The 70975-nt window shown below is 41.5% G+C and overlaps 5 protein-coding genes across 6 annotated transcripts in view; 3 read left to right on the top strand and 2 right to left on the bottom strand.

Annotated features, from left to right (window-relative positions):
• Window positions 1-1236: 1236 nt before the first annotated feature.
• On the bottom strand, window positions 1237-7981 carry s1pr1 (sphingosine-1-phosphate receptor 1). The gene is made up of 2 exons (XM_080506772.1): window positions 7821-7981; window positions 1237-5819 (listed from the first exon to the last, which is right to left on the bottom strand). Exon 2 carries the CDS (start codon window positions 5702-5704, stop codon window positions 4580-4582), a length of 1125 nt encoding a protein of 374 aa, XP_080362898.1. The 5' UTR covers window positions 5705-5819; window positions 7821-7981; the 3' UTR covers window positions 1237-4579.
• Window positions 7982-23031: 15050 nt separating this feature from the next.
• Window positions 23032-30535, top strand: dph5 (diphthamide biosynthesis 5). Its single transcript, XM_080506962.1, has 7 exons — window positions 23032-23220; window positions 25471-25595; window positions 26128-26236; window positions 27603-27723; window positions 28796-28835; window positions 28967-29070; window positions 29826-30535. The coding sequence occupies exons 1-7, from the start codon at window positions 23086-23088 to the stop codon at window positions 30056-30058; spliced, it is 867 nt and encodes a 288-aa protein (XP_080363088.1). The 5' UTR covers window positions 23032-23085; the 3' UTR covers window positions 30059-30535.
• A 1185-nt stretch (window positions 30536-31720) lies between these two features.
• On the bottom strand, window positions 31721-40428 carry slc30a7 (solute carrier family 30 member 7). Its single transcript, XM_080505806.1, has 11 exons — window positions 40301-40428; window positions 39945-40046; window positions 37925-38038; window positions 37743-37830; window positions 37521-37650; window positions 36585-36773; window positions 36376-36423; window positions 34791-34926; window positions 33035-33125; window positions 32788-32937; window positions 31721-32450 (listed from the first exon to the last, which is right to left on the bottom strand). The coding sequence occupies exons 1-11, from the start codon at window positions 40378-40380 to the stop codon at window positions 32403-32405; spliced, it is 1176 nt and encodes a 391-aa protein (XP_080361932.1). The 5' UTR covers window positions 40381-40428; the 3' UTR covers window positions 31721-32402.
• A 2094-nt stretch (window positions 40429-42522) lies between these two features.
• On the top strand, window positions 42523-58366 carry rhpn1 (rhophilin, Rho GTPase binding protein 1). The gene is made up of 15 exons (XM_080505810.1): window positions 42523-42595; window positions 44889-45004; window positions 49736-49864; window positions 50448-50523; window positions 51233-51310; window positions 52105-52229; window positions 52951-53117; window positions 53414-53601; window positions 53694-53850; window positions 54971-55108; window positions 55395-55589; window positions 55663-55739; window positions 56215-56361; window positions 56557-56709; window positions 56849-58366. Exons 1-15 carry the CDS (start codon window positions 42545-42547, stop codon window positions 57056-57058), a joined length of 2007 nt encoding a protein of 668 aa, XP_080361936.1. The 5' UTR covers window positions 42523-42544; the 3' UTR covers window positions 57059-58366.
• Window positions 58367-62015: 3649 nt separating this feature from the next.
• Window positions 62016-70975, top strand: part of LOC308137311 (polypyrimidine tract-binding protein 1-like) — a 22744-nt gene continuing 13784 nt past the window's right edge. For both annotated transcript variants that reach the window (XM_080505938.1, XM_080505937.1), the window contains exons 1-2: window positions 62016-62052; window positions 66519-66549. In XM_080505938.1, the coding sequence (XP_080362064.1) occupies window positions 62045-62052; window positions 66519-66549 (39 nt within the window). In that variant the 5' untranslated portion in view covers window positions 62016-62044. The remainder of the gene's footprint in view (window positions 62053-66518; window positions 66550-70975) is intronic.

The following is a 70975-nucleotide window of genomic DNA, read 5'->3' as shown; positions in this document are numbered from 1 at the left end:
AAAGGCCGCTTTAATGGGCTCCTGCTGTTTGGGTTCAAACTCATGAATATGACAAGATGAAGATCAGAGGTCAGAGGTCAGAAGCCGACCTTCACCTCGACCTCAAATCAAAAGACGACTTATGATTTATGTTCACGCCTCTTAGATGGATAAGCCCCGCCCCCTCCGAGGGCAGAGGGCAGAGGTCAGCAGCTGGCTGATCACACAATCTGATTAACTCCGACATTCAGAGGAGAAACACAAGCTGGGACCCAGAAAGCCACTACTTTCTTTTACCCCAGGGGGTAATTTGGCCTCATCCTTGGGGCCAATGAGGAAAAATCTAAAAGGAATTCGACCAACACTGTCAAATACCACCAAAATAAAAACAAACAACTAATAAATACCAAAACACAGACATAGGATTATAAATATTGTAAGGTTAAAATGCTAACTGACAGGATAACATAGTGTGGAAACCTTTAATATAGAAGCTATATAGTTAATAATAATGCTTTAATAATAATAAAAGCATTAATACAAGTATTTTACTGAAGTAGACTTATAATTAGCTCTAATTACTATAATATATATGGATATGAATATAGTTTTTTTTAAAGCAAAAACATCTATAACTACAAACAATGAAAAGCAAAATAAAAGTAGTTTCTTCATATAACTTTTAAGAAATATTTAAAAGTATTTAAATGATATATTCAAAACATATGACCTACCATTGAACAATAATTAAAAAATGCAATTGTTCTTGTTAAATGTTAAAACTCAGTACCCTAAATAAATAAAATATGAAAAATAGATATAGAAATATTATATTGAAGATGAAAAAAAGAAAACAGCTGAAGCCTTATTTTTTTTTTTTTTGAGTTGGATGTAAATAAGTTACTGATCCCTTTTTAAAATAATATAAAAACTAAAGAATTTAAAGAATATTTCTTGCTTAATTTTTGATATTTTTAAAATAATCGATTCAGATTTTTTTTTTACCAGACTCTTTCATTATGTTTACGAGTGGATGAATAGTTCAAACCTAAAATATTTTTTTATTCCGGTAATCCTCTTGGCTCTGCAGCTTATTGCTTAAATGTCTACATATTTTTACAAACATTATCCTGCACACTGAATTACAAGTGAAGCACAAGTCATATTTTAACTTTTTTCTTTTTAAATTATTGATTGTTTTTCGTTGAGTCACTGGATCTTCAGCAGCTTTTGACATGCGACTTGTTCAAACACAGGTGTGTGTTTCTATGTCTTTATTAAGTGCTAAAAACAAACAAACAAATAAACATACAAACAACTGGACGTTCAGGCATTAAACGTGCAGACGGAAGTTAAATGATTTTTGGATCAGAGACCAGTCGCCATGGTAACAGAGTCTATGGAAGCCCGTTTGCCGCCAAACAATCATGACGATGAAAAGTAGAACTTAAACATTTCAGCTTCAAATCAACAGTCAGCACTTTTTTGAAGAAGATTAATTTAGGAAAAGGCAAGATGGGAGTAACTAATTACTGTCAATAAGATGTATTTTTGTGTTCTTCCTGTACTATTTTCCAAGTAAGCAATGAATAACAAATGTTCACTTTGCTGTGATTCAGTCGCAGTTTTGGGGAGTTTCACTTTTGTGTGTTTCGGATATTTAATCTTCTTCATTAGGTTTTAAAATCAAACAGGATCGAAGTACCCGATTACAAAACACTTTCTCATGCCAGTAATTATGAGCGTTTGCGAGCATTGTTGCTCAAGAGTGAACATCTGCTTTAAAATTCTAATCCATGTAAGGCTGAAGTACAATTCATCCTTACAAAATACTTCGATACTTTTTAAACCATTAAAGTAACAACATTTATGTGTATTTTCTTTAAAGCATATTTCAGTATACTCCACACCGTATACTGTAATCTCATACTGGGTGGAAGAAACAAACTGCTTTTGCTCACACGACTGTACTTATGATGTATTTCACTTGAGTATTTTTAACGACTGTTATTCCATTAGTGCGTACAACTGAAGTGAAGTATCACAGTAACAGTATCATTTTTCTAAAATCCTCCTGATGAGAGTCCTTAAAGTCGTCCAAAGCAGGGTTTTTATAGGTTAAAAATGACATTAAACCTTTTTATATTGTACTTTTCTCTTTACATTTTTAAAGTATTGAAAGCAGATGTCACATTTTCACTTTTATATTTGAATTCTGACGCTGATGAGACTGAATGAGCAGTTTGAGGAGACCTTGAGGTTAGACTGATTAGTTTTTGTTTTTTTTTAACTTAGAAAAAAGTGCGTGTTCATATGTTTGACCTCCATGTATTTGTGTATTTCTGGCATCCTTAGCAACACAGGACGGAACTTTTTGCACCAAATGAAATGTCTTTAAAAAAACAACAACAACAACAACAACAAAATATGACACACAACAACAAACAGAAGTGATTTTTCTGCCTTTCCTGTTTTCAAACATAAATTAATTTAATCTACAAGAACGTTTCTATGACGACAGCAGCGACACAAACAAGAAGTTGAAAATACATTCTTATACCAACACTTTTCTAACACAGTTAACTTTTTACAAGAAAAAAAAAACGTCACCGGACAAGCAGGAAGTGGAGCTCAGGTGCTTCTCACGCACAACAAACTGCATTTCAAAATAAACCAAAATTATCGGTCAAATTTTTTGTTTTTATAAAAATACATTTTGGGAAGAAATTGAGCCTATTTCACAATGATACATCATGTGAAATAGTAAAACAAAAAAATTTTGAATAAATTCCTCCATCTTTTTAAAACACTGGGCCATTTAATCACCTTTTTCTAATCTATAATAACTTGTAAAAATAATCTGATCACTTTAAAATTCTGAATTAAAAAAAATCATCAGTATAAAAAAAAGAGATTAAAATTTTTTTTTTTTTTTTTTACTCACTATTTGATCTATGTCTCAATTTGGATTTTTTTTCTTTCTAGCTGCATTAATTTGTGAAAATTAGCGCAAGGTAATATTTACTTTGAATCCCATCATTTTGTGAAGATATTTTACTTAATATGAAATATGTCCTTACTTTTATTTATTTATTTATTTTTAATTTCAACTTTTGACTTATTGGAACCTTTCCCTTGTAGAAATTGGCTTGGAGATACAATATACATTTTATTGATTCTTAAAATTACATATTTATTGTATTATGTACATAAATACATCACATATACAATGCACTGAATGTGTAATTTCAGGACTCCCTTAACAAAAAAATCTATATCATCAGTAAAAACAAATGTACAAGGGATGTTTGCTTTTGAAAAAAAAAAACAATTCAAACCATATTTTTGATGACTTAACACACAAACATAGAAAATAAAATGGTTGGTATAAATCAAATGAGGACTCATACAATCATTTGGGAGCAATTTTCTATCAAGAGTTTATAAAACTAAGTGGTATTATTTTGACTTACAAATGATTTCTTTTAAACAGACAAAACGTTTTTTAAACATTGTAAAAAAAACAAATTAAAAAAAGATTATATTGCATCCTATCATTTTCACTAAACTTTAATTAAAGACCCTGTTGTTATTGTTGTTTTACTTTTTAAAAAGTTTAAGTGAGCTGTATCATAATTTTATCAATTATTTAACTTAAAAATAAAACTTTTCTATTAAGTATTTAATGTAGAATCAATTTTTTTTAACAAGATTATTCTTTAAAAAAAATTGAATTTTCTTGGCTTCTTTGAATGCATGTTTGTTAAAAACAGTCATTTTTTATCTCCCAAGTTCATGAGTGATTCGGGGGAACTGTCAGAGAAGCACCTGAGCTCTGGATCCATGTGCAGTTTTACATAATATATGAAAATATTTTAAAGGTGCAGTATGTAAAATTTGAGTAATGCCCCTTTTCGTGGATTCGTTGGCAGTATTGAGCCAACGAATTCCCCACTTTGACCCTCGGTGGCCGTCAGGTTGTATTTACAAAGACCGCTGGTCGCTTCAGTAGACAACACATAGACATCCATGTAATGTTGGGGTATTTTTTTTTTTCCGTCATGTTTTTAAAGGATTTTAAATGAGGAAAATCTTACATACTGTACCTTGTAAATAAACTGGGAGGAACAAAGGCATTAATTTAAATATTGGACAGTTTTGTGTTTAAGTGCTACCGACTCTACAAGCTCTTAGAGGGTGAGTATAAAGTCTGAATCATCTATCGGGATCAATAAGACTTTCTATGAAGCTCCCAAGTGTTACTCGGTAATATCAATAATTCAGCTCTACGGCTGCCGTGAACCTTTGACCACGTTTGAACCGTCCAATGAAACGTTCAGGGAAATGTCGGGTTGTCTCCTCCGGCCAACGCGGCGAGCCTGAGCGACGCAGGTTGGGGGTGAACCCCCCCTTGCGGTGGCGTTCGCTCCCCCGCAGGCGGCGTCAGGGTGGCGAGCTAAAACGTACGGAGTGATGACGGAGGCCACTGGTCCCAGTTCAGCCAGAGTCTCGACCGGCGCCGCGATCGACCGGCTGGTGCCTTGTGACGACGCCATGCTAATGCTAGTGCTAACCCACCGGTTCCCGCGCATGCGCGCGCTTAGGACGACGACCCGGCGTTCCCCGAGGACGCCGCCGTCGTCGTCTCCCTGGGCGAGTACTCGGCGTCCTCCTTGTTGGGGTGGGAGGAGTTATCCGACTTGCTGCGGCTGAACTCCGCCCCCATGACGGGCCCGGTGAACTTGGCGCCGGGTCGGAGGCAGGCGGTGCAGCACAGCAGTGTCTTGAGGAAGGCCCGGCGCATCTCGTTGCTGGTCAGCGTGTAGATGAGCGGGTTCATGGCGGAGTTGAGGACGGCGAGTGCCAGGAACCACTCGGCCTTGTACAGGATGGGGCAGCTGAGCGTCTCGCAGGCGGCGTCCAGCAGCAGCAGGACGAAGAGCGGCGCCCAGCAGGCGATGAAGCAGCTCAGCACGATGATGACGGTCTTCAGCAGCGCCAGGGACTTCTCCGAGCTCTTGCTGTTGGCGCCGGCGCTGCCGCGGCCGTTGGTGACCTTGCGGAAGACGAGCTTGCGGCTGCGCGTGCGCACCAGCGCGTAGATGCGGGCGTAGAGCACCACGATGGCCATGAGGATGATGCTGAAGACGGTGGTGCAGAAGAGGATGTAGGTCTTGTGGTAGAGCGGCAGCACGGTGGAGCACTGCGTCATGCTCCGGATGCAGTTCCAGCCCATGACGGGCAGCCCGCCCAGCACCGCCGCGATCATCCACACCGTGCTGATGAGCAGGAAGACGCGGCACGTGTTGCCGTTGTTGTGCAGCTTCATCTTCAGCATGGTGAGGTGGCGCTCGATGGCGATGGCCAGCAGGCTGAAGACGGACGCCGCCAGCGCCACGAACATGCTGCCCTCCCGGAAGAACCACTGCGTGGGCGTCAGCTTGTAGGTGTTGGCGCCCGACAGCAGGATGTTGGCGGTGTAGACGACGCCGGCCAGCAGGTCGGACAGCGCCAGGTTCCCGATGAAGTAGTACATGGGCTTGTGGAACTTCTTGGTCCTCCAGATGGTGGCGAGCACCAGGATGTTCTCCAGGATGATGAAGCAGCACACGATGATGAAGACCACAGAGTCGGCCTTCAGGCCCGAGTCCTGCTGCGTCTTGCGGAACTTGCCGGTATAGTTGTAGTGCTTGGCGATCAGGTCGGAGTAGCTGGGCTCGGCCATGGTCGACGGCCGGGGGGGGGGGTCCAGCAGGGGGCGCCGCGTCCTCACACTTCAGTCCTTCATGTCAGGCGGTGGCCAAGAGGGAGTCCTGCTGCTGGGCCGGAGGGTCATGGTACTGTAGGGAGAGACGCACAGAGCGCTTTAATGACACGTCTGAGGCGAGAGGACACCTCTGGTATAAACCGTCACACACCCAGCGGAGCTAAGAATACTCTGGAAACACACTCAGGACGGGAGAGAGAGAGAGAAACCCATTAAAACAAACTTTAAACCTGCTCTGAAGATTGAAATGTGAGCCTTCAGTTTATAGAAACTACGCTTTTTAATTCAGGGTGGGTGTGTGATCCAGTCTGACTGGTGACGTTTGAATCCGTGTCCTTCCTGGGATGGACTGGTGACCTGTCCAGACTGGACCCTGCCTTCACTCGCTGGCATCCGGGATCAGCTTCAAGTGGGATCAACACACCGCAGCCTCGGAATGTCATGAACTCAGTTCGCAAAATCACCCCAAAGCATTCTGGATAATGACGTTTTGATTCGTTTAGAAGAAAAGTGTCTCAATAATCGGGAATTCAAATCAGCAATCCTGAAAGACGTCCGACTGTCCCATTGATTAGCATTGCAATCCTTTAACAAAGGTTTTGTGATCTGCTACTCCTCACTTTGTGGGACTAACAAAGGTTTATCTAATCTAATCTTAAATTTCCCCCTTTCTGCTGCTGCTCTGTCGGGCCTGTCGGTATTTCACCTCCGCTGCTTTGTTGCCTCTGCTTTTTCTTCTCGTCGGGAGCTTATTAATGTGTTTCTGTCAAGAAGGGCAAACGTCCGGCTTATAGAGCATCTTCCTCCCACTGACTGAGCTGAACCTGAAGAATGAATGAAGACAGGATGACAGCTAAGATAATCTGATTAACCTGATCTGATAGGACTGTGGTGAAGCTTCATGGAAACCTTTGGTAATTTAATTTTGGTCACCTGACACTGCCCCCTCCCCCAAAAAAAGTGTGGAAAAAATAAAAAAAACAAACAAACAAAACCTTAAAAACAGATATGTTAAGCTATATTTCTCATTTCAGTTATAACATTAAATGCACAAGTTAAGGGAGGCTAATATCAAAACTAATCACTGTATAAGTAGTTGTTTTTTGTTGTTGTTGTTGGTTTTGTTGTCATTTCTAACAGTTTTAAAAATCTAGAAGACAATATTACTGATTTTTAAAAAAGCTTTAAAAAGTACATTAAACTACATATATATCTTTATTTTGACCTGTTCCAACACTTCTCATTGTAAGATAAACAAATATTTGTCCATTTTAAGCATTGAAAAAATTCATTAATTTATTATGAAAAGACAAAAAGAATTTACATTGAAAATGTCTGAAATGCTGTATATATTTCAAGTAAATTAAAATTTTTGGAATTAAATGTTCGGAAAGAATGTTGTAATGGTTTATGGGATCGTATTTTAAATGATTTTTAAATCTGACAAAACTACAGAAAAATACTTCTGAACAGTTTGAGAGGAAAAACGCAGACAAAATGTACAATGTAAAATATGCTTTACGTGGTTTTAGAGTTTCAGTCAATAAAATTTGTTTCACACATTTATACCATCTTGGAGAATCAACATTCAGTAAACAGTCACACTTTGAGTAGATTTAAGTGTTAAACCATCACAAAATCCATACACTGATTCATTAACATATAAAGTATCTGACCTTCACAAACACGTTTTCTATGGAAATTGCCAACTTTAACCCTTAAACGTCCACTTTTCACAATTTTACCAAGACTTATATTCTGGATTTCTTTTTTTTATCTTAGTAAAACTTCATTTTCTCTACCTCTTGTCAATTAAATGAGTAAAATTGGTGAAAACCTGTTTTAAACGCTATAAAAAAAGGTTTTTCCTGCTTCAACATTTTGTGTTTTAAAGGTTAAAGAGCACAGACATGAAATCTTCCCATTTCCGTATAAATGAAGCGTTTTTTCCCCTGTTTTCCATTAACTAGAAGGATTTTCTGGATAAAGTCGCTGTTCTGTGTCGTCATTTCTCAGAGTTTCCATTTTTCTTTTTTCTTTTTTTTTTTAATCTCCTATAAAGCAAAAGACTGACCTGAGATCAGCCGATCCGCTTTCCTTCAGCTCCGGCTCCACTTCTTGTTACTTCATTTATTCCCCCCCTCCACACTGCGGGTACAAAAGACTTTATCTCGAGTTTGGAGCGTCTCTCCGGCGAAAAGAGCCACAAAAGTCTCGTTTGTATCTGATGCAAAGTCCGGAAAGTCCGCGGAGCGTCAGGAGAGAGAGAGATTTCCCTCCAGTCAGAGTCCAGAGGAGGAAAAGAGGCTGAGAGCAGAGAGCAGCCCAGCACACACACACACACACACACACACACACACACACACACACACACACACACACACACACACACACACACTCCTCCTTCTCTCATTGTGTTTCCACTGTCGTTATTTTTCAGACCATCAATCAAGCTGATTAATTTGAATGACGAAAGAAAAAAAAAGAAAAAGAAAAGCCAAGCAGTGAGATGATGAGGAGAAAACAGACAAGCAGCAGGGATGACTATCGTTAAAAAATGAAATAAAATAAGAAACTCCATAGAAATCTCTACAACATCCCATCCAAAATGTTTGTTATAATCTTTCTCAACTGGATCCTCAAGTATCCTCATAATACATCTCAAGTGTATTATGAGGATCATTACTAAAATAACTATTGGAAACAAAAACTCTCAAAAGATGTCATTGAAATCTGCCTTAAAAGTCTCCAAAATCTTTTTTTTATTTTTTTTTTTTAAAGTCATTCTAAGATCTTTTTCATATGTCCCACAAATGTACTTACTGGCTACCTATTAAAGCTCTTTAAGTTATTTCTTAAAATGGTTTAATATCAACTTCTATATCATATTCTCATTAATGTCAAATGAAATTAATAGACAATGAGGAGAAAACAGCTTGACAGCAGAGATGTCAGGCCTAAAATGTCCCTTTAATCTTATCACAGTTGAATTTCTTATCTTATAATTCATTAACCCCCCCCCACCCCACCAGAAGCCGGAGGAAAACCACACATACATTTAGAACATGTCAGCGCTTGCCACACAAATTTCTTTGAAATTAATATAGTTTAAATATATTAAAATCCTCAACTAAATGAGGCCATATTTACACGACAACGTTTCAGGTGAAAACTAATTGTTTGTTTCAGAAAAGTTTTACACGAGTTTTACACGAAACGGCAGAGGCAATGAAAACGATGTAGTTCGGATGCCAGGCAGAAAACATCCCGCGGTAAACATGAAGGATGGGAAAACACGGACATTCGTATGGACGGATGATGAAGTTGGATTGTTATTGTGGCGAGTGTCAATTTTTAAACTACCAAGTCCCAGGAGAATGTGGACTGGGAGTCACGACTCTCTGGACGTTGTTGTTGTTGTTGTCCATCGTCTCACGCATTGCGCACAGAGGCAGACTTAGAGCTTTTTCCGAGAATTTTCCTTTTCCACCGTTTCCACGGAGACGGAGTCAGCGCTTTTACGAGAAGTTGCCAGTTTCTGAAAAACTCCCCCTTGGGAGCCATTTTCAATTCCTGAAAACTGTTGCGTCGCGTAAACGGACACCAAAAAACAAATACAAGCTTTCAGTTTTCAGTTTTCACTTGAAACGAGGGCGTTAGTCCTCCTCACAGCAACACGACGGTCTCTATGTAACATTAGCATTAGCATTTATCCTCGATGTGGTTCGTTTCGGGGCTTGTTGAGTTTCTTTCTGCTGTGTTGGCGCTTTATTTTCTCCTTGTCATTACTTCATTAGTCTGTTTATCAAAAATGTGCTCACATGCAGATTGTAGAGCATCTTCCCCCTAAATACTGACCAACTGAACTTGTAGTTATATTATTATATTGGTATTATTTTGACAGGATACGTTTAGGAGGAACTTGACAACTTGTACTTTTTGAATATATATATATATATATATATATATATATCAAATAAACAAACATCCTATTGAATATTGAATATATAAATAGTATTATCCGTCATTATTGTTTCCATACTAACCTCCATGATAACCATCACATTACCTAACCATGTTACGTTAAAACTACTCATTTCCTGCTTGGATTTCCTTAAACCTGGAATGTTGAACTCCCATACCCATTTGCGCGTTGACACTTCAGGACAGGAAGTGACATCATGGCGGGGCTCACCATGACGCCATCACAAATTCCACAGGTCTCCGAGTCCTGAAGAGGCCCGTTATCTTCGGCGGTGGCTCTGTGGGAGCAGCTGCGTGGGATGTCTGCGCTGGGACCTCACTTCCTGTCCCCTCGGCTCCATTGTTTCAGGCCTGGGGGGGGTCAGCTGATCGTTACTGGAACTGTCGAGTAACTGCTGCCTGTTGCCACGGCAACGCCAGGGTCGAGGTCACCTCCGAGACTCCAACCATTGTTAAAGACGTCATTTGCCAACTGGAAAGATACCAGCTATACACTGAGACCACGCCGAAACGTACGGGCATGGGGAAGGGTGGCATGCTGGGAGTTTTCTGCGTTTTGTATTGTATCAGTGAAATATTGGCATTGTTATATTGCATACAATAATAATTCCACTGTATCGCCGACATCTATTGTTGTGAAGCTTTGCTGTTTGTATTTTTTACACATCATTTCAGCTCTTTACTGTTACTGAAAAAGAAACAATGGTCCAGTAATACATGGGAAGTGGGGCTGCTGGGAAGTTCCCATCTCGTCGTTCTACAGTATTGAAAAGATGATAACGCACAAGCAGCAAGGCCGCGTCTCATGGACGTCTGCAAGTACTTTTTATTGACTTTCACCAAAACAGCCGCCATTAGAAATTCCCATTTTCCCTGTGGGAAGTTCCCAGTCTGATTGTGTTCAGGTGTATTTTTGAGGGGATGAAAAATCATATCTCCCAGGTACAAATATACAGGAATTTGATGTTGGCTGTAAAGCAAATAACAATCCACATGTGGACATAAATATATGGGCATATACTCAATATGGATGCATTATAACCTTAAATGTGACATTTTACAGTTATGGAAAAATCAAATGGATGACAAGATTTAATTTGAAAAATGTGCAAATACTCTAAGGAAGAATATTTTGAATAGATAATTAAATTAATGGTGGAAAAACTGAATATTTAATAGAGAGCAATATTAAAAAAGATAAAAATTCCAGATTCATAAATTGTAGGTTGCTATTGCACTTAGATTAATATAGTTATTCCAGTTGATAGATGAATGAACGAACAAACAAATAATAAATAAATAAGTAAATAAATAAGTAAGTAAGTAAGTAAGTAAATAAATAAATAAATAGAATCTCCACAAAATCAACTCATAGCATTTAAAAAAAAAATGTAAATACATGAGCAATAAAATCTCCCATTGTATTTAAAGTGTCCTAATATGGTCTGATATGAACACTCCTTTTTTTCCATTGTATTGTAGGTTACAACCTTTTTTCCCCTCTTGATTCAATAGAACTTTTTGTCTACTTTTGGACCGATTTCTATAAGGGAACAAAAACATTCTGCAGCATGACACAAAAGACAGAAACGGCGCTCACACAGTAAAAGAACTCACCCAACTGACACACACGCACACACAGTAAAGAAGTAAACAAATGAAATATCAAAGAAAAAAGAGAGAAACAGCTGACAGCACTCACATAGTTAAGAAGAGAAAAGAAAGGAAGTGCAGGAATGCACACAGAGCAGAGAAATATATCAAATAACCGGACGAAAACAACACACACGCAGTAAAGAATTGGTCGTCATAACAAATAGAACGCTGCATAAGGCCGGCCGGCCCAGCTTGACCCCGGATCACCTACATTTGACCAACTTAATCAGAAATATGATCAATGCATTTCCACTAAAATTCCTTCCCGACTTTTTCCCTGCTCTGATGAGTTGTGGTGCACTGGGACCATACTGGGTTCATACTGCGACTGGTCATGTGACCTCTCCACGGCTGGTTTCCAGTTTGCAGAAAATGAAGCTGAGATGAACAGAAAGTGTCGAGGGGGAGAAAAGGAGGAGGTGTGTGTGGGGGGGGGGGGGGGGGTGGTGGTGGTGGTGGGGGTTGTGGGTAACAAAGGCTTCTTTCCTCTGAGCCGCTGACTGTATTCAGGCTCTGCATAGCTGAGCGTCTCCATGACGACGGCTGGAGGGAAACGAGCGGCTGAACAAGTCCGAAAGTGAAGAAACAGAAAATCTCCTTGAAACGGCGGCAGGGAGGAAACTTTCACTCCCGTTGAACTGCTACTGAGGCCTGTTTATGAATTCCGTGTCGACACCGGAGGCCCGGTGCCGGGAGAAAGAAAAAACACACGAACTCGGTATCATAACTGTGGACAGAAAACAAAATCCTGGTTTTAGTGTTTCGATTTCTGACTGCGAGTCTGGATTTATGAACTCGGAGTGCCACACTGGCCCCGGCTCAACTCTGGTTTTGGTCGCTGGTTCTGGTGTTCGTCCAGGCTTCGGTTCACATTCAGGCCACACACGCACACACGCACACACGCACTGGTTGACTGGTAATTAATTTGTCTTAGATGTTTTTTATTTACTTCGGAATGTATGTCTGTAACTGACTGACTCATTAAAGTCAGGAAAAAAAAAAAGAAAGAAGCTAAATCATGTCTCTGTTTCATTTCTCTTAAATGTATTAGATTGTATGTACTGAGGTTGTCCTCTCAGTTCTGGTTCTAGTTTTGGTCAGCGGTCTCGTCAGGGATTTTGCCGGAACCACAGCAGAGTCACGATGGCTCACAGGTCACGGTTTTGGCTATGACTCGTTTCGTCTTCGTTCACTTTTCACTATTTCTTAATGACGACCACGACCAGCGTTCTGGACCGGATTCTATTCAGTTTGAACTTATCGCCAACTGTCTCAGGACTTACTTCTGGTTGAGGCTTACAAATGATTATATGTATGTGAGTTGATCTTGGGCTCAGGATAATCCAGTCTGTGACAGGTTTTCTTCTTCTCCTCTTTTGGTATTTCATTCTGGAATGAATCTGAGTACTGGCGTTGTTCGGTGAGTTTTCCTGGTCCGTGTTTTCAGCTTGGTCTTGTTACGTGTCTTGTGTTGAAGCTGGTTCATCTTCTGGTTCTTGGACCTGCTTTTTTTTTTTTTTTTTCCTTGATTAACTGTCTTTGCACACTTTTTACCTTCGTCCTGCTCTCGGATTGATTCTCGTCCAGAGTTTGGTCTTGCTAATGTTCATCTTGAGCAACATTTATACCTTAATCCTTGCTTATCTCTTTGTCTTTTACCTATTCTGGTTTGTTGTGTTGTTTTTATTTCAGAGCCTTTAGCTTTGTAGCGTTACCAATTAAAACAGGATCTGATCTCATTTGGGCTGCATACAATGTTAGATCACACCATGCATTTCTTTCTTTCTGTCTTTCTTTCTTTCTTTCTTTCTTTCTTTCTTTCTTTCTTTCTTTCCTTCTTTCTTTCTTTCTTTCTTTCTTTCTTTCTTTCTTTCTTTCTTTCTTTCTTTCATTTATTTATTTATTCCTTTATGGGTGTTGTGCTGCTTCTAAAATCTATCTATCTATCTATCTATCTATCTATCTATCTATCTATCTATCTATCTATCTATCTATCTATCTATCTATCTATCTCAGGCAAGACAGAGACATAGAGATGTGTGTGTGTGTGTGTGTGTGTGTGTGGTGTGTGTGTGTGTGGTGTGTGTGTGTGTTGTGTGTGTGTGTGTGTGTGTGTGTGTGTGTGTGTGTGTGTGTGTGTGTGTGTGTGTGTGTGTGCACATTATATGTACAGTACATGTATTATGTACACACACACATACATACGTCCCGGTCTTGACCCGATCCTCGTTCTCGCTCGACAATGTGACTCAAATCTCTCTTCTGACTTTTGCATCTTAATCTCTCCAGGCTGTCGACCCTTCACCCTGTTCCAGTCTTGGTCCTGCTCCTGGCCACGGCTTTTCTGTCCCCCATCGCGATGCCGGGCCTCGGTTTTGGCTGCGTCGGGCCTCCGACATTCTGCTGCAGTGAAACTTTAACTGCTGAACATCTGCACCCTGTAATTATGGTTTGGACTGACTGAGGGTGTGCGTTTCTGTGTGGGTTTGTGTGTCGAACAGGAAAACATTAGCCAGCTTCTTCCTCTCTGACTTCCTTCGATGTGATTCGCCGTTTCCCCGGCCGTGAGGAATGTGGCGGCTCGCCATCGCTGCCCTCAGTTAGGGGGGGAGTTGGAGGAAGGGAGGGGGGGGCTGATAGATGTCTCTGTGGCTCGGGTTAACACGATGAAGACGAGTGAAACAGAAACCACATCAATCTGATTCATGAATCTGCAGGACAATTAATTGTCGGAGTCAGATTTATCAGTAGGTTCAGACAGGTTCGACACTGAGGGTCCTCTAATGCTAAAAACATACACTCTTCATCACAGTTCATATTCGGGGAGTTGGGAGGGGGGGGGGGGTCATACGCAGTCAAACGTCCCTGCAGCAGGAAATAAAATCCGTGTGGTTAATCTGCTCTGGAGCTTCAGTGTTCACAACAATCAGTGCGTCTGGACGTTTTATCTCATCATCTGTGTCCAAAGTCAACAAGAAGAAACTTTCAGTGTGTTTATGTGGCGACGATCCTTATCCAGCTTTGATAACCGAAAAACAAAGGAGACAAACCGGTCCATGGGGTGTGTGCCACAATTAAGGTCTGACAAGATTAGCGATGAGAAAAATGGTCAAAATCTTTTCAAAAGTTATATATATATACAGATAATAAAAAAACAAAAAAGCAATCAGAATAAAACTTCAAAGTGTGGTTCAGGGTGTAATTTGCACTGATTGCAGGATGGGGTGAGATGGGGGGGGGGGGGGGGGGGGGGGGGGGGGGGGGTGTTCAGGGTGGGGACTCCAAGTGGGGTTAACTTTGCTTATTACCGGAAAAGACAGTGTTAACCAAGCAAGACTGGAGTCAGTCTTGCAAGTTCAGGAGAAAAATGTGCGGTACATTTGTGAGTCTTTGTATAATGAGGAGAGTATGTCACATCCATGGGGAAGATTGACCCCGTTTCTAAGCATTTACTGAGCGTAATGTTTGCTCCTGCTAACTCAATGCGTATGGTTTAATCTGGCAGCAATTCAGGAAAGACCGTGAAATGTAAATATAAAGCCAAGAGTCTTTTAGGAGTAGTTTTAGTGTAAAAACATCTCCAGAAGGAGTTTGACAAACATGGTTAACTGTGTGTTTAAAGGGTTTATAGCTGAAGCAGTTCATGTGAGCACAGAAATGTTGGTGTTTCCCCTTTCCTGGTGGGTAACGTAACGAATACAATGTAAAAGAATAGAATAGAATAGAATAGAGTAGAACAGAATAGAATACAATAGAATAGAAATACTTTACTTATTCCATAGCTTTGCTCCACAAAAAAGAAAGTTGACTATCAGATAAGACAGGATATAAATTAAATAAGTAATCTTAAATAATTATCTTAACTTATCTTATCTTATCTTATCTTATATTATATTATATTATATTATATTATATTATATTATATTATATTATATTATATTATATTATATTATATTATATTATATTATATTATATTATATTATATTATATTATATTATATTATATTATATTATATTACATTACACTACATTAAATTACATTATATTAAATTACATTATATTATATTACACTACATTACACTACAATAAAATACATCATATTATATTACACTACATTATACTACAATAAAATACATCATATTATATTACACTACATTATACTACAATAAAATACATCATATTATATTACACTACATTACATTACATTACGTGTACAAGGCTTGTAATGCATGACTAAGTGTAGCAGCTGTGCCAGTTAGAGGCTCACCATGGCGTGCACTTCCAAACTAAAAGCCTCTACATGGAATCGTTAAAGCAGGCATGTCAGTGGTGATGATATAACACAGCATGGAAAAACTATCATCTTCACGGGACAATCAGGTTTTAAGACCTTCAATCGAATACCTACAAATTGCAAATCCATCAATGTACAATGCATGCACTTATATTTTAAAACACATTTTCCTCTTCGAGCAATTGGAAGACAACACTTTTTTTTAAAACGTAAGAAGACAGACTCACTGTTTTGTTAATCTCAAACAGATATGCTTACATACCAGTTACGTTATTTTGTATTATAGGCACTGACCTCTATTTCAGAGTTTCCCATCTTAACAAAATACACAACAAAACCACTTTTATATAAATAGCTATAGCGTTATAAAACGAGAGTAATTAACCAACATTAGGTCTGCTCTCATCATTTGCTGTCTTAAAGCAACACTTGTCTTCTTACCTGGAAATGAAACCATCTCTGCTCCTACTCAGTATTTATTACGGATGATTGATGATTGATGATTATCTCAGTTAATGTTTTTCTATTTAGATTGTGTTTATTTATTTAAAAAGACGGTGACAGTTTACAACAACACCCATATTTTAGCAGGTTTTATAACCCTCCTCTGCTTCAAACACAAAACATGGCCCATGTAAAGATGTTCAAACTTCACGGGTATTTCAGTCTTAAATACTGTATTTACCATTGTCCAAATACCACTCCTTCCTTGATTGTATTATGTCAGCTTTTCTGTAATAAATTAACTTTTATTGACAAGAAAACATCAGTACCGCCGTCAGAGAAACAGCTGATGCAGCAGTTTCTCCTGCAGAGACTCTCCACCCTGCAGGAAAGCTGAAACCTCTGTGATATTCATGCAGTAAACTGACGGAAATGTCTGATCAGGTTGTGTTTTCTCTGGGACTTCATTTGTAGCTTTTTCAGCAGTTCTTTAAATGATCCCCCCTCTCACTTTATTTCTCAGCTGTTTGATGGTAGCGCACCATTAGACTGCTTATCCAACCAACTAATAGACTAATAAAGACGTAGCAGCAGAGGATGGAGGAGGGGTCTGATTGAATGAATAATCGCCTGTGTTATATACTGTATCTATTAGCTCTGACTGGCTGATTGTCTGAGAGTCATAAAGCCGGAGCTGAGCGAAGGGATTAAAGGCAGAAATCAATACAAGAATAAATGTTTAACTGACTTCTATGTGAAGGCGACTGGCCGTCTGTCTGCTTTAGGACATCGTTTTTCACAGGAAGATCACAAACCACAATGGTTTCCCTCTCGGAATAGAAGAACCGTGGAGCCAGACTTGTGCTTTATCAGACTTATAACTTGTCTTCCTGCGTGGAGATTTTGGACCTTGTTGGTTTTGAGAGGTGGTCTGAGTGGAAAGCTGGGTCCACAAGGTTTAAATGCTTCATTGCTGTTGAGCAATGGTTATTTCTATACGTATTACTACTCGTGTTAAAGCTTGAAAAGACATATTTGAATTACTTTAATTGAGAAATGTTCCATGATGCACGCAGTTGTACGCACCAGGAGCCATCATGAGGCACAAAAAAGCCCCCTAAAGCCATAAGGAGTTACAAAAAGGCATGAAAAAGATGGTCACGGTGTGAAAAGAGTAAACAGGAGGCATAAAGACAGATCGAAGGCAGACAAAAGCCATTAAAAATCACGACATCCTCCAAAAACTTAACAAGATCCATCAAGAAACACAAAGAAGCAACACCGGAGATAAGCAGTGAGGGTCACTATAGGAGACGAGACTCCACACAATCCCCCCCCAAGAGACACACAGAAACACTGACAATCACTAAAAGACAACAGCTCATGAAGCGTCAGAGTCAGAACGAACCACAGAAGACATCAAGAAAGATTAAGAATCCTCAAGTGACACAAAATGCTCATAAAGCAGCAAACATGTCCAGAAGCCACTGATGGTCAGCAGGATACTAGAAGACTCGTCAAAAGTCAACTTAAGAGACTCCCAAATTAATCCGGAATTATAAAATGCCTCCTTGGCTTTGAGGTGTGGACGGGCAGAACGCACATTTGCTTTAAAATGATGTCATCGGCCAGCCTCTCGTCAAGACAACTTCGCAACTCTTTGCTCGACATCACTTAAAGAGGTCATATTATCCAGCTTTTCGAAACCTTGTTCATTTGAATATTAGATCATGGGAGCTGCATTCAGAATCTGCTGTGTCTGTGTGAGCTGGACTGGCTGAAGTAACAGTCACTTCACTTCTTGGGTGTCATTCCCGAGAAGTGTTATAATATTAACATTATTGTTGGAAAACCATTAGGAAGTGAATTCAGCATAATATGACCCCTTCAACAACAACAACGATGATGGTGCACGACATGTTCCAGATAGTGCTGCAGAAGCTACTGAAACACGTTTGCCACAAATGCAGATGGGAGTATGTTTAACTTCAATAAAACTCCCATCTGTTAAAATTTGAAATCTTTGTCTGGTATCTGTGATGTTGATGTTCAAAGCTGCAACTATATTGAATTTTAGGAGCTCCTCCTTCCACTGTCTCCTCTGTCCTTAGTCTCAAAAACCCCTCGACACTCCCCTGATGCTCTCTCTCGCCCTGTAGACAGCAAGCATCAGGAGCTCTCTCTCTCTCTCTCTCTCTCTCTCTCTCTCTCTCTCTCTCTCTCTCTCTCTCCTCCCCCCTGATTTTACTTTAAAAGCCCATGTCGCACCTCACAGATCACTTTGGCCCCATGTTGGCGGTTGAGTTCAGAGAGAGGAGGCCTGGACGGGATGTCCCGGCGCGGGGAGGCGCGGGGACGACCGGGTGGCGAGTGGGTGGTGTTCGGGGGTTTTCAGGGGGTGCTGAGGCCTCCGCAGCACCCCGGGGTCCTCTTAGCATTCAGCGGAGCGCTCATTAGACATGCAAAGCTGCAGTGTTGGAGCTCTGGGCTTGAATGAGTCGCCTTTGTCCAGTAATTGGAGATGGTTCTGTGGGAGCCACAAAGAGAGCTGGGCCTCCTCACCATCCTCACCATCCTCACCCTCCCCACCCCCCCTCCACTCCTCTGCGATTCATCCCGTCCTCCCTCCCCACTCCGTTGTGTAACTTGTTGAATAAAGATTCAGTTTACAAGGAAAACGGGTCCAATTAAAAATTTTGAAAACCGAAGGATCAACCAAACATCACAAGTGTGAGGCGTTAAAGGCCGGTCAGATTTTCCAACTTCTCACCTGGTTACCTGAAGTTACACCACAAATTATTAAAAAAAAACTTATTATCATGCTGAAGCAAGCACAAATTGCAGTTTTAAGGGTTAGGGACTTATACAGCAAGACATTCACGTTTGTTTACTTCAACGTGAAACCGAGACAAACAAAATCCAGACAACAATGCACAAAACATCTACGAGACACTATGCAACTTAAAAGGGTCCTCGAAGAACAACAAAGAGGCCAAAACAATTACTATGTGATAACGATCAGAACTTTACAATGTGACACCGAGCTGCTGTTGGCTGTCATTTTCAGTCTGAAGATCAGAAATAGAAGCTCTGGGATTCACATAAAACTTCTTTAAAAAAAGAGCTGCTTAAATGTCAAAAATGAAATTTACACCAAAAAAAAGTGCTGTGAAAGAAGTTTGAAATCTCTAAAATCAGGCACAAAACAGCTGAACATGTGAGGACATTTTTACCATCCTAAATTGCAATTGAAGTAATTTTTGTGGTTCCAGTTAAATCTGATTTTGGTGGAAAGTTGACGAAAACGATTGTAGGACAACTCGTCCAACTTGCTGTGAATCGCTACATCATTAAAAAAAAACAAAAAAACATCAATTTACCTTCTTTCTATTCATGGAACAATGAATGAATCCAACAGCTGAGAGCTGCAGGAGATGAGTTTGTGATTTTTATCAGATCAAAATTCTGCACCAACAAACAGTTTTAATCGGGTTCACACTCCTTATCAGTTTAATCCTGTTTGTGTCTGAGTGCAGCAGAGACAGTCTGACCTCTGATCTGCTCCCGGTTATTCATTCAAGTGAGTCATGTGACCTCTGCATGGAGGAGCTGTGTGATTTCCTCTCCTCTCAATGGAAGTGTTTCTCTTCAGACTTCAAATTGTGCTTTAAAAAGTTTTTTTTAATCATTTTAATTCTTAAAAGAAAATATACATGTTGAAAGAAGTCAATAATTTTTTTTGAAACACATATTTATAAACCATTTGATAGATCAGTCAACTAAAGATTTGCTTAAAACAAAAAGAACAAATGTAAATATTTGTTTGGATGCTTTTTTTTTTTTTTTTGGTGTGTGTTGTGATTGTATTCACTGCTTTTATAGGGCTCCATTGTTATTATTCTGCATTAAAGGTAAAAACAAAAGAGCAAAGAATTATGACTGCAAAAAACTTTTATGTGCAAGTTGCTGAAAATTACTTCTTGATTACAGATATTACTAATTTCTACTAATTAAAGAGGAATGACATTAGCAGTTGCTGAAGAAGAAAGACATATTTTATGTTTATTTGTAATTACATACAGTAATGATTTCTATTCCTTGAATTTAATTAATTTGATTTGAAATTAATTGAATGGAATTGAATTGATTTCTATTCTATTCTATTCGCACAGCACCAAACACAACTTGGACATTTCAAGGCACTTTCACAGAGGAAATAAACAAACAATTCCACCTGAACAAGCATAAATTACGGTGAATAAGACAAATTCCCTTTTAACAGGAAGAGGAAGAACCCTCCAGAGCCGGGATCAGAGGTGGCGACTTTCTGCTATTCCGGTTGGGGTGAGGGGATATAAAGAGAGGATAAGATAAGATAGAGGGACAGGTTGTGAGTAGGGATTGAAGCCCTGGTTCAGGTAGGGGGTAGGGATTTTCCATTCAATTCGGCGATTCAGCAACAAACAGACGACACAGGACGGAGATAAAACATCAGTAAGATGTCGTGGCGGAATGTCGAGACTGAGACAAGTAAGAAACTCAGAGCAGAAACGGTTTCCCAGCAGCCGTCACCTATAGCAGCTTCGCGAGAAAATTATGGCTCAGCCAAGCTTTTATGTCTTCAAGACAAGCTTCTAGTTTCACAAGTTGATCAGTATCATCTGGTTTCATAGATAAATAGATTTGTCTATCGTTTACATAACAATGGAACTTGTTTCTCGATAAATATTCCCCACGGGAACACTCTGGATATCAGGTGAAGTTACATTAGTGCAGGGGAGGAAGATGCTCTATAGTCTGGATGTTAGTGCTGCTTCTTGATTGACTCATTCCGTACTGACAGTGAGAAGAAGCAGCAGCGACAGAAATCAGAGATAAACTATCAACAGGCAAACAGTGGCAGACAACTCCCAGAAGAGGAGTTAAGGTTTTATTTAAGGTACTGTATATACTGTTCAAATGTATATATTTTTCAAACTGCCTTGTTTTTTTTGTATGTTGCTTGTATCCTTATTTGTTGCAGAAAATAATGCTGATGGGCCTCAAAGTGAGACATCCTTGATGTTGCTGTCATTAGGACCGAGACAGTTCACTATCATCGAGTAAACGAGAAGAGGTTTGGCCAAATACCGGCAGAGTTGTTCTCTGCGGAAGACGACAGCTTTGGATGATACTCATGGCGAAGATAACAGTGGGCCTCAGTGAACTCTCCAACTTCCAATGCTGTAAACTGTGAAATGGGACCTTGCCAATTGGTAACTGTCCCGTTACCCAGCTGCATGAATGCGCCAAAACAATGATGGTAAAACCTCGGATAGCTGAATAAAAATAGCGTCTCCAGCTCAAGTTGAGTTGTCGTGGACGATTTGTCGGCAGCTCGGGCTATATCTGAGATGCGCACGACGGCAGAAACAGTGCCGAAGTGATCCGGCTGCCCTGAAACCGGTTTGTGTGTTCAGACTGTGAGTCCAGATCTGGATCAGGAGAGAAACAGTTAACAGAGACGGAGCGTCGATTCTCTGGATGACTGGAGCCGAACAAACCTTGAACCAGAGCAACAAAAGACCACAATCCTGCGCTCCATCCTCCCCTCGAAGAAAGAGAGGGAGGGAGAGAGGAGGCCATTATGTAACCAACCAACATCCCGCTCATTAACTGGCTCTCAGTTAGAGGAGCAGAGGAGAGGGATGGGGGTCACGTGGTCCGCAGGCTTGTTTACCACAACAAGGGGCGAACGAGAGAGAAACAGACTGTGAAGAGAGAGAGAGAGCGAGAAAGAGAGAGAGAGAGAGAGCGAGAGAGAGAGAGTTTTCCCACCGACTCATTCACAACTTGAGCTGCTTTCACACGCCACGCTGCAGACCGCCGTCGCCATGGAGACGACCGCCCAACCAGAGCAGCACCAAGAGAGACAAAATCAACTTTTCTCTTCCAATTCTGACACATTCATTGAATTCTCACAGACACCTTAACATCTCAGGTGATTTAATGATACAGTGAAACATAGTCCTAATAAGATGCGAAACAGTGTAAAAGTGACATGAAATAGTAATAATGTGAAAGTTCTCTAAAGTCTGTATTCAAATTAAAACAGTTCAAAGTCAACAAATAAACGAGACTGTATTTGAAAACTGACTGCTCATGGTATGTCTGATACGTCTCAGAAAAGTTAAGACAGCACAATGATAAAAAAAAAAAAAAAGAAGAAGAACAAACACCATCTGGAGCACTTGACCTCTCATGAGGTCGAAGGTCAACAGGTCAGTAAGTTGGTTGGTTGGGTGTAAAAAGAAGCTGAGACTTTTTAGGAGTAGAAATTATGAGATTTCACCTTCAGGCCTTCAGACAGTACTGCAATATAAACAGAGAGGGTTCTATCATGAAACCATCTTACAGATTAAGTGATACTTCACCTGCAAACACCAATGGAAACAATCAACAATTAAACAATAAATTTCACTGATATAATATCTATCCAAATTAAGCATTTCTTTAATTCATATATTTATTTTAGGACTTTAAAAATTGCCTTGTTTTAATGTATTTCATTCATTATACTGGATTGTAAAACACAGATTGCCTTGTTTCTATACAGATAAACGTGCCTTGCCTTGATGAAAAAGATAAATATATGTTTTTTGTATAATATATGTCTGCCGAATTTAAGTTTTCTTTACATTCTTCATAATTTTCTTCTTTAAAAAAAAATGTAACTGTGTAAACATTCCGGAGTAGTGTTTCTTTTCTTAAATGATCACATTTTTACATAGAGTTTGGTTGGGCATCCGTCAGCTGGAGCTCGTGCCGTATTCCGGGTGTAACTGTCGTAACTGTAAACACGCTGCGACACGTCGTAAAGCAGTGAGCGCAGCAGAGACTGCACGTGAGTGTGTGAAAACAGAGTTTAAAAGCAGGCTTCTTCCGTCTGAATCTGCTGTTTGGGCAGAGCGGAGGCCGGCAGAATGTTGTATCTGGTCGGCCTGGGGCTCGGAGACGCCGCCGACATCACCGTGAAGGGTCTGCAGGCGGTGAAGAGCTGCTCCCGGGTCTATCTGGAGGCCTACACCTCCATCCTGACCGTGGGCAAAGAGGCGCTGGTGAGTCCAACGAAGGCAGCCGACATCTGCACAGACAGTTTCCTCTGAGCTGGAAAGTGACTCCACATTTCTCCTCGTTTCAAACGCCCACTTATCCACTCGAGTTTTTCAGTGATTATTTACAGAGAAGCGTTTTCTTTTATGTCAAACCCTCCCCCAAAAAATAATAAAATACACGATGATTTACAGTGAAAGTGAAATGTACGGTGGCCCCTGAGGACCAAACACACCCACGTCTCACAACACCAGAAACAAAATAAAGTACAGTACAAGTTAAAATTGTACTGTACATTTTCCATAATAGTCGATACAAATATATATGAGTGTCATCCGGTTTGTATGTTTGTATATATTCGGTATATATCACAGTTTAGGCAGCTGTGCTAGGTTTTATAATTACAGCTGTGTAATTACATTGTCACTTACATATAAGATGCGCTTATGTTTATTTGTTGATTATACTACTATTGGATAAATTACTTTGCCAGCTTGTATAACTTTGTTCTTTCAGTTGCACATTACAGACCTGGAGAGTTTTTGTTGTTGTTGTTTTTTTGTTTATTTGTTTTTTACCTCCACCAGCAAAACCAACTGAGTTTGGTGGCCCAACGAAGTGGCCTGAGAAGGTTATATTTTCGTCTGCTTGTATTTATTGATTGCTTGTTTGGTGTGTATGTATGTACATATTTGACAATGTTTTTGCATAAAACGACTCACCTGAATTTTCAGGGATGATTTATCATCATTAAAAGATTCAATTCAATAGATTAGATTTTGAGGTGTTGACGGTTAACCATTTCCAAATAAATCTCACAAAACTGCAAAAAATGTCCCATACAAAGCGGATGAGAGAAGCACCACATGGAGATCTCAGGAGACCAGCTCTGTTGCCATGGAGACGCTCTCTGCCCACTGTGATGTTGCTACTTGATCTACCTAGTTAGCATCGATATGCGCTAACGGCTATCATGCTAGCGATGCTTAACTCAGTTCCGCAAACAAATGTGGCATTGGCGAAGGTATGCGCTCTACCGAATGCCCGTTCTAGTTTTATTCATTCATTTATTTCTATTTTGAACATGATAAGTAAAAACAAAATACATCTAAGTTAAAAACATAGATGTAAATGTGTTTGAAAAGTGGGAGGAAGCATAAGTTTATTAAATCCTACCCCCTCTCACGTCATTCTATTTGCACCCCCCCTTTTAAAAAAACAAAAACAAAACTCACATATTTTCAAAAGAAAGCAAAAGAGTAAGTAAGAGATGAATCAAAACATGTTGTCACAGTGAAAACTGTGTAGACTTGACCTTCGCCTCTTATGTTCTCTGGTGGTCTCAGCACGGTTTACAGCATCAGTCACATTCATCCATTTTCACACACACACACACCAATGTTGACAGCGACCATACAAGGTTCTCACTCACGACTGGGAGGAACTTTGGAGTTCAAAGTCTTGCTCAAGCACACACCCAGAGCCAGAGGAACCCTCTAACTAAGGGGTCGTACTGTTACTATTCAGGCTGAACACAGCTGGGGAATCATCGTCTCCACCCACTTAAGCCACCAAAATGATAAAAGGGTAGCTTTAAAGCTGGATTATTGATAGTCTCTTCTAATCTTCAATAGCCTATAAACCTCCGATGGTCTCGAGGATAGTGTGCTATCTTGCTGATATTAAGATAATATATTAGAGTTACCATACAAACATTGATTGACTCCTCTTTGACTGGAGGGGAATATCTTGGATGAGCGCTTGCTTCTCTTGATTGATTGATTGATTGATTATGCAATATTGATCCCCCTTGGGGGGGAAATTCTGTTACTGAATTGACTCATCGACAGCAGCCATACGGCGCGGCGCTCTGTGGAGCTGGTGTGGGATGAGGGACAGGAAGAGGTCATTATACGATGAATTAATTAAAAGCTAGTTTCAGTTAGACATTTAAACTAATTGTTTATATTAAAATAGAACACTTTTAGGCTTTTCAAGTGAAAACTGAAACTTTTGTTGTGTTTTGGGAGTTTGTTTCCGCGTCAACGGCACGTAAACAGATGTTTATAGAGTCTTGTTCTCTGCTCACACGTGTGGTTTCATTTACAAAAATGACCAACAGTGCCCACTCATGGCCTGGCATGGTAACTACTTTCCGACTCTTGAAACGGCACGTAGACGTCACCACAGTTTGAGATGATGCTTAAATCTAGTTGACGGTGACTGACGCCATTGGCCTGTGTCTCCACCTTCAGGAGGACTTCTACGGGAAGCAGCTGATCCTGGCCGACCGTGACCTGGTGGAGCAGGGTGCCGACGAGATCCTGAAGGACGCGGACGTGACCGACGTGGCGTTTCTGGTCGTGGGGGACCCGTTCGGGTGAGTCAGCCCAACTTGGAGGACGGTCTGCGCGCCCCGTAGCTTTTCCCACACACGCGAGGACGCGGCGGAGACCACAAAGTTGAGCGTCGGAGCCGCGTCGGCCCTCAGATCTGCAGAGTTCTCCCCAAAACCACCAGATTCCTCTCCCGAGTTAATAACAGGGTGCCGAACGGCTCCAAAAAAACCAGAGTTTTCTTCAGAAGAACGTCAAGTTTATAGTTTACAGGAGGAGAGTCGCTGCTTCTGTTGTCCCACAAAATATGATGGAGGTTGTTTTCTTTGTGTAGAAGCTTGACCTCTCTCTCAACTCAACGTGCATACGTCAACATCTGTATGCTGATGTATGTGGACGATTATGTTTGTGTCGTATATATTGATGGGTCATGAGAATTCTATGGCGTTTAGACATGAACATGATTGTCGGGTCAATGTCTGGATCTCAGCCTCGCCACTTCTTTGTCGTTTACCAAACTAGCCATCTCAACGTGTGCGTCAGTGTCTGATTGGCGTGTATTTTATCTTCCCGTAGAGCCACCACCCACAGCGACCTGGTCCTGAGAGCAGTGAATGCTGGGATACCGTACAAAGTCATCCACAACGCCTCCATCATGAATGCCGTTGGATGCTGTGGTCTGCAGGTAAATATTTCTCTCGCTGACCACAAGTACGCAGGAAAAGTGTCTGAGGAGTGGAAAAAAAAAAATGTATATCAGAGAGTCAGATTTGAGATTTTGCAAGATATTATTTATTTATTTATTTTTGCAACCTTTCCAATACTAAAAATGATCTGTTAAATAGTCATATTGCTGGTTGAAAATCTGAATCTCTGAGGTCTTAACGCCTCCAAGTTTGAACTCGGTGCTAATCCAAATAACTTGTTGGTTCAACTGGCAGGATATTTAATTTTTGGAGTGTATGTCTGAAAGTCTCAATAGAGGGCTAATTAGTCTTCAATGGCAAACCAACATTGCTTAGGTAGTGTACCTGTAAGTCACAGTTGAGGGTAAAATGGTGAACCTCAATAAAGCTTGCCTGACAGTCATTACGAGTTGGAGAAAAATTCCCATAATGCCCTGCAATCAGTCATTAATTTCCCAAGTTGGACTTAAAAGTACCTTTTAAACACCTTTTACTTAAAAGTAATCACATTATTGGCTGGAAAAAATGTACTTGGTTGTATTTTTTTTTAGTTTTGATACAGGGTTCCAATTTAAAGCAAAGAGAAACCTGCAAGTCTTAACCTCTGGGCACCAGTTCACCAATGAAATATGGTCATTTTTGTGGCGTCTGCCCGACGGTCCGTACCGAGGGTAGAGTTTTAATCCCATCACGTGGGAGTCACCTCACCTTTTCTGTCCCCAAATGCCTGCGAGTCGGTGCAGAGGGCAGAGTGAACCCCCGCTGTTATGCCACATCTGCTGATGAACCTCATTATACCGCATCATTGTTGTTTATGGCGAACAGTCACATTAATGTGCCCTCATCAATAACTGAGCTGTCAGCGTGGCCAATCAGAGAGCAGGCCACAGCTGGACACACACGCACGCACGCACACACACTCAGACGTGTGCTCCACTGGGAGGTTGTTAATATGCTAATGAGGGGCGGGGTATGCAAATGAGCCCAGTTCTGTCCCTCCACTGGGAGCCCCTGCTGTCAAGAGACGCCCACTCACCGCATCACTTCAGCCGGCTTGGAATAAATAAAAACTAATTAATTCACCTCCAAATGTTTTGACGATAGAATGAAACGTGTATCTTTTGATTTCTAAAGAACATGTTCTGTTGACGCTCGCGGCCCCGGAGGCGCCGTCGGAGCTTCTGCTGCTGTTTTTGTCGGGCGATTCGGTCCAGAAAGTCTTTCAAATATGCTAAAGGTGGAAATATTTCACCCTCAGCCGTGTATCAAACACATCCTCTTGTAGAGCGTCAGTTTGAGTGTCTGGTAATGAAATATTGATTACTGTTAACGTGTGTGTTTGTGCGTGTGTGTGTGTGTATTTAGCTATATAATTTTGGGGAGACGGTGTCGTTTGTGTTTTGGACGGAGACGTGGAGACCTGAAAGTTTCTTCGACAAAATCTGTAAGAACAGAACGGCTGGACTGCACACACTCTGTCTGCTGGGTGAGTGGGACACACACACGCACACACACACACACGCACACACGCACGCGCGCACGCACGCGCGCGCGCGCTTTATTTGTGGTTGACGCATCATACTTTTACCCTAATTCGGCCTTCAACCTACATCTCAAATTTTAAAACTGTCTTAATCTATTGTGTGTTTTCAACGTTTTGGTCCCCACAAGTGGTGTTTGTCTCTGCATTCAGACCCCACAAAGATATGACGCATAAAATGGATAAACGTCTGTCCAAAATAGTCAAATACGACGACACGAACATATTCTCCAAAGAAAATTCAATTCAATTGAAGATTCAATTAAATTAGAAATATATCAGCATCATGTTATATAAATCAGTTCATATTCATAGACGTAAACAAATTATCTACTAAAATCGTCTAAACGTATCGATAAGATATTCAATATCGGAAATTGTTTTAATGCGTCAAACAAGCAATAGAAATTTGCAAAAAAAAAAAAAAAGACATGAAAAACATTTAATTTGACAATCATTTCAGAGTGAATCAATAATAATTTGTTTTTAAAAAGCATTTGGGTAACAAAACAAAGAAAAATGGCGACAAAAAAGAAAGAAGAAAAGGTTGAATTTGAAGTTGATTTAAATTAGAGCAGATTTTTAAAAAACGTTTTTGATATTGAGTTGTAAATGAGTCGTTTGGTTAATTTGTGGCTCAGAGAGTCGCCAGGTGTTTTGTTTGTTTGCCCCTGATCGCACCACCATCAATCACCCCGGGGACCCGAGGGCCTCGGGGGAGGGAGGGGGCTCCAACCACCCTGTGAACTCACACAGAGGCAGGAGGTCCTGCTGGTGACTGATTAAAAATTCATCAGGGGAAATAAAAGAAATTATCACTGCGGAACAAAAATGAGAAAAATATTTTAAAAACAGCAAAATCTTTTTATTTATAATGAAGAAAATGTTTTTTTTTTTTTTTTTTTACATTAAAGGTATTTTCTTGGAGGCGTTTAATTTTACACTTAAATTAAAGTTAAAAGCAATTTTTTGTTCGTGGTGATGGATTAAAACATTCATGCATTATTTTGACTTGCAGACATTAAGGTGAAAGAGCAGAGCGTCGAGAACATGATGAGGTGAGAGACGAAGGGATGGATGGATGGATGGATGGAGCTGGAGAATTTTTTTAATTTGAAGATTTTGACTTCTGAGCTGTTTGAATTCGAGTCTCGAAAAGTGTTTGACGTTTTCTGGCCGGCGCTTTCAGAGGGAAGAAGATCTACGAGCCGCCGCGCTTCATGACGGTCCAGCAGGCCGCCGATCAGCTGATGCAGATCATCGACAGGAGGAGGGGCGAGGGGGAGGAGCTAGGTGAGTCTGCTCGCATCCGATTGGCTCGGCATCACTTTTTGTTTTTTTGTCAAGAAGAAAAGGCTATGAAAGATATGATCCAGATAATTTATCTGAAAATGTTACTTTTGCAGAAGAATTTTTAAATGATTATAATTTTGATGAAAAGTTACTCCACTAAGACGTCACCGGCTTATTTTGAACAAACAAATGAATTATCAATATTTCAATAAAAATATATTTTAGATGAAATCTGAGTCCTTCTGATACTCTTGTTTACCTAAAGGTCTTAGTATTACCAGTTTATAATAAGAATACAACCATAAAGTGATTGAAAACTGCAGTTTTCCATCATGACGACGCTCTAATATTCCTGTTTCATCTCTTATTTCAACAATATGCTGGTTTTCATCACTTTTTAGAATCTTGCGTGTGATTTAGATTCCTTTTATGCCTTACCTAGATTGTTTCATAACTTGACTCCTTTTATGGAAATGTGTCATAAAGTACACTTAAAGAATACAAAATAACACAATTTATCAAAAGTCCTTCATAAAAAAAATTTTTTTTCTTCAAAAATGATATATAGTAAAATGTATGCAAAGATACATGAAAAGAAAAACTGATTTTAATCATAAGTAAATTTAGATTCAGTTGAAAACACATGGGGGGGAAAAAAATCTATAAACAAATGATTGGTGCTGTTGGGGGTCAAAGGTCGTGCTCAGTGGCGGCGACTCGTGATTGAAATAAAAAAATGTGGCGTGTTGCTGCAGGTGTGACGGAGGACACCGTCTGCGTGGGCGTGGCCCGGCTCGGCGCCGACGACCAGGCGGTGCGCGCGGGGACGCTCCGTCAGCTGGCGTCATGCGACCTGGGCGCTCCGCTCCATTCGCTGGTGGTCACCGGGAGGCTCCACCCACTGGAGGTGGACATGCTGCGGATAAACGCCGAGCCGGACGCGCTGCAGAACCTGCGAACGATTGACAGCTCCACATACACCTCCTAACACACACACACACACACAGATCCCAAAGACCTGAGTTTGCGCTGCATTGTCAGGACTTTTTAAAAACTACTTGAACTTGATATGATGTTTGACCGCCAGACTGAGGGTAAAAGCTCCGAGGAGGTTTTGGTTTGTCCACATTACATCACGGAACATCAAGGCCCTGGAAACCAAACACTGGTCTGCTTGTCTTTGTGCGTATCATCAGTAAAGAATGAATTCTAGCCCTGGATACTAAACCATGCGGTGTTACTCTAAAGTAATACGATAACCAACCAGACAGACTCTCATAACATGCAAATGCGATCTTTGTCCGTCTCCCTGTCTTCGTGAGGGCCGGTGATTTAAGACTGGACGCTGGGGACTTTGAGTTTTACGTCTTCAAATAACTTTACGCACAAGCTTTTCTTTGCATCTTTGAGAAAAGTGTTGTGATGTCAAGTCCCTGAAAACTTATTTAAATACCAAGCCACAACACCAGTGCACTGTCGCGCTCGTCTTCCTAGCTTTGTGAGGACCATTGTGTTTCTGACGGTGTATAATAAAAGAAAGGACAGTAGTTGGATGTAGTCTGTTTATTTTAAATATCAGTTTATCAATATAAACCTGTTTTATTGAACTGATGTGACCTGGAATTACTTATTATCTGAAGAACATAATGGCTCAATATAATTTAAGTTAGAAAATTTGCACAAGAAGTTTTCTTAAAATTAGAAATATACGCCACGAACCGTACGAGTTTAACAATCCTCTGTGGTACAGTGTCGCTCGCTGTGAACTTCAGTCGAAAAACTTTGGGTACGACGCCGTTCGGAGAGAAATCCCCCCCCCCCCCCCCCCCAAAAAAAATCCTCCTGCCACAAGACGCTCTTCTTTGTTTACATCCCACATACTTCTTTTGACGCGTTTTGCCACTGTAGCCGCAAAGCACATGTTTGGCTTTAGCGCCAGCGTCTCGCTGATCGGTGCGTCATTTCATGCCGAATTTCTATTTGTCAGTTCAGAGGTTTGTAACTTTCCATCAGAAGAGCCGTTTTTTTTTTGTCTTTTTCCAACAGATAAAATTCTTCTGGAGCCACGAAACATGTTTAACCATAAAAGATCACGCTGCTCATGAAGTTACTTATGTAGTTTTGCCAGAAAATGTTGCCGGTTTAACATTTTTAGCCTATTTTAACAGAGTTTGGTTGTTGCAGGTCAATTTTGATCGGATATTTTTCTTTTTAACAGTTTGACCCATTTTGGCTGCAGTAGTTTTCTGACTATCGAGTGATTCTGAATATAAGCTGCAACCACCAAATAAAAAAAAAAAAAAACGGAGTTGCGCGATGCACCTGAACGCATCACCCATGTATCTGTGGCATGAAGCTCCTCAACTTGTAAAAATCCATAAATTAGCTGCGTCAATGTTTAAGCCGAAAGGTTCAAAGATGTGAAAAAAAGAACAGTCAGGAAATTACGGGGCTTTTTTTTTGTGCAAATTAACTTTTTTTTTTAAAACACTTTTTGCATTTTTAGCCATTTTGACCAGGAAATCGGTATGCAAATATAATTTTTTTTTTTAAATAGTATGAGAATTGTTCTACATTCAATTTTCAGAAAATTCAAACGTCTCAGCTGAAGTTTACAGATAAATTATGAGAAAAAGCTCACTGGGTCAAGTTGAAGTCAGCTCAGGATTTAATGCAGTTTGTAGACGGGATGTTTCCATGTGAAATCACCTTTAAAAGGAACAGTTCAGATAATAAAACAACTTTAAATAAAAAAACTGACTTCAAAATAGAAAAAAATAAACATGAGTTATGATGCGACATGTTTTTGTCCTTCGATCCACGACAGCGGCGTCGTGGTGCATGGCGATGGAAATGATCAATAACAGAAATGATTAATACAGCTTTAAAAAAAAAGAAAGAAAGAAAAAATACAGTGGCCCCCGTGTCTGGTCACATGGTTTGGTCACATTGTTTTGGCACAATAAAAACAAAGTGACATCCCGCTCTCTTGTGGGCCAATCAGCGGGCCCGAGCAGTGATGTCACCAGTAGTGGGAGGGGCTCAGATTGTCTCTGATTAATGATGAAGGCACTTACCCAGAATACACCAGTCTACAAAGTGCAGGGAAGAGGAGGGCCGGTGGTTACCACCCACCAACATGATCAGGTAAACAAAAAAAAATTAACAAAAAACAAAAGAACCCAAACATGTGGGGGCGGGGCTTGTGAGTTCATCAGTTCTTTAGCCCCTCCCCTTTTTTCTCTCAGTCTGTCCTGCAGCAGCTTGGTTGGGGGCGGGGTCAGCTGCAGACTGAATGCGATTGGTCCCAGGTGTGGAGGAGGAAGCTGCGGCTACATGGCGGCTACGTCGATCTGAACGTACAACTGTCGGACCCCGGCCTGTGAGGACAAAAAAAAACAAAGCAGCGAGTTCACATATTGCATTTGATAAATTCTCATATTGGTACCCGGCATCGAGTAGCTAAAGGTTTATAATTGTACACATCCGTTAAAAAAAGTGGCATCAGTGCCTCCCGAGACGTTTCCTTAGCTTCTCTATATTTATCCGATCTTGGCCGCACGCTAGCTGCAATACCGTCCTCGGTTCACTTCCTGTATTTGTATAGTTGACATCTTCCAACCAGAATTACCGTCACCAGAGTTCTCTTGTTTCGTACCAGAGTGCAACTGAGTTTTCCCACCTCTTACAAATGGAAGGGGACTCGTTCAGACGTACCTGTGTGAATATGTTGTGCGTCTGGCTCAGGACCCAGCGGGTGTCTGCGTCGGGAGCGACCAGCAGCTTTAAGGTGCCGATGTAGACGTCGGTGCACAGAGTCCAGAAGTGGGGCTCCTGCAGGTTGTAGACTCCCTGCAGCTGCTGCACCTGAAACGCAACACGGGCAAATCCAGGAATTGCTTTGAAAAGCGAATCTCACCGGGGGGGGGGCGGGATTTATTGAGTGGGCGTGGCCAGAGCTTACCCTCTGGTAGCACTGAGGCAGGGCGAGGTCCAGGGAGGGAGGCGTCCTCTGCATCAGGATCCCGATGGACTCCTTCAGTAACGGCACCACGCTGAAAGGTCAGAGGTCAGAGGTTAAACCCGAGGAATAGGGTCTACTCCTGTCGTTTGTTGTGAGAATTTCCACACAGACACTCGGATTCCTGTGATCTCATTGGACTTTAATCCAAGTTTTCACAGATTTAGTTTGTGTTTCATCTTCTGTAGGTATATTATTGGTCTTTTAAGTCTTCCCATTGTAATTTCATTGAAAAGCCAGTTGTTGCAAAATGAGATTCAATTGGCGAGTGCAACTTTTCTTAAGTCAAGTCTGCATCAAGTTTCTAAGTTTCACGTTGTAGAATTAGGCGATTAGCAAGCGGGGTTTTGGTTTAAGTTGTTAACCTAAACTCAGCTGTGTGTAATCGGCAGGTATTCGATCGGCGTTTGGAATCCGAGACTCTTCAACAGTTTTTCGGTCCGGTCCAAGTTTCACCCTTAAAAGTGGTCTGCCTTTGAGGAATCTGCAGAATTGGGAGCTCGGCTCGGCTCGGCTCCCGTGTGACTTTGACTTTCCAGCTGCAGAAACCCGATGACTGTGGTCGTGCGGAGGCCTCTCAGCCTCTCCGCTGACCACAGCGCTGCTCTGCTGACGCTTTCATTCTGCAGCTGGCTTCACTTTGGCCTATCAAACCCACATCAGCACACATCATCCTCATTTATCACCGCTGAGGCTTCTTGGAAATCTGACCACCAGCATTTGCATCCAGAAGATCAGCGAGCAGAGGCCCAGGCTGCTGCCAGGCCCACGCCGGCGGTTTTGGCAAGTTGGAGCCCATTACCAGCTAATTGCACATTCTTTACATTAGTGGGAAGCATTTCTCCAAAGTGTCCATCAGGTTGGAGATTGATCCGCCTCCTTCCGTCCAGGCAGACGCTGGCTTCAGGTGCTTTTTTTTTTTACTGAGAAATCAGCGTGCAGAAGTGAAACCTGAGACTTAATCCATCGCAATGTGTTTACAGTTCGTGACTGTTTTCTTGAGTGCAGCTCAAGATTGTTAATGAACGTTCCCCTGACACAGATTCCCTTTTAGATAAACAACATATTTTCTCTTGTTGTTCTCCGGGAAGTTACATTAATCAAACTTTTTAGGCTCGCTGTGGCGATTCTGCTACTTCTTGTGAAGACGGTACAGGTTTAGTGGCAAGCTCAGCGGTTTAATGAACTTCTGTGAGATTTATAGCAGTGACAATGATGATTCCTCCAGACAGAAGAGGTTCCGCTGGTTAGTGACGAGATCACTAGATCAACTCGACTAGTTAATGAAAGACTCTTGTCGTCACCGAGGTGATTCCACAAGCCAGTGATGTTATTTGAAGGGTTAACTGGATATTTTACTTGATTTTGCGGTGTCATTTAAATTTCCTTCGGTCTACATTGACTTTTATTTTGAAAAACCCTTCCCTTCACATGTATTTTTCTCATGCATGTTAAGGTCATTTCCTACAGTCGGTCCACAGAAACTCTGTTGTTTAAAATGTAATGGTGCACACTGATTGGTTGACTGTTCAGATACACCTTAAAACACCCTCCACCACTGAGCAGGGTCATGTGGCGGCCATATGAAGCCCCGCCCACCTCCGCCTGGTCCACGAGAGGCTATAACACTAGCCGTCAATCAACAGGCCGACACGGTGGCATCGTCAGTGTCTGCGTTGACACGATCGGCGGCGGTCACCTGACTCCGATGAGGAGGGCGATCAGCATGGAGCAGATGGGGTCGGCAATCATCAGGTCGTATTTCTGCATCAGCAGAGCGGAGATGATGACGCCGATGCTGCCCAGCGTGTCTGCGATGATGTGTAGCAGGACGCCTGCGACACAAGACAGCCAACACAGCTTCATTAACATGCTTCAACGAGTGAGTGAGTGAGTGAGTACGATCATATTTTTGATAAAGGCAATGTAAATAAAGTCCCAATTATTAAAGTAACTGAAGAAAACGTATGTAAATTAAGTCCTTTACCATAAACATGGAAAACGGTACCGAAGACTAAAGTCTATTTATGACTACTACGCGATATTACACAAAATGTACATCTTAAATTGTTCAAGAGATAAAGAACTACTAGTTCTTTAGGATGTGTGTGTGAACATGAACAGATATTTAAAAAGCACCTCAACCTGGATCATGGGTTTGGAGGGGCCAGATTCTCAGGCCATGTGTGAAGCAATGTAATGGTGCGAGAGCGCCCTCTGGTGGATCCGTGAACACAAGACCAGGGCAGGTGGAGGTTTTATTCGTTCAGTTTGTTTGAACTCTGGGACCATCCACTTTTACCATTTTGATAAGCAGATTTATCAGCTGTTCATATAATATCCTCCTTTCATTGAGCAACAGGATGTCGTCTCAGCCACAAGACGACGACTCCACCCTCGTTTCTGAATTTATTAAAAAAAGTTTCAGTACTTTTCGTAGTTTTAGAGACACGATACCCTACTTGAAAAAAAGACCAGATTAATTCAACTGTAACACCGTTAATAGTGTTAACAATGAGATGAGAACTGATTAGTTTATTCAGTGAGTAACTCAACGACAGTTGCTGACGCCTCTGTTGAGCTTGTTACTCATTCATTTTTATCTCGTATGTAAACAGTCCAGAGCAGAGCTGTTGTCTCCGTTGAGCTCGCTGTTAGCTTTAGCATTATCTCGATCCAAAGCGGTCCGCTCCAGTTAGAAGCATTAGTTACTATATGACTAAACTCCTGTTTCTGGTGCGGACCCTAAAGGTCAGTTTGTCTTCCTGCTGCTGCCTTGTATGTTGGCGGTTTATCTCAGCTGCTTTTCCTGACTTCATTCTCACGTTCATTAGTACATAAATCTTTCAAAAAGTACTAACTAACCAGGTTATAGAACATCTTCCACCCACTCACTCACTTACTTACTTCAGATATCATTACACTGACTGACAAAGTGCTGACAGTTTAGCTTTCAGCTACTGGGTGAGATCACAGAAAGGAAGTAATACATTTCTATTTGCAGTATTTAGTCAAGCGATTACACAACCTCTTATTCCCGCTACTACCACGATTTTCAGCTGCCCTCGACGAAAGATAACAATCGATATCTTTGGTCTCCAAACACCTAAATGGCACAAGGTCGAGGGCTCCGTTCATGTTTCCCGAGTTTCTCTTTCGTGGATGGACGGCGCACGCTGGTGAAGTTTAATTCTTGTGCAAGAATAATGCACATTGTCTTCAGTTTAGCGGACATTAATCAAGTACGTGCTCTTTGTGTACTGGTTTTGTGTGCGTTTTCTCACCCTGTAGGATTTGTTTGCTGGAGCCTTTCCCCGGTATATGAAACTCCTCTGAAAAACAAACAAAACAAAAACACAAAATATATTCAGCATGTTGAACATTATACACCAACAAGAGGTTTGACTCTCCCTCAACCTGCTTCATCAGCAGCGGAGCCCCGAGCTCCTCGTGACCTGAACACCCCGCCTGTGATGACGCGTCGTCCTCTCACCATGAAAGTGTGGTTCCTCATGGCTGCTGTGGCTGTGCCCGTGTCCTCCATGCCCATGACCGTGTCCCCCGTGCTCGTCATGACTATGGCCGTGTCCTCCGTGACTGTGCTTGTCCTGGTGCTCGTGTCCCCCGTGGCCGTGACCGTGACTCACGCTGCCGTTGAACAGTGAGTGACTGTGACCATGACCTGTGGACGGAGGAGACGACCTTTTGAGGACCGACGCCCGGTGGACACGCAGGTTTGATGTGCCGGTTTCACAATAAACCTGGGAGGTTCTGTAAACAGCTACAACGGCTTACACAGGTATATAGTCTTCTGTAAAATTCTGTCTTTGGTAAATGATGTGGACAGAAGAAAAAGCAAGGCGAGCTTTTGTAAGGGTGTTGGTGGGATTTCATTGAGTTTTAGTGTGGTTCTGCAAGTTTTCAATGTGGTCCAGCAAGGAAATGGTATGATTATTTAAAATCCAATTCAGTTTGGGGCAATTTGGTTTCGGGAAGAAGTAACTCTGTTGAGTGTTCGTGTTCTGATGGCTGAGAGATCGCCATTTGGAATTTTATGTGGCTGCTGGGTTATTGTGAATCTCTTGGGCTACAGCAGGGATCTGTTGGGTTACAGTACAGGTCAGATGGGTTTAGATGTGGTTCTATCATAATTTTTTTGCATAGTTCTACTCAGTTTAGTCTTGTCACATTTAACAGTATGGTTGTATTATTGGCCATGTCCTTTTCTGTTACAGGTTGGCTGTACTTGTTGTCAGTGTCGTGGTAAGATTTGGTTTTGGCCAACAGTGATTCTGTAATGTTTTAGTGTGCTTCTGCTGGAATATCTATGCGACTGTGCTGGGAGTGTGAACCAGCCTGTCGGGTTCTATTGGGTTTTAATGTGGTTTATTTGGGTGTCAGCCTGGCTCATTTGGGCATGTGTCCTTACCTCCGTCTGCATGCGAGTGTCCATGTCCCCCATGCTGAAACACAAAGATCCCGACCAGATTGACCAGCAGGCCGGCCACGGAGACGGGCAGTAGCCTTTCGTGGTGAACATCTGGAGGCTCCAGGGCTCGCTGACAGAAACACAGACAGATAAAGATAATCAGCACAGCACACCTCTAAACAGCGCCTCCTCAAAATGTTCCGACATGCAAGCGTTTATTACCTCGACGCCTTCGGAGAAGATGAAGAATGCAGTGAAGATGAGGAAGAGGCCATTGACGAATCCGGCCAGCACCTCTGCTCTCACGTAACTGACAAACACAACGACGTTGAAACGACCGCTGTCAACTGGAGTGACGCCGCTCAGAGCGGCGGAGAGGGACGGGCGGCAGCTGAGCGACTCACCCGTATGAAAAGCTGTCGTTAGATCTCCACCTTGAAATGACAGACGCTGCCAGACCTGCCAGCAGGGCAGTGCAGTCGAAGAACATGTGGAAGGAGTCTGAGATCAGACCTAAACTGAACACGGAACACAAATTCAGAGAAACATGTCAGAGAGCGATGTGGGCGCAGGGAATTAATGTGATCATAGGTTTCAGTCACACGTTTAAGAGCAACAAGTGCAAAAGAGACCAAAACAACGATCTGGAAACGGTTTACTTATTTAATAAAAAAAACCTGAAAGACCACTTGGCTTCAATGTGCTCCGACTGTCCTCCTTTACTAACATCCATTTTTAAAAACTGGGTTGGGGCAGTTAATAAGAATCTAATTGGTTTCTTCTTTCAAAACTTCATGGACTTACTTTACTAGTTGTTGGAATGCTCCTTCATCTAGATATCACTACTTCTTAGACAAACAAGGACAAGATGGCAAAGATAACAGACAATGAAGAGCAAAGCTCTGTCTAGTGGTTGTCAAACTTGTTGGCGGTCAAATCTAAAACGAGAGAGAAAATATACAGCTCTGCAGCTTAAAAAAATTAATAAATATGGAAATGAGGTCTGTATCGACAAAATAAATAAATTATGTTTCGACATCAAAGAGTTACAGATATGATAAGTCACTAATATTACCATACTGTGAGCATGCAGATATACTTGAAAAGTAAAAAATTAACACATATCTGTCTGGTCGCATTTAGTTCATACAATTAATTCACCAGCCATCGACCTATTTGTCTGGTGTTCCTCATGGCTCTGTCCGAGGTCCCATTCTCTTCATTATCCATCTCCTCTCCCATGCCCATATTTTCCATAAATATGATATAGTTAGCACCATACAGATGACTCTCGGCTCGAACTCTACACCACCCACACCTCCATACATTCCAGTTTGCAGGATATGAAATCACGGCTCTCCTTCCACTTTCTGAAACCCAGCAGTACTGCAACAAAGGTTGTTTCCCTCGGCTCCAACCTCACACCTCCTCCATATCAACTCACCCAGCTTCATTCTTAGATCTGCCTCATCTCTCAGCCTCGCTCTCCTTCCAGCCCACATGACCACCATGGGATCCAGAGCCTTCAGCCCCTCTTACCCCAAGCCTCTGGAGCTTCCTCTCAGCCAACATCCAGAACATCCAATCCCTGGACACTTTTAGATCCCACTTTAAAACATACTCAAGATAACTGTGGTTGTTCTAGTGCAGAAACCGGAATGTTTTCTTTTTAAATTGTGTTGCTGTTCAACTTCTTTTTACCCGTCTTGTACCCTCTCCATTATGTACAATGGCTTAGGATATCTTGAAAGGCACCTAAAATAAATACTATTATGAAGAATCGTTCCACAAGCAATTGAATGTTGATCAAGGGCTGCAGCAGTGATGTCAGAGAATCATGACGGCATTACTTTAGCACAACCTCATATACTCAGGTCTGACGACATTGTTGAAATTGTCTTGTGATATTATATAGGAATGTCTTAACAAAATATAAAGTGAGGCTCACAGACAAACAGCACCAGCAGGAAAGCGTCATTATCATCAGTGTTGTAAGAAAGGTAAACAAACCGCCTGATACGAATTCAGGAGAAGCCCGTGCTTAATACATTGGAAAATGAATGAAAACAATCAACAGAGGCAGAAAGCTGGATTACTGTCTGCCTCTGTTGTGTGGGTGTTCAGTATTTTCTAAGTAATGTTAATAAACAGCTACTTGACAATACTGAAGCCACTCACAACTAAGATGGCATGTAAATACGTATTTATCTTGTCGTTTCTGTCACATCCTCTTTGTTTTTAAGTATTCGTGCAGTTGTTTTAACGTGCTTTGTGATGAGTTTCTGTCGCTCGGTAGTTGCGTTATTGTGATTTCATGGGGGAATACTCTGCATGGGCTTCTCCATGCTAATGCTAACACATACGTGGCACATCGGGAACCCACACACACTCACTCACACACTTTTAAAGTCGTTATAATCCTACCTGTTACTCCATAGTCCATAGCTTAGCTCCACAAAGGCGAAGGAAAGGTTTAGACAGAGGAAGAAAAACAGATTTCTGGACGTTTTGTCGGCGAGGATCGACCTGAAAATGGAAATTACAAAATAAAATAAAAAAATAAAAATACGGAACTACATCAGCACATAGAAAAGCTGACTAAAACAAGGCTGTCCGGGCCAGTCACACACCACAACACTGCACGGACACAAGTTAGAAGCGTAACGTTCAGAAATAAGTGTAGGTGTGAGTGAGGCTAACCGGTTAGCTCCAGGCTAACAGCTGCTGGTTACTATCAGCTGGTTCGCAGCGTTAGCATCGTTAGCAGCGAGGGCTCTCACCTGAACCATCCCGACACTTTGAGCAGCAGGTTAAACTTGGCCGGTTTGTACTCGTCGTCTTTGATGGATAATGGTAACATCTTCACACTCTGACCCGCAGGCACACGCTCTCTCTCTCTTGCTCTCTCTCGCGCTCTCTCTCTCTCTCTCTCTCTCTCTCTCTCTCTCACTCACACACACACTCACACACACTCACACACTCGCTCACACACTCACACACACACACCTGCTAATAGCCGCTGCTACCCACACGGGATGCTAACAGTCCACATCCGCTCAGGGCGTCTTTCACAATAAGGGCGTGATGAACACAGCACCGCTGGAAAACCCCGTTTACTAACACTGTGGGTGGTACAACGATATCAGCATTATCATTACTACTGCTTCTTATACTGGTGCTACTACACTACTACTTGTACTGGAATTACGACTGGTAACAGCAGGATCATTACTCCTGCTTCTGACACTGGTACTACTACTACTACTACTACTACTACTACTACTACTACTACTACTACTACTACTACTACTACTACTAATAATAATAATAATAATATAAATAATATTAATATTAATATTTCTACTACTAGTACTGCTGCTGCTACTACTTCTACTTCTACTACTGTAATACTGGGCTGTAATGTGCATCAGTGAACAGAAGATGGTGCTCTCGTGAGGCAGGTGAGCTGCACTCTCATCTAATTTCTTTCCTTTTCTTTTAGGATGTTTTCTCTCTTCATCATTTACCTGCATAACTATGATAAGTAAAACTTCAGTAAAACCCACACACTCACATTCATATCTATTGATTCAAGTTGCTTTAGTTTCTTTTTACCTCTAGTTTATGGTTGGTACTTGCTGTGGTACAGATTAGTTCCAGTGGTTAAAGTCTATGTTCCTGCTTATCACTTAATTATAACAATGGCCAAGACCAAGGCAATGTTGTCCTTTAGTACCGTCTGCTGATTTTTGTGCAAACATGCAGTACTGCAAGGTTTAATTGTCTGTAGGCTTTCGGATTTTGGTAAAGATGCCATCGAGATCAATTTTCTATTAAAAAAAAAACAAAAAAGTATTGTTGAGATTATATTAGGACTGCTGTTTTGTCCCATTCTGGTGGTTAGCCGAGGTTTATATTACCTTTAAAAAAACAAACAAAACAAAAAAACATTGTACCTTTAAATGCAAGTTCTTAAAATGTGGACAACTTACAAGAACATAGGCCACACAATATATCATGTAAAACAATTAAAAAGGATTTCTTCATTTTTCATTTCCCCTCTTCAACATTTTATAAGCAATAAGTAGCAGTGCACTTTTCTTTGCTTTATATATTGTTTGAATGGTTTTGAACTCCACAGGGTGCATGAATATTAAACTTTTAGATTGTAAAAATAGTTGATTGGTGTGTTCACGAAAACCCATCTTGAGAACTATTCGTTTCGCGATTTTCTTTTGGGGGGGAATAAAAAGTCTTTGTAATGATCTTACATATGATATTATTATTATTATTATTATTATTATTATTATTATTGTTATTATTATTAGTTAATACTTAGAATAATACCAATAATAGCGTTCAGGGGGCGGGGCTTCTTCAATCTTTGGGAGCCCACACACAAGCCACAGCGCAACACTATCGTTTCCATAGTAACCGTGCACGGCGCTGGGGGGACGCCTGGAGCGACCTGTAATTGGCCATAATGCAGCTTTCGCTCGGTCAAAATCCACTCTCTGATTGGTCAGTTTTCCTGTCTGTCGAGAATCCTGTGCTGTGATTGGCTGTCCGCCCCTTTCGCAACCCGCCTCAGAGAGTAAGCTCTTGCAGTTTGCACACTCGTCAGAAAAAAAAAAAAAAGCATCGGGCGGAGGAGGAGGTATCGCAGGGACTGGAGTTGTTTTCAAAAGTGGAAAGTTAATCTTACTCCCTGGCCGTTCGTGGGAGTTTCGTGCTGACTTGGATTTTCTTTTCCCGAGCGAGCGACAAAGTCGAGAGTCATGTAAGGACTTTTCGGCCTCAGGTGTTGTTGCTTCACGATGGAGGGACCTGCGAGCAGGCAAGTTAGCTTGAATTAAAGGCAGCGGTTTGTAGTTCGTTGCTGTTGTCGGGGTGGGAGCAGTTTCTGTGGAATTTAACAAGGTCTTTGACAGATATGTCCTGACTGGAGCTGTGTTGTGCGCTTATAAATGTCCTGCAGAGAGTTTGAGGGGTCCCTGTCAGAGGGCGGCTCGGAGGAGGAGGACATGCCCATAACGTTACCCGCAGATGGCAGCCACAGTGGGAGCGTCAGAAAGGTGAGACAAACCTGAGGAATAGGAGTTAAACATTGTTTTTTTTTTAATGACGTCTAAAACCTTGAAAGAAGAAAAAAAAAACAGTTTCAAGCTTTGATATTAACTCCAGAAGTATTCCCAAACTCTGTTCTCACTTAAAGACAAACTACAACATTGACTTTGTGACAACAAACTTGATTTTTCCCCCACTTATTAGTTTGTTATTTCGAAGTATTTTTCCTCTTTCCTTTGTGGGAGTTTCTTCACTGATTTGATGCATTGACTTTCTTTTTCATTACAGATAGAAAATACATGAAAAGGAAAAATCTTTCAAATAGGTGTTGGTCATTTGCCTTCTTTTATCAGTACACGCTGTGATATTTTATATTTAATGTATCTCATCCATCCATCCATCCCTCCACCCGTCCGTCCATTATTTGTACCACTTTATCTCTCAGCATCCGGGCTGATCATCCCTGACAATGACTGGAGGCAGGGTACACCCTTTTTCTTGATTTATCTTCAGCTGCATGTGTTTGCAAAGTTTAACATGCTTTGTATGTGGCTTTGTAATAACTTCTAATGTACAGTAAAATATACAGAATATCTGGAAGTATGAGTGAGAATATGTGGGCTGTGGCGTTGGCTTGCTCTTGCACCTGTGTGTTTTGGTTTCTTGAAAGAATTAGTGAGTGAAGGGTTAGGGTTAGCTTAGGTGGAGAGATGTTAAGAGAAAGTCACCTGGTCCATCCAAGGATCTGGACGCAGGTTTTAAGCCCCTGACAGCACAGATGTCGAGCTGCCTCCATCCTCCTGCCCTCCTGAGGGCGGAGCAGCGGTGGGACCTGGGCCAGGAGCCTAATCCACACAGGCACTCCGAGGATTACTTGACGTGCGCACGCTAAACAAACACCTTAACTGGGTGAGAGGGAACGATAAAGATAAAGGGAGAAAGAGGGTGAGAAAGTGAGACGTGTGTAGACACACACAAGTCAAAGTCAGTGGGTTAACCGAATCGGAAGGCGATGGCAAGTAACCACAGCGGCGAGGAAAGGGAGTATTCGCCACGTTTACAGTTGTGGCTGATCCATCTGTCATTCAGCCGTACATCTGTTTACCTTTAAGTGTGAAAGTTCTGCGTTGTATGACATATTGGCGATTTTAGCCTGTGGACCTTTGTATATGAGGTTCTGCCTGCAAAGGCAAGCAATATAAGAAGGTGCTAAATCTTCTAACGGATACACCGCTCTGACATTATTACCCTTGTTTGGCGATAGCGCTCTACTTGCTGTACGTGAGCACATGATTACTATAATGCTTTTCACTCCCGAGAACTCACTTTGTCATTGTTTTTGATTTGCCCTATCATGAACACTTCTGTGGACACTCAGACATCCCGGTCGGCTATATTTGGTAACATCAACATCCTTCCAAAACTAGCAATAATACAGTAATGACGGTCACAGAATCAAATTTAATATGTGCTTATGTTGGCAAAGTGTGTCAAGTAAGTCTTGTTTTGGATCATTTTTCAAATGTATTATGTATTTATAACACATACAGTTGTTTGATAGTACTGTATTACTCAGTTGTGTCAAGGTAGAAGTTTTTCATAACATCTTCTGGGAAGTATTTTCCCATTTCATAGTTTTTTTAGTATTTGTTAAGTTATAAGTGAAGAAAAAGGTAGGATTGTGGACAGTTTTGCACTTCACAGCAGATTTGATTATAGAGAAATCCCATCCATCGAGGCACTCTTCTTCATGTCTAAGCTGATATGATGTGCTACATTTATGGGTTTATGAGCTTCATGAATAATTCCATTCTGCTTTTATTTATATTTCCAACTTTTTCTTTTTTAAATTGAGCTTAGAATAGAAGCTTTCTTGTTTTTGTCTTGACTCAGAAGAAAAACATTAGTCATCTCCCTCTTGGTTTGTCAGCTGCTTGCAACACGGCAGATGTGAGGATTCTATTTGCTGGCTCTCCTCGTGGTAGTAGAACGGGTCATTGCTGTTTTATTTTTTCAGCTCGTGGTTTATCAGGTCATAAAAGTAATCAAAGAAAACACTTTTTTTGGGGGGGGGGGATTGTCAGAAAATAACAGTGTTTTGGGAACTGATTTCTGGAAAGTTGCAAGAAATCAACCAGTGGATGGAATAATTAGTATGTCCAATTGTAATCCTGATTCCAAAGCAATAAAAAAAAAAAAAGTAGATTAAAAAAAACAGAAAACAAAAAAAATAAAGTGGTGAGACAGCATGAGAGTTGTTATTATCCGTAATGGTCCATTTGTTATATTCATTTTCTGCAGGGTTGCGATCCTTTTGCCCAGACTCAGCGCAGTAAACTGCAGCATCGACGAGCTCGCATCAACCAGCAGATCAACAAGGAAATGCGTATGAGAGCGGGAGCAGAAAACCTGTTCAGGTGAGTGGCTGCTATTTGTTTTCTCTGTACTGATGGGATGGACTGTGATGCATGTGCAAAAAAAAAAAAATAATAAGAATAATGACTAGATGTCTATAAGCTATACATTAAAGACATATCTGCATTTCATCTCATCATGAGGTCACAAAGGTAAGTTTTCTCCCCACATCCATTCATTTCACAATTTCCATCCTTCTCTTATTCGTTTGCCGAGCTGAAGTCACGTCACTAATTGACCCCGTGGATCAGAGCGAGCTGATGGCGAGTTGGACCAGTGTGTCCAGGGTTAAAACCAAACCATCGCTGGGAAAAGTCATGATACTTGCTTAGTCAACAAGGGAAATTGAGGAGTGATTGACCAGTAGATATTATAGAGGATGTGTTAGTGATGAAATAGTGAAAAAAATGCTTGATACGCTTGATATTCTTCCGACACATAATCTCAAGCAGTGTTGACGGTGACAAGGTCATATAATGCCAAAACAAAAAAGGTATTTTTGTGTTCTTGCGAGAAGTAGAAATTATGATTTGTTTTTTACATATATGCCTCTGAAGCATCTGATTTAAAAAAAAAAAAAAAAAAAAAAGATTTCAGCGAATGCCTGAAGTTATGCTGCATCTACGGACAGCATGCGGGTTAAAAAGAAGCTTGATACGACATGTTTTTTTTGTGAAACGTATTTAACCAGCCTTATCTGGTGCTTAATGCAGTTTTATAGGTTGACTGTTGTCAGCAAATTGTTGGAATTAGAAAAATTGACAAAGCTTCTTTCAGATGGGCTTTTTTTTTTTTCCCTGAGAAACACTATTCAGTCACGTCCGTATCAGTGCGTCTTTGTTAAGTCGTTGGTCCTGTCACGCTTGTGGTGCAGTCCAGTGATGGGAAAAGGTCAGAGATCACTCCCCTTCTAAAAAGACATTCGCGCACCCACACCCCGGCACCGCCCAGTTTTATGGCTCTGTTTGCGTTCGCTGTGTGTGAACATGCATGTTCATGTGCCTGTGTGTCTTCTCTATGTCGTTTCCACTCTTTTATTTACTCTGATATTATCAGTTCTCATAGTCACATAAAGCTACAGTGAACATGGGATACTTTGGCAGTGTTAAAGCACCAGCAGCACTAATCAGCACAACTGTGCTGGCTTTGTGTCTTAAAGCGGCCGGCTGTCATTCACGCGGCACGCCAGAGTTTTATCACTGAAGAAAAGGAGGAGTGAAAAAAGGAAAAGAAAAAAAGAGTAGTGGCGGGACATCAAAGTCTCCACGGCTTATTGTCCATCCACTCACAGTCAGAAAGGTTTCCTCAAAGTGTACATGCGTGTACAGACATTTACATGATAAATAGCCACAAAAAAATCCCTGAGAAAATAACAGTTTCGGGGAAACTCATAAAAGATTCAACTTGAGAGGAGTAGAAAGAGGAGGAGGAGCCACTTAATTAAAGCAAGGAGCTGCTTTGGGCCTCTTGAATAGAGCCGTGTCAGAATCGAACAACATCAACACAGAGGACACCAGCGGTTTATATTAAAGGCAACCACAACTGTTTGGTTGTATCTATTCAGGTTCCCGCTTTCAATTTTGGTCGGGACACACGGACAACATATATATATACATATATGTAGCCTGATCTCTTCATATTAAACATAAACTGAGGGTCTTTATACTATAACGAATCGTTGTGTCTTGTCGTGCCATGCTGAATAGTTTTGTGCCACATGGCACTGTATTGTACCACACTCCATCATATTGTATTATATTGTACCCGACCAGATCGTATGGTACCGTACTGAATGATCAACTCAAGCTGTATGATAGTGTATTGTACAGATTTGTACTGCATTGTTTCATACTGTATTGCATAATAGGCTGTATATTAAAAGAAAAAGAAAGCATTTTCTTGTATTTCCTACGTCTTTATAGTTAAAAGCTGGGTGTTAGCGGGAGATCTGTAGTGCAGTGTTTTTCAACCTTTTTTGAGCCAAGGCACACTTTTTTCTTTGGAAAAATCTCAAGGCACACCACCATCTTTTTTTAATTTTTACTCACTCAGTGTGAAACCTGGACCTGATGGATGAACACAGAGCTGATATCCTGGTTAGATTCTTCCTTTTTCAAAAACTTCTCCATCACTGTCACTGACACGGTATTTTGGTACAAGATGGGAGCAGCCGCAGGTGGTGGAGATTAACCAGACTGACATCTTTCAGTTTCGGTTTCAACTGCAAAGTTCTGTGCTGCCATCTATTGGCGAAGAGTATGGCTCTCACAGCTGACAGCGGCTGTGAGAGCAAATGTTTTTTTAGAAAAAAATGTGAAATTGGATAATTTCCCACGGCACAGTTGACTATATCTCGCGGAAACACCAGTGTGCCGCGGCACAGTGGTTGAAAAACACTGCTGTAGTGTATAGTGTAGTGAACCCCAAAGGAACTGTAATCCGTGACTATGTACGTTTTTAAATGGAACTAAATGTTTAAATGAGTTTTGACGTCACGTCATGTGCAACACACATTCTTTATTCCCATCTTTTGAATCTCTCTGTCCCATGCCATTCAAAGGTGATGACTCAGTTTGAGGGAAATAAAACAAGCGCTCCTGCCCCCCCCCCCCCCCCCCCCCCCTTTTTTTTTTTCTTCTATTGAGATGCTCAGGCACCGAGACAAAGAGGACCCCCACACGGCCCGCCGGCCTGTAATCAGCCGGCTTTGTGTCCACCTCCTGTCCTGTTCCCATGCACAGAGTCCCAGCCCGGCTCCGACAAGCTCATCCCCCCACTTTATTTGTTTGGCACGGTCAGACTTTTTGTTTTTCACCCTGTCCTCCCCCTTTCCGGTCAGCTGGAATCACCCACACACAAACGCAAAACTTTCATTTTCACTCCACTCCCCTCTGTAAACGCTCTGGAACTGGGTCATGGTTAGATTCCTGGTATGTCGGGGGGGGTGATCAGGGGTTCACGATGCTAATTACTCCACAGAGGGAGTGGAACTCGTCAGGGTGTGTGATTGGCTGAATAAAAGACATTGTCCGACAGGAGGTTTTCCTCTTTGGGAACTTCGCTCCGAGACTGCAGCCAGTGCCGTCCTGGCGAAGTTCCGTTCCTGCAAAAATATATGTGAAGTCGAACGAAAACAAATTGCAAGTAAAGATAAGAGTTGTTTTCCCCCTCAAAAGCTGGAGCTTGTTATGCGTGCAAGTGGGCGTGTGTGTGTGTGTGAAGGGGATATTTGGCAGCCCATTTAAAGCTGACTAATCAGATTGTCCTTGGCTTGATCCTATACGTAGGTGTGTGTGTGTGTGTGTGTGTGTGTGTGTGTGTGTGTGTGTGTGTGTGTGTGTGTGTGTGTGTGTGTGTGTGTGTGTGTCCTTGTGTGAGTCCGACTGGTAGATGCAATGACATGAAGACAGAGGTGAAGCTGAAGTGGTCTTACTGGACAGAATAACATTACCTACTAAGAAAAATGCAGACTTTATCTTGTGTTATTGTTTTATCTATGATATTAGAAGTACAAATACTGGAAAATCTTTGGCTTTCTTTACAAAAAAAAAGTAATTTTACAGTCATTGTTTTTTTTTTAATAGAAAATAATATCTGCCACATGCCAAAGTAAGTTTAGTCAGTTGAACTTTCAGTTAAATTTCACACACAAGTTCATCCATTCACACCCGCAAAACACCGCCAGCTTAAAGTCTTCAGCTAAACATGTTTGAACTGTGAAATTTTGATTTTTAGAGTTTTCTTTAGATCGTGAACTCCCACGTGAGTATCTAACATTAAATGTCAAGATTGTTTTAAGAAGAAGGAGGAAGCATGATGGCGTTGACAGCTTGGTTGAAAGCACAGATGTGGTCACGCAGTTTCTGAAATGTGTGTGTGTGGATTCATCTTTAGTTCGTCAAGCAATTATTTATCTTAACGTTTAACGTTGTTCATTTTCCTCCCTCGATCTCCCACTGCATCTTATTTCATGGGCCCGAAGAGGTTTTCAACCGTCATCTCCAAGTAATACGATACATCATTGCATTGCATTGCATATTATTTCATTGTTTCATTGTGAGTTTTCTTTCTATGTCTTCACTGGGACAATCTTTATAAAAACGAATATTTCTGTGTAATACATCAAATCTGTTGTGTGCTAATAAGCGCTATTCCCTCCTCAATGCTAATGATCAAATATCCATAATGGCTGCATCTTGAAACTCCCCTGTCCCTGGTTCCCCGCAGTCTTGATCATAAAGCCATCGTCATTTATCGTTTGCACGATGAGGGGAACTTTTTGTTCTTACGCGTGTATCATCGGTTGCCGTGGCGACCCGACGATGCCTCAGCTTTCCAGGAACATGGTGTGTCGTTGACCTCAGACGTACTCACAACTGTGTAATCTGGCTTTACTCACCACGAACCCCCCCTTTTGTCTCTCGGGGTGGAGAGCCTTTTGACTGAATGAAGAGTGAACAGGAGATTCTTTTTATCTGTGTGCACATGAACATTCACAGATTAGGGTTCAAAATCTGTTTGGAGTTTAAAAAAAAACCAAAAGCTTAACTATTCAGACCAAACAAATCAGTTTTTTCTTCCCCGTCACCCTGAAATTCATAGTCAGTTGAAGTCGGTTGGTTTTGTGTGTGTGTGTGTGTGTGTGTGTGTGTGTGTGTGTGTGTGTGTGTGTGTGTGTGTGTGTGTCCCATGATGGCTGAGATTTGATGAGTGTGCGTCATCTTCTTCTTCAGGGCAACAACCAACAACAAGGTGAAGGAGACGGTTGCTCTCGAGCTCAGCTTCGTCAACTCCAACCTGCAGCTGCTCAAAGAGGAGCTGGAGGAGCTCAACAGCAACATGGAGGTCTACCAGACTGACAGGTAGACACACACACACACACACACACACACACACACACACACACACTTTAGTATAAAGATGAATATATTGTTTAAAAAAAGAGTCGACATTTCATTTCTTATATTTTTCACATGCTACAGGTATAATTTCTTAGTGTTTTCTTCTATAATTAATTCTAGGTTCTTTTTTTTTTCAAAGTTAAGGTAAGATGTTCGAAATGTATGGTCCCACAAGTGTGGAGGCTTTAAACTTATCTGAGCCATCCCCCACAGGCAGGAGATCTTTTTTTCCTCTCCATAGGCCCCGGGTTAAAGGAGGGCTAAATCCCCCCCGATTAGAGTGTCATTAATGACCCCGTAGAGGGCCCGCTTGTGGTCAACGTGAACGGGAGGTGCTGGGTGTAGGGGGTTGACGGCGCCGTAGGGGTTAATACGTGGCTTTAGCTTTGCTTATTGGCAGGATGGAGCACTGAGCAGAGTGCCTGCTGGGTCTGAAGGGAAGCAGATGGCGGTGCTGACTGGATAGCGGTGACCCAGTGTTGTGCCACGTACCTGGGGTTTTGACCCAAAGGAAAAAACATTATGCGTTTGTGTCTTTTCACAGTGAGGCCATCAACGTTCCCATGATCCCTCTCGGCCTGAAAGAAACCAAAGAGGCGGACTTTACTGTTTCCATCCAGGTGAGGACGACAAGCATCCAGCCGCTCTCAACCCAAAAGCAGAGCTTGTGAACAGTTTCGATCCCGATATTTGATCATAAGATAACATAATCTTGCACCAGCTTTTATACCTGAGATCTGTGAGTCTCGAAGTGGCGCACCTCCCACCGGTGGTACACCAGCATAACTGGGAAAACGAAAAGATCGAAAATGGTCTTTTAGAAATATTTGTCAAAAAGCAACACATCTAAAATGTCTAAAAGTCAAAACAGCTTTCGCTGTTGAAAATTAAAAATGCTAAAAATTGCTCAAAACTGCTACAGAAGCCAAACGAGAAAATAAAAAACAAGCTCAAACTCCCCAAGTTGCTCAAAGCATCTCAAACGTCAAAAACCATGGGAAAGTGCAAAAAGGAAATATGGCCAAAATGTTTAAAAGAGTAAAATTGGCTCGAAAAGCTGCTAAAAGATCAAAAACGAAAGAGCTTAAACAGCAAAGGCCAAAACAAACACAAGATGGCAAATACAGCTGAAAGATTGAATCCACTAAAGTCACTAAAACATGGGAAAAAAAAATATTAACAACTGTTTGAAAAATACGAAAAAAAATGTTATGAGGCTTTTCACCGTTTTAGATAGAAAACACTGAGAGACGTTCATCGCGTCCGTCGTTCAGGTCAAAACCTCCACATGTGAGTTTTTGACTGCATCTCCGTTCTTTCTCTTCTCAGGACTTCATCTGCGAGCACTACGGGGAGGACAGCTCGCTCTACGACAAGGAGATCAGGGAGCTTATGGAGCTCAGACAGGTTAATAAATGTGCCTCAGTCGATTTTTATACAAAACAAACATCCCTCTGGTTCAGTATTAGATGTGTTTTTATGAAGCTCCTGGTGAAAAATCATTGCGCCTCTAGCATTAGGCAGATGTAATGGTAGAAAAGGCATAAGAGTGATTTAATTTATTGGCGAACTCCTATCTTCAATTTACCTGAATGATTTAAAAAAACAAAAAAAACATATTAAATGCAGCAAATTAAAATTTGTTTGAAGTTCAGTTCAATAGTTGAATCGCAGTTTATGATTAAAAAAGACAAGGCAAATGTATTTGTATAACCACTCAACAAACATAAACACCAACATAAGCAAAAAATTAACCAGAAATGAGAATTTAAACAATGAAAAACATACATATTTAAAATAAAACAATCAAAACTAAATGCAACATGAGAGATAAAGATGCAGTGCAGCATATAGTTAGTAATTTCTTTATTAGAAGGCGGCAGCAGAACAAAAGGTCTGGAGCTTTGTTTTGAAAGAACTCAGATGTGTTTGACAGATGAGACGATGAAGCGGAGCCAGAAGGCTTGGAGCTGCATCAGCATCAGATAATATAATATAATATATATCATGAATATTGACGTTTCTGTGTGTGAATTCAGTCTGATGTTAGATAAACCTTTCAACACACTTTCACACACTGCAGCTTTTTCTTAATTGATTAGAAAAAGCAAAGGATGTAATACAACATCCCTTTGCTGTGATCAACACTTTTATAAACAGCTTCACGCGGCACGAATGAGTCTTTGTGTGGGTGTGTCCAGGCCATGCGGACGCCGAGTCGTAATCAGGCCGGCCTGGAGCTCCTGATGGAGTACTACAACCAGCTTTACTACGTGGACCAGCGCTTCTTCCCCGCTCACAGGAATTTGGGTGTTCACTTCCACTGGTAATTACCTGATTGCATTTCTCATCCTTTCTGTGTTGACTGGACTGCAATTTCAAAAGAGTATTCAAAAGATTGCTCCCCGAAATATCGTGTGTGTCCGGAGTCAATTTGTTCCACTACTAAATAGGATTTTGAATTAAAACATTTTTTATTCATGTTTTGTTCCGCACGATGTTGCTGGATAGTGACGCTGGTCCAGCCTGATATTACCTGTGAGGTATAAGTGTATAACTAGAATTAGACCTGGTCTCGAGAGATTTTAACACAATAAATCTGATAATCAAACAAAGTCAGACAGTAGATGAAATGCAGTGGTGCAATAATGACACCAAACATCAGCGTAAACTCAAAAAGCACATGAAAATATTCCATATTTTGCATGCGAGTACTTATATTTGACTACTTGCTGATACCGTTTAGCACATATACGAGTTCCTAATAGGGGATTACAATTGATATTGTTCATTTGCTGACTGTCTCGGTTTTATAGTATTGGAACAATCACAGTGTTTTTCTTATTATAATGTAACTATACCTTCACTACCTGGCTGCATTCAGCAGGAATTTAACCCCCAATGCTCAGCATTAATAAGAGAAGCAAAACAAATGCTTCTGGTCCCTACAGTTCATGATATCAAGGATTTGAGCTAAATTAGAACGTGAGAATGATCCGATTTTTTTCTCCAAACTGCGGTGTGACGAGTGACTCGTTCTCCCTCAGGTACGACTCTCTGACGGGCGTCCCGTCGTGTCAGCGCGCCCTGGCCTTTGAGAAAGGAAGCGTGCTGTTCAACATCGGGGCCCTGTACACGCAGATCGGCGCGCGGCAGGATCGCTCTGCGGTCGCCGGCATCGACCGGGCCATCGACGCCTTCCAGCGAGCTGCAGGTGCAAAACACAAACGCACCGGAATTATTCCGGCAGCTTCGGTTTTGCGAGACTCTGAACATAAAGAGGCTTTTTTTTGTACACAGAAACGTATTGAACCTGTTGACCTGCATCTGCTCCGTTATGGTTTTTGGTTGTGAAGATTTCACTCGCGTTTAGACAATTTCTTGGTGTGCAACTGTTGATTTCTTCACGTTATGTCGTCATCAGTCAGTTATTTTTTTTACAGCAATTTCAAACTGCATTTGATCAAACAAATTCATATGATTCATTAAACCATGCCACTGCTTGTTTAGGTGCGTTCAATTACCTTAAAGAGAATTTCTCCAACGCCCCGAGTCTGGATATGAGCGGCCCGTCGCTGTGCATGCTGGTCCGCCTGATGGTGGCCCAGGTGCAGGAGTGTGTGTTTGAGCGTGTTACGCTCACCGCGCAGGACACACACTTCACCTCCCACCTCCGCCTGGCACAGGAAGCAGCGCGGGTGAGTGAAGGAGCGTCCCGTTGGTCTGTTTAGGTATGTGACACACTCACTGTGTGTGTGTGTGTGTGTGTGTGTGTGTGTGTGTTCTGCAGGTGTCCGACGTTTACCTGCTGGTTCAGCAGACCATGACGCAGCCCCTGATGAAGGACTACGTGCCGTTTTCATGGGCGTCCATGGTTCAGGTGAAATCGGAGCACTTCCGGGCTCTGGCGCACTTCTACGCCGCTGTCGCACTGTGTGACCACACGTGTACGTAGAAAATTATTTTATTATATTTTATTTTATTTCTTTCTTTCTTTCTTTCTCCCCTGAGGGGTGGGAATAGTATAAACTAACTGGAACCAGCAGGTGGCGGTAGCGCAACTTCACAGATGCCAACTGATGCTGAACCCAAGTGAAGAAGAAGAAGAAAGGAAACAGTTATCAGGGACAAAAACTCATCTGATTAGAGAGAGGGGTAAACAGTCATCAGGGACAAAAACTCATCTGATTAGAGAGAGGGGTAAACAATCATCAGGGACAAAAACTCATCTGATTAGAGAGAGGGGTTAACAATCATCAGGGACAAAAACTCATCTGATTAGAGAGAGGGGTAAACAGTCATCAGGGATGAAGAGAGCGGTGGGGAAACAAAGTAGATAGATAGAACTAGCAGATAGCAGTAATGCAACTTTACGCATGCAAACTGTCGTTAAACCCAAAAGGAGTAAAAGAAGAACAACGAGAATATGACAATTGAAAAGGATTAATTGATAGATTATGCAGCCAGGTACTGCTGGGATTGAAAGCAGATGTTGGGATCTATAATTTATTACATTATGTTGTTTTGGGTCGTTGTAAAGTTTCTTCGTAAAACCTTTGTCATGTTCACAAGTCCTGTTTTGTTTTGCCAAATCTCTTCTCGTTGTGCATTTTCTTTTGATAAAAAAGAAATAAATAGAGGAATTCTCTGAAACAAATGATAACAAACAAATAAATATGGGAAAATGCATAGAAATGATCCTCTCTAACATAGTTTCCCCTCTATTTTTCCACCGAAGCATTTAGACAACTAAAACGGACGTGTGTGTGTTTGTTGGATTATTTCTTTGTTGTAACAATCATTTGTTTTGCGATGAATCTTAAATTCTATCTATGTAAGGATCATGCATTTGTGGGATGAGCAGCAGAGATGACTGTGTGGGACGCATACTTGACCAAATCTTCTTTTATACTTCCAAGTAGAGCTTTGAAGGGACAAAAATAGCTTTTCCAGTTGTGTATAACTACAATCAATTAGTTTTATTGGTAAAACTCTAGATAAATACACATTTTCTGAATGTAATTTAAAACTCATGCAGTTAATGTTAACTGTGAATGTGCCCCATAGTGTCTTCTGAGGAGGAGGAGGAAGAGGAGGAGGAGGGTGATGAAGCAGAGAAGTCGTTCCTCCAGTTCTACGTCAACGTTCCTGCAGGGCCGCCGCTCAGCCAGGTCTTAGAAAATCCCGAGAAACGACGAAAACTGGGTGAGTTCGCTGCTCCCAAAGATTATAAAGTCTAAAATACTGAACACAGTTCATGTCAAAATGTTTAAAAAATGTGTTGTTTTTTTTTATACCTCATCTGGTTCAGACCTGGACTTTGTTTGCATTAAAGCTGTAATATGTCAGCTTTGTGTGTTTGTTAGAGTGAGTTTGTTTATTTCAACAATCTAATCGGCCTTTTCTACGTCGGACTCGTTGCTTGGATTGACAAGACCGGACCGTCTCCGTCAACTGAGTAACGCTGTGTGTTGCTGTTGTGTCGGGACAGGCAAAGCCCACCTGCGGCGAGCGGTGATCAGACACGAGGAGGCCTTGCGCGTTCACAGCCTGTGTAAGATCCTGAGGAAGATGGACATCCTGCAGGACGTCTTGTCCCTCACGCACAAGCGCTCCCTGGACAAGTACTCCGAGCTGGACCGAGAGGACGACTTTGACGAGACGGCCGAGGCGCCGGAGATAAAGTGTGAGTCTCATCTATGACGACGGTACGATTGTGGTTGAACGTACAGTTAGTGATTGTTACTCCGGTTTCGCAGCTCATACTCACCAGAAGCCGGACATCACTGCACCCAACTTCTCCACGGTCCAGGTTACAGACGTCTTTCAGAGACTGGTGAGCACCACGGGAACGACACACACGCACACACACACATGCTAATACAGTGTTTTTCAACCTTTTTTGAGCCAAGGCACACTTTTTTGTTTGGAAAAATCTCGAGGCACACCACCATCCGAAAGTGGTTAAAATGTGAAACTCTGTAGCCTATATTAACAATATAAAGTCATTCTCATCAAAGTTTTGGTGATTAACCAGACTGACGTCTGTCAGTTTCAATTTCACCTGCAAACTTCTGTGCCGCCATCTATTGGCGAAGAGTATTTATACATGATTACTCTGCAACACACTGTCGGCTGTGAGAGCAAATGATTTTTAGAAAAAAATGTGAATTTGGATAATTTTCCCATGGCACACCTGACTAGATCTCGCGGAAACACCAGTGTGCCGCGGCACAGTGGTTGAAAAACACTGTGCTAATAAATCCCCAAACCTTTTGTTAAGAAGTGTACATTGACTGTTTCTGCTGCAGGGCCCCTTGTCGGTGTTTTGTGCCAGAGCTCGCTGGGGCCCGGTGCGTTTGATCTACCTGCAGAAGAGAGAGGGAGGCATGGGTCTCACACTCAGAGGAGACTCCCCCGTCTTGGTGGCCGGAGTGGTGCCTGGAGGCTGTGCTGAGGCGAGTCAGAGTCTGTATGAGGGGGGGGATAAAACTTTTATCTACGAGACTTCACCTTGACTTTAAACTTAAAGTGTTCCCACCACTGCTTTAGAGGGCATGAGAAAGTTGACCACAGCGAGTGAGTTTAAAAAAAAAAACACCCAAATAATCGACATTGTGATTGACAGTTGCTTTGTCCTCGGTGCTGTGCAGGAGGCGGGACTCAGAGAAGGGGACTACATCGTGGCGGTGGACGGGGAGGACTGTAAGTGGGCCAAACACGGCGAGGTGGTCCACATGCTGAAGAGCTGCGGCGACAAAGGCGTGGAGATCAGCGTGATCACGTTACATGCCAGTGATACACAGGTGATATGTGACACGCAAACAAAAATCGTCTTCTTTCAACGTCTTTCATCTCGTCTGTGATGTAAATAAAATCTGTTGCATCCTGTCGTTTGTGACGTTTACACATCGTCCCAACTCCCCCATCCCGTGTGTTCATCAGGTGGAGAGGAGGATCATCATGCTGTCCCACTGTGGCGACAAAGAAAACAGTCGGCAGCGCCTGCTGGGCGGGGCTAAAGGCCAGAGCTCCGCCTCCCTGCTGAACTGGAACAGGAAGAAAAAGAGGGAAGGCAGCAGTGTCACCAGGAGACTCGGGAGCACCTTCAGTCTGTCGTTTGGAAGCATCCGAGACACCGAGGCCATGTACTGAGACGGGACGACACCGGATCCACTCAGGGATTCAGCAGCGGAGCGACACCTAGTGGTACGACGAGAAACACCTTCCCCGCGTGGCAGACAACAACTCCGGCTCACTTCAATGTTTTCCGATGCCTTTTTGTTTTCCAGTCATACGTGTGTTAAGGTTTACTGTCACATTGAATCAAGGGGACGTGCTGTCCACACCATCCGATGTTTTCCTGTCCAACATCACTCACTCGTTCTCTACTTTCTTTCTATCGACACCCAATATCAGATCTGGGTCTGATGCTCTGTCGGGTGTCGCGATGCCACCGCACCTGATACCGCGTCACGGCGTCGACCTCTCGGCAGAGCAGGTCACCAGTGAAGGAGCAGCAATATCAGCAAGATATTTTCACACAAGCCAAAACAATCGTTTTTCTCCCCCGGCATTCTCAAAAAAAAAAAAAAAAAGAAAGAAAGAGAATTCCGTCCACATCACTATGAACACGGCTCAGCATGATGTACTGTAGGAGTTCATTATTATATGAACGCCACCATGGCTGGAATGGATCAGCCAGAAGAAAAAGGAAAAAAAAAAAAAAGTCTGATATTTAGTTCCCTCTCACCAGATCACTTTTTTTTTTCTCAAAATAATGACAATTGATTAACTGAACTTCCTGATTCTTTTCCGAGGCCAGCAGTGAAATGAAGCGATGAACACATCTTTATAGTGACACAAAAACAGGAAAGTATTCAGCATCCATATATGTGCCGTTTCAAAGAGTGACAAGTGGTTCTTTTTTTTTTTTTTTCTTTAACATCAGGGGGCATTTCACACAGCGTCAGACCCAGATGAGCTTTTAAACTTTTATTTGTGAGTCTTATTCTCATGTTTTTAGAAATATCACTGACATAACGTGGTACTATAAACGACATGGACTCATGTTGGTGGAGAATTGAGAGAAAAAAAAGAAGGATTGATTGAAAAAGACATTTTCCTGTGTTATGATCCTGGTTGGTTGCGCCTGGATTTACAATTGTGATTGTGATTTTGTCATTTCTACAATTTGAAGCACTTGACAAGTTTGATCTGATATTTTGTGATGTAATTGTTGTTGTTTTTTTTTATTTTTGATGCACTGAGACAAATCGTTTGATGATGACATAGTTTTTGATGTTGCAATAACGAACAGAATGGACACAAACACACGCAGAGGTTAATGTGGAATAATTAAATAAAACGTGAAGCTGAGAAAAGGTGGAAGAAAGCATGTGGGACAATTAATCCAAAATTCAGTGTTGTTTTTTAAATAAGACTTTTTACACTTTACTTTATCACAGGAGGTTTTCTTTTTTAGGTTTTTTTTGGGATTGGATGTTTTGTTTGATGGGAGTTTTTTTTTTTTTTTTTTTTTTAACCTGAATTCACTTTTTTTCTTTCTTCTGCTTTTTAAAGTTATTCCTTATTTTTTTTTTTTTTTTTAAAGACCATTTTCTTTTTGAAGACATGAGTTTTAGTTTCCCTTTATTTCACTTAAACTTGAAGACAAGCCGTTTTTTTTTTTCATCATTAATTTATTTAGTTTTAAGTCCAGAACTTCCTTTTTGTAAATAAAATCCCGTCTGTGATGTGAAAGATACCCCAGAGTCTGGCCACTGAACTGCAGAGGAGTTCGATGGGAATTTCTTTCTTTTAATTAACAATATTTTGAATTTATTCTTTTTTTTTTTTTTTTTTTTTTGTAAGATTTTGACACGAGTAGAAGTGTAGCATATTATTGTTGTTTATTGTTGCTTCTGTATGTTTGTGCCAGGATGGGAGTCATGAGTACAGGAAGCCTGACACAATGCAACATCTGACTGATGGAAACATCTTGCCAAAAACAGTATACAATTTTAAGAAAAGACAATTTTTCTTTTACAACCGTGACTCCAGAGCTGGTTGGAAAGATCATGTTGTCGAAATAAATGTCCATTGTTTTCCGTACTTTGCCCATATCTTTCTTGTTTGTGAGAATGTGAATGAGTGAAGAGAAATCACGTCTCTTTGTTTCTGTCCGTTCCTGACGACTGCACTCGGGGATTTGCACTGTTTTCCTATGTTCAAATACAATAAAAGTGATTAATGAACTCATCAGTGGGGTTTCATTTACTGCCATAGAGCTCATTGATTACAAACATCACATTCCAGGAACTGGATCAGACCTGCCAAGTCAAAATAAGCCTGCAAATCTTGACTGAACTCAAACATAACCGTTTATTCACAGAAATTTGTTACAATAGAAAGCAGATTCCGCTCATTTTTTTCCCACATTTTGATTGTTGGCAATGGTTTGGACAGATATACTTTCATTTTCTTTGTTGTTTTTGAAAGATAAGCAACACACCCATCTCTTATATGGAAGTGAATGTGGCACAAAAAAAAAAATAGAAATGTATTAACAGAAATACTTTGTCATTTTCATTGAAGTCACAGAATAAGCAGCCTTGTATAAGAAAATTAAAATGCAGTTTGGATGATTGATCATTAATTTATATTTAAGATTTATAAAAATGCAATTTAATCTGAAAATGAACAAAAAAAGCATTTCTGTTAATACATTTCAAATAGATTTTTTTTTAGCCATAGTCGCTTCCATCCTCGTATACTGTAGTATTTCTTTCTGTGGATTGTTGCCATCTAGTGGTAATATAGAAGTATTTACAATAGATGCTGTTCCTGCAGTTTGTCTTTACACTCCCTACACTTCAAATTTACCACACTGGCACATTGGCCTGGATGTTTACAGTCTAACCGTACCCAGAAAACTAAGGATCAATTTCTGTACAGTACATTTACGTAATGAGGAAATTCAAAGTGTTTATATGTAGTAATGACAAAATGCCGAATAATAACAGAGATAACAAAGAAGTAATATGAAATGATAAAAATGAATAAACTGAATTAAAAAAAAGAGATTGAAATAATAAATAAAATACAAAAGTGTACTAAAAGGGCACGATGCAAATACATCAACGTAATGTTAATTGGTTGCCCGAGGATGAATGTTTGTTATTGTGGAAGAGCGGCACACTGCCATCACCCATTGTGACCTGGGATTGGCCCCAGCATCCCATAACCCTGAAATGATGGCAGAAAAGGAACAATTCCTTTTTATTTTATATCGAAGAAATACAAGGATAACAGCAGAACAAAAAAAAAATAAGCGGGAATCCGTAACCTTATTTTCAAGTCACATATATTTTTTTTTATCTGCAAATGTATTATACTGTATGTATGTTTTTAAGAAGACATTGCGTGAACTCCAGTTTGAAGAAATTCAAATTTAACATATGTTGCTGTGTCTGCGGTTTCAGTTCAACTTGAGAATAGTAGGTGTTGTGTTGAGATTATGTACACGGCTCATCTGTGTGTGTGTGTATGTGTTGAATTATTTGTGTGCATGCTGAATTATTTGTGTGTGTGTGGATCACCTTCCAGCACAAAGAGTCATTTCCTGCAAAGCGGCGGCCCACAGAGGAATTATTCATCGGCATGATACTCGACACGAGAGCACCAGCTGAAATCCACAGACCGGAGAACAGGCCGGGACGCTGCTCCAGGTTTCACTAATGTGTCCGAGTGTCACACTGAAGCCGACCCAGGTCACACATGGTCACTCACTTTTGGTGCAATTATCATTGTGTAATTCTAAAAAATATATATAAATAAATGATCCCCCGCAGAAAGACCGAGGACTCCCTCTTTGACGAGCCAGAACACTAGAGTGAATTCAAGCACATGTATAATTCTAGACAGCAGGTCTGGAGGGTTTCTGGGTTTGCAGAATAATGACACACCTGATCAGTGTCCTTTTACTGTCAGTTTCTCTGGTTCTGGCCCCGACACCTTTTCATCCAATAGCATGTGGTTTATTCTGTTCTCAATTCGTACCTGTTGCTTGAGGCGTGAGAGGAAGTGCAGAAGATTTTTGTCACAGAGACACTAGTAGGTTCCGTAGCAGCACATGTTCTGATGTATCCTTTTTGGGAACGTGTTATAAAGATTAGCAGTAACCTTTTCTGAAAATATTTGCTTTGCGGGGAAGGTACACAATAAAAAGACACGACTTAACCCACGTCTTAATGGATAGGCCTTATATATAGAAAATCTGCATGATGAGCGACAGACGTCTTTGTAGTCTTATTTAAAATGTCTTCTTCAGAATGGGCTATTGTTAGGGATAGCAAGACAGAAAACATACAGACTTGTTCTGTCTTTATAAATGGATAATTATATATGAGTATATATTTATTAATGCTGCAATCTGTATAATTAATAATACTGTCATATAGTGTGCTATTGTCATTAGTGTGTGTACTTAAGAGCATTTCACATTGTACTATGTACAATTGTTGTGTGATTAATAAAGGACTTGACTTAATAAAACACATGATTATTTAAGATCTGGCATTTGTATGTTAATGAATACATTAGATTCTGTGTATGCGTTTATGTGTGTTATTGCACATTCATACACTTTTTCTTGTTTCCTCAGTATATCTCATATCCAGGTGGAGTCGCCTGGTTCATTTTCACGTTTCTCAAATTCACTACAATAACCTTGTTTGACCAACTCTCACTTTTCAGGTTTGACTTCAAAAGCCAATAACACCTTTCATTGCAGACAAAGCGGGTCGTTTCTTCTCTTGTTTTGGGGTTAAATCCGTCATTTGTGCTGCCGGGACAACGCCCACTCCCTCATTCAGAGGCGGATAATCGTCGCATCCTCCTCCAACAAACAATCTCTGATCGTCGGAATCTCCGGGTCTCGAGCCTTTTGTTATTGCGCGATTAATCCAATCAGCCAATCAGAGCTCGCCTTCACCTCGGCGACGCCCACATATTTACCGCTCCCACCAATCAGAGAGCGTTATCGGCCGGGGTTTATAACTGGGGGGGGGGGGGGAAGCCGGGGGGGAGTCCCGCTGGCCGCTGACTGGAACCTGTTGCTTCGCAGTTCCGTGTTGTGCAATGGACGGGTGAGTTTTCCCTTCGCCTGGCGCTCCCACCGCACTCACATGCATCCCCGGGCTCTTTAACCGCCCCGCGCCGCTGGTCGTCGGCGTCCCGGAGCACCGTCTGGTGTCTTTATTCCACCCACCCCCCCTTTTCTTCTCCTTCTTCTTCGTCGGTTCTTGCTAAAGTTTGTGTCTCGAGCTCCCAGCTGGAGGCCAAGTTAGCCGAGTTAGCTGCGGAGGTTCAGCCTGAGACCGGGCCATCCTCTGCGGGGCTGGCGGCGCCCCGCAGCCGGACGGGAGCTCCGCCGCCCGTCGGGAACACGCGAATTTATCCACAAGGGGACGATTCCCACCCTTTTCTGAAGGGGAGCGGGCCAGACGGCTGTAGGAGGAATCCGTGAGCCGCGGACGTAACTTTCTCACGCCCACTGAGAGGCGCCTGCTGCCCGGGCAGACCTCCACCTGTAAGACCCGGACCTGGTTTTTACCCATTAAGTCGTTTTGTGTCTCCACATGTGCGCCGTATTTAATACCTGCAATCGTTTTTTTTAATATTTCTTTTTATCAGAGTTCGTAATTTATATTAATTTTGATCAATACAGTATGTTGTGTGTTGTTTGATTTGAACGTATTTCTACTCATATACGATATAACATGCAGCAGGTTTTGTGTTTATATATAATTATGGTTGTCTTTTTTGTTTTAATGGATATTAACGTTGTGGGATAATAGCGTTTGTTTTGGTTTCGATGACCAGCTCTGATGACGTCAGCTAACTCGCTGTAATGAGGGCGAGTCGTATTTAAAAAGCAGATTCATAAAGTGTTGTGTGTGGAGTTGTGGTGTTGCAGGTTGATTGGAATATTTACTTGTTTAGGTTGGTGTTTGGTTCGAAGAAGAGTGAATAGAAAGAACTGTTAATACATGGTAATGACTGTAATTGAGATTTAATTTTGTTGGGCGTGGATACTGTTAAAGTGGTGAAATCAAATAGACAAGCTATTTGATGTCTTAATTTTGTAGCGTTATATGAATGGGAAATGTGTCCTGGTATTGAACACCAGTGATGCATTGAAGAAGGTAGTTGGAGATCTATTTTCCCACTATATGCATGTCTTAAGCCTGTTGATAGGTTCATGATAAACATGACCATTTTCATATCAACAGGCTTAACGTGACCATTTTCATTCATGGTGGTACTTTGACTTTTAGAGCAATGGCAACTCATAATATTCAGTTTCAAGTTGGAGTTCTTTCATTCATTCTGTGATATAAACTTAAAACCTTTTCTTCGGGAAAAAAATATTTTGATTTCCCAACTTTAAAGTACCGGTATAGCTTATGTATGATTTACATAATACCACTTGAGTGTAGTGTGTGGCAGCGCTAGGTCAAATCCAGCATCTTAATTTTTTATTTTTTTTATATGGTGGCAATCATTATACCATGAGGTGATATTAGATGTAGAATGGCTACCTCAGTACTATAATAGTGCACCTGCTCTCTATAGCTCACTACAATATCTTGTGGTTAAAAAGTTGAATGTCATCCTGTATAATTACTAAACTTGAATTTATTCATGCAACACTGTATGCTGCGTATATATTACCATTCTGTTGATCAATTTTAAAATATCCACTGCCTGGATACGATTCAAATATTGGATACATAACATTGAACTTTTTAAAAGTCTCTAGAGCCGCACATTTTGTATATCTGTTGCGTCACTGTGAATTAGAAACTTTCACACATCCAGTAACTTGTTGGAGGTGCTTATGGAGTCAGAAGCTCCTGCTGGTGGTTTACTCCATTAATGCTGCCTGACATGCCGCTACTATTACTACAAACTAGTGGAAGTTTTCAATCAACCCGGGACCTTGAAAACCAGTAAAAAGGTAAACGGTGACGCTCCAGAGATCAGTCCTTTCACATGGTTAAGGACTAGTTTTCTTAAACAAGTCCATGTTGAGTCATGCTTAATCCCTCATTCAGTCTTTGCCAAGCCGGAGGTTCACACAGACAAGTTTGACATATTTTGAGCTTTCTGTCTGATTATCGCATCATTTTTGTGACGTTTTTTTCCTGCCTCTGCATTATTCAGTGTGTGTTTCATTATACAAGTAAGTAAGTGTCTCATTATATCCAGTTACACTTCATAAAGTGTTTTTCACTCTAAAAAAATTTTTTATTCATCACTTATCTTGTTCTCATACAAAAAAAAAAACCTGTTCATGACACATCTTGTGCTACTTTAGGTTGATTTTGGGGTTTTTAGGATTAAGGGTTTTGACTAATGCTCATCGAATCCCTAAACCTGTATAAATGAATCACCGGAAACGCTGACGTGATTAGGAGCGCTTCGCAGCATTTTTCAGATAACAGCCGTACGACTTGCAGCGAGAGGAAAAACTGGCCGGTCGAGCTACGGCTGACTGTAAACCAGCAGGAAGGAAAAACGACCCTCCGGGCATGAGTGAGTTCTGACGAAACATAAATATCCACTCCCGACACGAAGCTCGGAAGTCCCGCCGACCGCGAATCCAACACACGCAGGTCAATGAGGGGGTGGTGAATGGAGGACGACGACCCGAGATAAGATCAGCAGAGGTTTTAAATGGCTGCAGGACACAACTGATCACTGACATTTCCTCTCTCCTCTCGCCTCCTTAATGTCGCCATCAGTCACAAATCCAGACCCCAACCAGCTCCTGTGAATCTCTCGCAACATCCCAGCTTCCATGATTTCAGTTTAACCTGTGAACTCAACACATCCAAAGTTTTTTTTTAGTTTTCAGAACTAAAGATAAGCTAGAAAATGGGGATTTTGGCATCTTAAACTCGTTGATAACTCGGCATAACTGTGAACATGACTTGCGAACCAAGACGGCAGAGCTCCTGAGGTGTGAGTGATGCAACCTGTGAGGTGATGCAACAGGTTTGAGCTTAAACTCTCCTGTAGTGTGAGTGAAGCATTGCGTGTTCTGATCATGCTGCTGCTTTTTTTTAAAAACAAAAAACAAAACAAGCCCTGCAGCTTGACAGTCATTGCCTCATAATTTTTTTCCTGATGACTTCATAAACACTCGATTATCAACAAACGGTCGCAACTGTGCTGGCTAATGATTGAATGACGCTGTTAAATTAAATCCAGCAGGCAGAGTTGTGCCGCCTCATTAAGCACACTAGTTGTTGACTTTTAGGACTCTGCGGTGATGTTTTCTCTTCAGATTTCAGCTGTAGGCTCGACATACATGCACACACCACCACCATCCTCTTGGAGCAAAGAACCAGCTGAGATTCTCTGCGTCGGACACACGTGTTCATAAAGAACAGAATTGTTCTGTGAATAGGAATGTATTAATGGTGCAGTATCTTAATTTCCTATACACTCAACACTACAATAGAAAATAATCTTTATGTTATCACCTTTTCCAGTGAAGGCGTTTATAAACTGTTCACACAAGTCACCCGAAGCTTCTTTGCACACATTTCTACAGTCTTTCCTCAAACGGATTTGCCATTTGTTGTCTTTGTTCCTTTTGCTGATCGCACGTGAGCGATGCCGTACAACACTGCCCTCACGGGGTCATCGGTGGTATTACTGAATTTGCTAAACATCTGTAAACTCCTTGAACATATACCTAATTACACACGATAAATGGACTGAAGGCTCCATCTCTACCCCATCTACATATTTAGCACCAAACATATTTGGGCCTCAAGTCCTCAAATGTATTTCTTTATTTTTGTTTGGCTGGTCAAGCAACTCCCATATCAAATGTATAGCCTGATGCTATGTGGGCTACTAGATGTCATTGTATGACAGTAACACAGGGAAGTAAATCTCCATTACTATTCAGTAAAAAGCAACAGAGTTTGGAGTGTCTGAGAAAGTTGTGGCCGGAAGATTCTGGAACAATGGTACAGTTACGTTTGGACATGCGTCATAAACGCATCATGACGCATTTCTCCACAAATGATATTCTCCTCGGGTGCGACATGAAAAATACCAAATGATCAAAAATGAACTGATGTAATTTTAAAATATGCGACTTGTACTTATTGGACATTTCAAACAAATATATTTTTTCGGAAGCTTTACTAATTTTTGAGCGAGTTAGCTGGCATGTAATTGGGTTTCCTGTGGCCACATGTTTGTGTTGATCCAAACCAGCTGCTGCGCTTCATTGGTTTCCTGCAGTCGCAGCCTGTGTTGGTCTGTTGGTGTTTCTGCACCGTTGACATGGTTATAGTCGCTTTAGGCATTTCAGCCATCCTCAGTTTCCTCTGAATTCTATTAAACAAGCTTTACACCAGTTTTCTCATCCTGTGGATTTTTTTTTTTTTACCCTGTTCCTTTAAATCCTCACTACTTCATTCAGGCATATTCTCCCATTTTCTTCGCGTCTCATCACCTCTTAATTTTTCCTCCTTTATTTCCCAGTTTTCCACCGTGCTCCTACTAACACCCTTTCTTTTCTTCACAGTGACCACCACGATATAACAGTTGGTACTAAGGTAGGCCCTCCTCCTCCTCCTCCTCCTCTTCCTCCTCCTGCTCTGTGTGCAGTGCTGCTGTGTCATCTTTTCAGTGTCTAACTTGCCCTCTAGGACCTGTTCATTATGTTTCTCTGGTCGATTTATAAAGATTTCTCAGTCACTCCAGCTCCTGCTGCATTTGACCTTTTTCATTCACATTCCACAAAAAGTCAAAGGATAATCCATTTATTCAGCCACGACTTGTTACACTGGTTTTTAAAGGCGAAAGCTAATGCTTTCCCTCGAGCCACCAATATTTTTATTCCTGCTCAAAGTATGACTCTTTACCCACTGGGATTAATAATGTTTCAATTCTGCATCTTTAGTACATGCCAAACGTTGCCATTTCCCCCTAACGGCTGGAAGCGGTACACTCCACAAGGAACAGTGGTCGGTTCATAACTGTTCTGCTTAATTTATTCTAAAAACGATTAAAAAACCGAAGTGGCGTTGTTGTTGATAGCAGGTCCCTTGTGATTAGCTCAGAAGTATGTCCGGGCAGGGCTTTTCTTGTCACCGTATCAGTGAAGTTTTTAATCTAAAGTACTTGGTATACTGAATTACCGAAGCACTTTGTGCTCAATATTTGAATTGCATGTGCCGATGCAAAGTGGTTGAGTATCAGATTTACTGTTTGATGCATCAAATCGAGCCGCTTTGTTCAGAATTGCCTTGAATGGCTTCAGTTTTCTACTGTCGGCAGTGTTTAGTGTCTATAGATTTCCATCACCTCAGGAAGTTCTGCATCTGGATTGTATGAGCTGCAAAGTTGTTAACAGCAATAATGCTAGGGGCATAGAAGAATTAAAGTCACGCTTTTTCAGTGACGCTGCAAATTTGTAGCTTTTCGGTACAAGTCAGCGGGCTTTAGCGGCGAGCTACAGGCTAGCTTCCTTTACGGTGTCGCTCATATTATTGTAATTGTGTTAATCTTTCCATAGTCTTTGGCCCCGCCCCATGGCTGGTCACTCTTGAATTTAACCGTGCCTTTCCAGTAAAGAGCACATCGACGACACGATGTCCCATGACGTAGTAGAGCGAGCCAATCACAGTCGTGGTCTGGGTACTTCCACTTTCATTCTGCACTGCGCCAAACTCGTAGATGGATCTTGTTGGCCCTGCCGACATACAGAGACTCTGCAGAGGGTTCAGTGACGCGTAGCCTCCGTATATACTTTGTGTAGTGAGTAGGAATTGAGCTGGAGTGATCAGTGGCATGGCTCGAATAATAATAATAAAAAAAAAAGATGGATGTACTGTCTCTCAATCTTATCAATGTCTTATTGGAGATGTATTATCTTATTGTATCTAATGAAACATTTTGATGTTGATAGAGTCCATTGTTCATGGGACAACGGCAGAAAGTTTTTTCTTCTTCGACCAGTCCTAGAAAACGTGTTTATAGTTTTTTGCATGTCTTTGAGCAGCAGCAACTCCTAACATGAGGATAGCACAGTTTGTCTTTCTGAGAAGGAGCTCATTAAGGAAACACACTTTATTCATCCCCTCAGGGAAGTTCCTGTACCCATCCTATTCTATTTCTATAATGCAGTGGGCAGCCACATTACGGCTCGATTGGGGTCAAAGGTCTTACTTGGAGACCCACAGTGGTTACCTGTGAAGCCTGATCCAAAGTCTGCTTCTCTAACCTCTTGGTCGGTGGGTTTTCGTTGCGGGCGGCAAACTCTGACCTCCACCTCCAACACCGCGGCCGCTTTCAAGTCAAACTGGAGCTTCTGAAGTCAGAGTGGCTGTGATCTGAGAGCTAGGAGGCGAACATGGAGGTGTCCCGTTACCTTCTGGTGCCTGGAGGGAGTCATGTGAAACCCTGTTGACGACTCACGGCGCCCCCCCCCCCCCCCCCGTTTCAATGGGATGCTGCAAACCCAGAGACGGGTTCAGATGCTCGCTGCCGAAGCAGAGGGAAAGGCTGCAGAGCTTCCTTATTTTAATTTATCTTAGATCAAACCTAAAGCAACTCAGTCAAACTTTCTTTTAACCAGATCTGCTGTTGGTCAGTTGCAAATATTTTCCTGACCAATGAATTGCATTTTATTTTACATGCGGGGGGAATTTGAATGACAGAAACCAACATATGACCTTTGTCAACGTTGTTTTAATTTCTGAGTGTGTTGTCTGTTTCCTCAACACCGGAGATTATTCTGAAAGTTCTCATTTGCTTTAACCAACTTTCCACAAAAAAAAAAAAAAGACACAGGACTCTCACAGTTTGGGTCTGTATTTAAAATATCATCTTTGACACACAAAAGCCTTTAATTATCACTGAGGATTAAAAGAACAGATTCATATTTACCACATTTAAAACGGTCTGGATAATTGAAAACCTTTTAATATTTTAATTGGCTCATGACTCAAGATCTTCAAAAGAACGACTAAAACAACAAAAATCAATCTAAGCCATTATGAGCCGCTGTAACTAGGCCACCTTTGGCAACAATGCTATAATGACATTGGTGAAGTTAGCAACGGTTACTAAAGACTCCCACTAACTGATGTAAGGTGGAATTGGTGATTTAACTATTACACTGACCGGCACTGTGCCGACAACATGTCTCATCAATACTATAGTGATACAGGTAAGTTTATTAAGATGGGACATATTGAGAAAGAAAGTTTCTAAGTAGCTATTTGCTTTTTAAATCTTATAAATAGTAAAGTAATAGCACTCATGTTTGTCGGTGACCAAGTTTAACCAGTGAAGTTCTGCAGTTGAGTTTGAGTCCTCGATGGATCTTTTCGTTTTGAAGTGTTTCTTTCATTCACCTCCTGAGGAGTTTACAGCCTGGATGAGTTCTGCGTCGGCCTCTCGTGTTCAGAGCCGGTCGGTCATCTTGTCTGAACCAGGTGTCGGCGTGCTCGCCGGCTCTTTTGTCTCCGGGCCGTTTGTCAGCAGCTGGCATGCAGCACCAGGCGATGCAGGCGGAGATAAGGGCGGCGTGACGAGGAGGGCTAGCGGTGAGCGGCACTCGGGTTTCTGCCGGTTTTATATTATTCATGTGACGACGGTAAGAAGACCTGAGCTGCTTTGTCCCCCGTTGAGGAGAACACAGGAACTCGAGCACGTCTGAGAGGAACGTCGGCAATGACCGGCCTCTTCGTCGCCCCCTAGGGGCATTGGAGCGACCAGCAGCGACTCACGAGCGATTGGCTTCATTGTCATGTACGTCGTCTGCTTACTTTATGTGCGATAGTATACGATATACGATAGTATACTAACATACGCTGGCATACCGCCTTGTAGTGTTGAGCTCATTTTTTTTATAAAACTTGTAAATGAATGGAATGCGATCAGTATTTCTGTAGCTGAATTTTCAAGGTGTTTTTTTATTTTTTATTTTATTGTGACGTGTCTGAAGGAAACTCTGCAACCTGACTGGTTTCCTTCCTCATCAGATCAGCTGCAACGCAAGCATGCAGCTGAAGTGTGGATTGTTTTGATGCCTGTGCGAAGTGACTCTCCGCCTGTTTGGCCACATCTGTTTCTCATGGAGCTCCAGGAATTCACCCCCCCCCACCCCCCCCCCCCCTTCGCCCCCCGCAGGGGGGGCGAGGAGCCGCTGGAGGACGGAGCAGTGACTCACTAGTGTGATTTTCCCACTTTAATGCTGCTCTTCACTTGTCAACACATCTATTTTTTTTTTGACTGTGTAAAGTGTGAGGAAAACTTGTTGTGTAACTTCACGCAGTCGCAGGTGGCGTGTTCGCACCTGCAACCAGATCTACGCAACTCCATAATGTTCACTATGTTGAGTTCAGAACATTCGAAAGTGAGAGGAGCTGATGGCAGTATAACTCTTTATTTTAACTGCTTAAAAAATCAAAACAAAAATAGTTTCTGGATCAAAAGGATGTTTGTGCATAAAGGTGTTACTTCAGGGTCATTGGAGGGACAATGTTTGTCTTTGGAGACGCAGGAATGATGACGTAATCATCCCAGAAAGAGTAGGGATTGTTTTATATTCGAGACAACATGAGATCCCAAATTCAAAAAGCTGGTCAAACATCAAGTGGATACAAATCTGTTGAAGTTCAGTGTCGCATCAAATTCTAAGAGAACTTTGACTTTTCTGAATTAATATTGTGTCATTGCTCAACTTATATTTTTTTGCACAATTTACACTTGCATATTTTGCAATTAGTTTGACTATAGTCATGCAGATATTGTATATATTTTTGCTGTGATCACATCGGAGCATAACTTGTCTCCCGTGTTTCACAATTGCTTTTTTTTTAAGCTCTGAAATGTTTATTGTGCTTTAAAGATTTCTGTACATTGTCCATGAAATGACTTAACACAATTGAAAAAGGCAAAGATTTTAGTTTGACAAGAAAAATAAATTTTTAAATAAGAAACAAAAGACACATTTTTCCAAAGTGAAGTTGA

This window comes from Blennius ocellaris (genome assembly GCF_963422515.1).
Source record: "Blennius ocellaris genome assembly, chromosome: 12".
NCBI classification, from domain to species: Eukaryota; Metazoa; Chordata; class Actinopteri; order Blenniiformes; family Blenniidae; genus Blennius; species Blennius ocellaris.
Note: the sequence above shows the minus strand (reverse complement) of the source record. Positions and strands in the feature narration are given on the sequence as shown.

Bases quoted from the DNA above. Each gene is read 5' to 3' on its own strand.
- s1pr1 (XM_080506772.1), bottom strand. From the start codon at position 5,704: ATGGCCGAGCCCAGCTACTCCGACCTGATCGCCAAGCACTACAACTAT.
- dph5 (XM_080506962.1), top strand. From the start codon at position 23,086: ATGTTGTATCTGGTCGGCCTGGGGCTCGGAGACGCCGCCGACATCACC. The intron at 23,221-25,470 runs GTGAGTCCAACG...CTCCACCTTCAG, and splicing joins CCGTGGGCAAAGAGGCGCTG to GAGGACTTCTACGGGAAGCA. The intron at 25,596-26,127 runs GTGAGTCAGCCC...ATCTTCCCGTAG, and splicing joins GTCGTGGGGGACCCGTTCGG to AGCCACCACCCACAGCGACC.
- slc30a7 (XM_080505806.1), bottom strand. From the start codon at position 40,380: ATGTTACCATTATCCATCAAAGACGACGAGTACAAACCGGCCAAGTTT. The intron at 34,927-36,375 runs GTGAGAAAACGC...CTTGTGTCGCAG, and splicing joins CAGCAAACAAATCCTACAGG to GCGTCCTGCTACACATCATC. The intron at 32,938-33,034 runs GTAAGCTCTGGC...GTTGCGTTTCAG, and splicing joins TGCCTCAGTGCTACCAGAGG to GTGCAGCAGCTGCAGGGAGT.
- rhpn1 (XM_080505810.1), top strand. From the start codon at position 42,545: ATGCCCATAACGTTACCCGCAGATGGCAGCCACAGTGGGAGCGTCAGA. The intron at 53,851-54,970 runs GTACGTAGAAAA...TGTGCCCCATAG, and splicing joins CGCACTGTGTGACCACACGT to TGTCTTCTGAGGAGGAGGAG. The intron at 56,710-56,848 runs GTGATATGTGAC...TGTGTTCATCAG, and splicing joins TACATGCCAGTGATACACAG to GTGGAGAGGAGGATCATCAT.